Source organism: Pocillopora verrucosa, chromosome 14 (genome assembly GCF_036669915.1).
Source record: "Pocillopora verrucosa isolate sample1 chromosome 14, ASM3666991v2, whole genome shotgun sequence".
Classification (NCBI taxonomy): Eukaryota; Metazoa; Cnidaria; class Anthozoa; order Scleractinia; family Pocilloporidae; genus Pocillopora; species Pocillopora verrucosa.
Window position 1 is genome coordinate 20,161,205 of NC_089325.1, and position 55,511 is coordinate 20,216,715.

At 39.2% G+C, this 55,511-nt stretch overlaps 1 protein-coding gene and 10 non-coding genes across 11 annotated transcripts; 6 read left to right on the forward strand and 5 right to left on the reverse strand.

Moving 5' to 3' along the window:
• Positions 1-10,953: 10,953 nt before the first annotated feature.
• Trnai-gau (transfer RNA isoleucine (anticodon GAU)) lies at positions 10,954-11,026 on the forward strand. Its single transcript has one exon. It is a non-coding gene; the product is annotated as a tRNA-Ile (tRNA).
• An 8,100-nt stretch (positions 11,027-19,126) lies between these two features.
• Trnai-gau (transfer RNA isoleucine (anticodon GAU)) lies at positions 19,127-19,199 on the forward strand. The gene has a single exon. It is a non-coding gene; the product is annotated as a tRNA-Ile (tRNA).
• Positions 19,200-20,602: 1,403 nt separating this feature from the next.
• Trnad-guc (transfer RNA aspartic acid (anticodon GUC)) lies at positions 20,603-20,674 on the reverse strand. The gene has a single exon. It is a non-coding gene; the product is annotated as a tRNA-Asp (tRNA).
• Positions 20,675-21,201: 527 nt separating this feature from the next.
• On the reverse strand, positions 21,202-21,273 carry Trnad-guc (transfer RNA aspartic acid (anticodon GUC)). Its single transcript has one exon. It is a non-coding gene; the product is annotated as a tRNA-Asp (tRNA).
• A 6,828-nt stretch (positions 21,274-28,101) lies between these two features.
• On the reverse strand, positions 28,102-28,174 carry Trnav-aac (transfer RNA valine (anticodon AAC)). Its single transcript has one exon. It is a non-coding gene; the product is annotated as a tRNA-Val (tRNA).
• Positions 28,175-30,092: 1,918 nt separating this feature from the next.
• On the reverse strand, positions 30,093-30,165 carry Trnai-gau (transfer RNA isoleucine (anticodon GAU)). The gene has a single exon. It is a non-coding gene; the product is annotated as a tRNA-Ile (tRNA).
• Positions 30,166-36,993: 6,828 nt separating this feature from the next.
• On the forward strand, positions 36,994-37,066 carry Trnav-aac (transfer RNA valine (anticodon AAC)). Its single transcript has one exon. It is a non-coding gene; the product is annotated as a tRNA-Val (tRNA).
• A 2,129-nt stretch (positions 37,067-39,195) lies between these two features.
• Positions 39,196-42,175, reverse strand: LOC131770713 (uncharacterized). Its single transcript, XM_066161840.1, has 2 exons — positions 42,083-42,175; positions 39,196-41,988 (listed from the first exon to the last, which is right to left on the reverse strand). Exons 1-2 carry the CDS (start codon positions 42,173-42,175, stop codon positions 39,196-39,198), a joined length of 2,886 nt encoding a protein of 961 aa, XP_066017937.1.
• A 4,595-nt stretch (positions 42,176-46,770) lies between these two features.
• Trnaa-ugc (transfer RNA alanine (anticodon UGC)) lies at positions 46,771-46,843 on the forward strand. The gene has a single exon. It is a non-coding gene; the product is annotated as a tRNA-Ala (tRNA).
• Positions 46,844-48,795: 1,952 nt separating this feature from the next.
• On the forward strand, positions 48,796-48,868 carry Trnav-aac (transfer RNA valine (anticodon AAC)). Its single transcript has one exon. It is a non-coding gene; the product is annotated as a tRNA-Val (tRNA).
• A 751-nt stretch (positions 48,869-49,619) lies between these two features.
• On the forward strand, positions 49,620-49,692 carry Trnav-aac (transfer RNA valine (anticodon AAC)). The gene has a single exon. It is a non-coding gene; the product is annotated as a tRNA-Val (tRNA).
• The last annotated feature ends 5,819 nt before the right edge of the window (positions 49,693-55,511 follow it).

Genomic DNA, 55,511 nt, shown 5'->3' on the forward strand with positions numbered 1-55,511 from the left:
ATGTAATGAATACCCAATGCTGGGTGTTGAACCTTGTCCAAAAACTCATGAATATCATCTTTGGTATTTGAACACTCCATTGGCAAGGTAAGTATCATTTAAGTAACTACACGCAATTTTAAAAAAAGCTGTTACAGACTGAAAGAAATACCATTTTTATTTTATCTCCCTTGTTAGTGAAGCAAAGATTTGATTTAAAACCTTGAAACATCATAGGCTTAAAAATTGCAAATGTGAACCTTCCATATTTGTTTCTTTTTTTCGTTTTTCGTTTTATAAAAAACAACCAACCCCTGGCTTGATATGTCTAACCGAACATGCAAAAGAAAGAAGCTAGAGTTAACTCAAACCTTGTGATGCTTTCAAAGTTCAAATTAAATCATTGCTTCACTGTTTCTCGTGATCTTTAGGGGAGATGTAGATAGTTGATTCATATGTATGTGTTTTCAGTACACTCAGGGTCAAGTAATAGTCTTAAAATTTTGCAAAATATAACATATATCATTTTTGCCTTCCTTATGTTATTTTGGAAAAAATAGATAATAAAATAGTTCTTAAATAATTTTATTCTGACTTGAAATAATAACAGATTACATTTCAAAGGGTCAAAAGATAGTTTGTCAAACAGGAAAATATCAAAGCAATATCAAAAGAAACTTTTTTGGCATATTTTCATTGTTAAGTGGATCTAGGAAAAGTTAGAAAAGTTGTCTAACAAAAGGTAGAGCGTCCGCTTTACACGCGAGAACTATCGGGATCGATACCCGGATTCTCCAAATAGATTATCTTTTAATATCATAACTGAACGACCATTTCCATCTTTTTGTCTTTTTATGAGGTCTAGTTCACCCAGGGATAGATTCGATTCATGAAATTGAAGACTAAGTACAATGAACGCAGCGGAGAGAGCGTCTTCAAATTAGCTCAAGTCGTAGAGCACCCGTGTAACATGCAAGAGGTACCCGGGTTCTCCATCTTGCCTATATACTCGTGATGCTTCGTTTGAGAAAGAAGGTGCTTGTGCTTGTGCACCGCCTGAACATACTTCAATTTTAATAATTAAAGCTAGTGCCTGCAATTAGGCTCACAATATTATTCCTAAATCGTGTATTTCATTAATCAGAGGGGGTTGAAGGCCTTTACTTGAGCTTAACTATATTGATGCGTCTGTGGTTTAAAATCTTCTTTAGTTTTCAAATTCTATCAAAAACTCATGATAACCTTTCTTTTTAAGAAGTCATTTAGTCTGAGATGGACCGAAATACTAAAAGACCTAATTTGAGCACAGGTTCACCTACCGTTTGTAAGTTAAATATTGTCGAGATTCCCTAAAAGGAATGTCATCTGTGTCACAGAAACCTCAGAAAAAGACAGGATAAAGCTGATTTTGCGATGGGCCACGAAGGATATAGAATATATCAAAATAAATCCGTGATCACGTTTTTCATCTATTTTATTAAGGCAGCCAAGGTCGGATGAGATAAAAATCTAATCGAGGTCCCAGCATAAGTTATCTTTGTTCACTTTCAAGGTGATTATCTGTCAATTATATTGCCGAAAAATAGTAAAAATTTGAACGCATAAGGAAAAGGATGGCATGGCTGAACTACTCTTCAGAAGAATGACTAAAAGACATGCTTATTTAATTGATATGTACTGCTTGATTCATATTCTCAAAGGCTTGTCTGTATGGATACTCATTTAGGGCTTCTTTTGCACCTAACTGTGGCCACTTTTCCTTAAAATTCCACGGCGAGATCTTCTTACTAGGTAGAGTTTCGTGTGAATCACCTTGTATGTTTTTCCTCGTCACTTATTCATTTATTCATTTTTGATTTTAAAAAGATATAATTCTAAAAATTTAATTGTGAGTACCGCCAAAGTTTCTGTAGTGTAGTGGTTATCTGCTAGAATTACTTTCGATATATAACCATTTTGATCGGAGGATGGGCAGACACCACGGCAATATGTGCAGCCTTCACAATCGTTACAAACTGTATTAAACATTTTTACCTCCAGTGAATTATTTATTCTTCCTTGTGAGAATAATTAATAATTCTAAATTCAGTAATTAAATAAAATAAATTAACTAAAATAAACTAAATATAATTAATTAAAATTAAATATCAGTTTTGTGATACTCTTCTTTTCATGAGAACCTCATTCTTTTTAAGTATACTGAGGCTGAGGTAAACTAAGAAACACTTACCGGTTTGCGAGTCAGTCTGAACGGTTTCTTTATGTTCATGCAGACTTCAGATCAACAAACGACACTTGTTGGAATGAAAACTTTGCTACATCATCTACTCGAGAACAGTCTTTCCGTCTTGTAATTTGATTTGGCCTTGTCAAGCCCTGTATGCCGGGATTCGTACCACAGAAAACTAAGGCAGGATGAAAAATTACGTGCACGTGTGGCAAAAAATCGCAAAATTTGCTCGTATGAAGTAAAAAATTTAAATTTAAACTTCGACGTCTTTCTGCTGTCTATGATTTTGTTGAAAATTGATGATGACTATCAAACATGAACTTAAAATGAAACGTTCGAGCGTGCGTAACTCGCGTGATACCCTGACAGCCCAACTTCATCAGCTAGTCAGCAACAAATTCTGCTTATTCGTTAGCTTAATCGAAACAAGGCATTATAAACATGTCGTAAATGCCACAAAAGTAATAACCTGTAAATTTCTTTAGTGTAATGGTAATCACGTCATCCTAACATACGGAGGGTCGCAGGTTTGGGCCCTGCCAGAAACAAAAGATTGTCACAATCGTCTGCAACATCAGAAATCCAAGTTTTATAACCATTCGTTGAATTTTTTTCTGAGTATTTTGGAGCTGAGATAAACTAAAACACGTGCTTACTGGTGTCTACTCTGTCTGTATCGTTCTCATTATGCTCGTGTAAAGACCAGATGAATAAACTTGTTGGTATGACAACTTCGCTACACTATTTACTCGTGTTCGTATTTCCGCTATCGACGTAACTATTATTTCCATTTTCAACCTCATTCTTGTGAATATTTTTCGGGATTCGCACGAGTGATGTTCAGTGCTCCCAACAGAAACCAAGAACGAAATGAAAAGAATTGGTCCACAACGTGTGCGCGTAAAATTGCTATATGCACACGCAAGAAATAAATTCCACATGCAGTAATTTCGCAAAAGCAGTTATTTCAGAGAAAAAATTAAAATCTTCATTTGTATTTTCTTTGATAGAAGTGGATATCAAACATTTATATTTATCTTGATGCCGCGCTTTAGTCCTTCCTTTGAAGCTATTTCATCCGAAGAACAAAGAGTTTTGGCTTTGTTTCTTGCAAATAGAGTAGCCTGTTTGGAGCGAAGCAAAATATGATATTCATGATATATGTTTTCTGGTTTTTACTACATCGCTCAAGTTAGTCTTTCCTTCGTCTTAAACTACCTAAATGTAGGAACGAAAACTCTGCTTACATCAAATTCCACGACAAAACGGGCTTGACCGGGAGTCGAACCAAGGGCCTCTCGCACCCAAAGCGAGAATCACTAGATCAAGAGGCCAGTTATACGAAACCCTTAAAAAACATGTTACTGTTGTTTTGATGCGTAGCTGGTAGCAGGTGTGTAAGCAAATGATCGCTCCTTACCGGTCGTCCGTGTTAGTGACGTATTCCACTTTCCCTGTTGTTGACTTAGTGTTTGTACAATCTATTCCTATTATTATTACTGGCAAGTGTAACAGTAAGGATTACGATCAGTTAACTTTTCCAACAGTACTTCCAAAGCGAGTGGTGTTTACTAAATACAAGCGGAAAGTTGCGCTAGCCTTCCATCCATATCTTGTCTCTCGTAAGACTTCGGTAGTATAGTTGTGAGTATCCTCGCTTGTCACGCGGGAGACCGGATTTCCTTTCCGATAAAGCTCCTCCAATCGAAAAGTCGGTGCTTAATCTGAATAAAATATCTATCCGAGACATTTATATCCCTTTTTCTTCCCAGAGCAAAAGCAAATCCTTATTATGCAGATTCCCCCGCTGGCCAGAAGATTAGGTGACTACAGTTTTGTACGGTGCAGAGCTTACTCTGCTGTACTTTTAAATCAAGTGTCACCTTGGGCAAAACATAACCCGAGTTTCTTCAAGTGACTGGTCAAAACACACAAGAAGATGCTGAAGGACGATAGAAATATGGGGATGAAGAAGTGACTCCTTACTTCTCGGTTGCCCCTCCGCTTACCAACAAAAATAAATGGACACGAAATTTTGCGGGCAAATTTCCCTGATCGGGTACATTAAGCTATAGTGGCAATGTTAAGCCGCATAAAGAATCAAATATTGTACATGTATTTTGATAGCGTTCATGGAAATTATATGATTTCTGCTCAATTCATTTCTCAAGTATATTTTCCTAAAAAAAATTTGACCAAGACTGAGCATTTGTAATTATATGCCACAACTAATTATCTAAGATTTCGGGTTGATTATAACGACGACGTTGGTCACTTCATGACCAATTTCACAAGGCTGGTATACTTATCAGTTGGGATAACGATCAATTAACATTTTGTCTTTCCATGTATCTTCTGTTAAGTTTGATGTCAGCGTGTGGTTTAAAGCTTCAACAATTCGGTCATCGTTGATTTGACAGGTTGTGAACGAATATAATTTGTTTTTGTCCACTTTTCTTCTCACTTCGCAGAAGAATAAAGAAACGCCAACGACCACTTTTTTGGAATTATTTACTGTGCACTAGGAGAATTTTGGTAGTCAAGTGTAACTGATGAGGTACATTGTGATGGAATTTCATAACATATAAGGAAAAAAACAGTTTCATAGATGAGGGAAAAAATTGGTTAGGGGTCGAACTCACGCACCACACTCTGCTGACTGAGCCTAAAGACGTCGCATACCTTTGCCCATTATTGCTGTTAGCGGTAATTTTTTGCCTTTTAGCTTTACTTTTTCCCGGAGATTTAAATGAGTTAGAGTTGTTTATATCCAAAGCTGAAGAGCCGGCGTAAGGCAAGGAGCTGAGTCAAAAGTTTTAACTGGACTATCTTTAATCTTTTACTCGCTCTGATTTCAATTTTCTGATTCTTCTTTTGAATAACTTGCTATTCTGAATGACGCTAAAAATTGCCCTGCGTTTATTGAGGCTTATGGTCTTTTTTTTAAATTTACGTATTTCTTCCATTGGGTTGCACAGGAGGCTTTTGTTTTAAATTTGTGGCGATAAATTGTCAACACTTGATGTGTAGGGAACACTAATTGTGACAAAGAGTAATATCCTATTTTAGGATAAAAATACTAAAATCTAAATGGAGAATTCAGGCATCCATCCTGGTACCCCCCATATGCTAAGCGGGCACTCAACGATTTGAGCCAATTCCCCAACCCGTTAATCACATGGTTTACCACTGTTCCTGTAGATATTTTATTAACATTTCAAGTTTTAACTCACTGCGGACAACAGTTTACAGGAAACCGACCCATACGGACAAGTGACTTGGCTAGACATCCTTCAGCCCGAGATCATTCATGGCCGGCCACGGGCTATCAGAACTCTAAGGAGAAGTGCAAGGCTATTTTATCACACGATGGACAGCCTATCGAACGAAAACCAATACGGTGACCCTCTCTCTTTTTTAAGAAAAACTACAACAATCAGTACACTAGACAAAACAGACAAAGACTTATTAGGTCCGTTGTTGGTGCGTGTGTTTGATCGTACTAACCATCTCGTTATCTGCATCACGCTTTGCCGACTGAAGGATTATTTTTTATCATATCACGTCTCTCATATTTACTCAATAAAACTGATCTGTCAAGATAATACTGAATTATTGATTATTGGATTGGGGAATTAGCTAAAATGGTAGAGCGCTTGCTTTGCATGCGGGAGGTACCGGTATTCTTTTGTTTATTCCTTGGAACAAGCTTGTAAAGTGTTGACTATGAATCTCATTTGTAAATTTCAACATCTGGTTATTTAAACAAAGTTTAGCCACTCTTTAACAAAACCGCGTTCTACGCCATCTTCACCTCAGGCGAACTTTGTATCTGAACATTAGTTTTTGTGTCAAAAGGGTCAAAAGCTAATGGTGGAGGGACATTTACGCAATTAAATCAACCCTCCTATAGAGAATCCCCAAGGCCTATTTATTGCGTAAAACCACGGTTTGGGTTAGAGCTCGTGTAAATAACCGACCCCAAATGTCCAAGGAAAGGATGACCAAGCGGATACCGAGGCTTACGCTACTTTTATAACTCGCGTGTATCGTTATTAATTAACTTGCTCAAGAATTGATGAGGCGAATAAAGGCCATTTTGAAATTGTATCGAAGAACGTGTAGTTGTTCGTTGTTGTCGTTGTTCTCTTCGAACTCAGACCACCAATTAAATTTTTCCAACAATTGCCTTAAGGCACATTCAATTAATTTAATTTTCTATGGCGACGGTAAAAACCTGTATGAATATTCGATTCTATGAAAATATCTCATGACTAAATCGGAACTTTGACTGATGTTCTTTAAAAATTTAGAAAATTGGTATCTGTGCGTACCAAGAAACAACTCAGAACATTTATATAGGTATTCATCGTCGCTATTGAAAATTGAATTAATTGAAGGTGATTTAAAACAAGCTGAAAGAAAAGTAATTGGATAAGAAATTTTTGGAGTCCTCTTTCTAGATATTCTCTCCTACACCTTTAGCAATAACTTGTATACAATCATGGGCAATAGGGGCCTGTCCGGGATTCGAACTCGGGACCTCTCGCACCCGAAGCGAGAATCGTGCCACTAGATCAACAGGCGAGACACAAAAATAAAATGATGACGTAAGACAAGCAGGAAATGCATAATAATTGTGACGGATCTGAACAAAAAATAGCGCAATAAATCTCCTGGAAAATGCTTCAAATTCATTTTTCATGAGTGACAAAAAAGAAAATCATAATCAGATGAAATGTGTAAATTAATACTCTGAGACTATATACAATAGCTTCGAGGTTCGAGAATTTCAGGTAAACGGGGAAGCTTTTAGTCCATGGGCCAGGCCACTTTTCGGTAACAAACCGAAGGACAAAATCTAAGTGTCATCATGTGATACTACTGCCTAAGGTGTTTTGTCAATTTGTATGATAACCTTTGTGGATGAGCAGCTTTGATGGAGATTTTTCAATTTAAAATTTCGCAAAAACATGGCTTCAGCATAGAAACGAGGCTCAGAATAAAATTCCTTAAATATATGGTCACGATCGTTTTGTGAGATCTTTAGATAGTAAAAAAGAGGAAAAAAGTTCTATTTTTTCCCTCGGAGTTGTCAGAAGTAAAAATTTGTGAAAGGATTAGACGACAAACAAGAAAAGAACCAACAGTGTAATTCACGTTACATCATGGGTAAATCCAAGATGGCGTCTCCCTCGACAGGTACGTAGGACTCATTTGTGCTGGAATTTTGGTTGCTTATTGAGACGTGAAAGGTTTTAAGGGGATAAATAACCAGTATGATATATTTCAGAGAGAATTCGATACAGTCATGTCAAGTCAACGGTTCTCAGAGTTCACTGTGCTTTATGACAAGTACCTGGACTATCTTCGTGGCAGTAATGGGAAGCTGTCTAGCTTCTGAATGTCTTATATTGATATGGTAGAGATTCTTCTGAATTTGCTGAGAGAATCCAGAAAGGGAGATTGGGAGCTACATCCATCAGCCATTAGAAAAATGACAATCTTAACTATGCTCATTAATTGTCGGCATATGTCTCTGAGATGTCTCACCTGGAAGAAGAACACCCAGAAGCTTTCAAATATCTAAAATCTGGAGGATGTTCAGTCCAGATAGGGGAGGACAACCCCTTTGGAAAATTTCCTGTCGTTCCAAACATGCGAAGAAAATGTAAATAAAGACACAGACAGAAAGGGGCACCAAAGGATTAAGCCTTAAAGCAGGAGCGGTGAGCAAGTACTATCCGGTTGCCGAATAACGCAGTATCTTCCTGAAGCTGATGAAGGACATGTTAGACTTGAACAAATCAATTTGCCAGCACACCGATCTCCAGAAACCAGAATTGTAAGAGATGAGATGGATGTTAAGTCCGTGGTAGTAATGCTCCAAAGTCACTGGCTTGACCCATTCAGCAACGTGCAGCAAGATCTGGTTTGTCTCTCCACTGGAAAAGTGGCCCCTCCAAAGATACAACAAGATTTGCTTACTGCTAAAGCTGCTGGAGAGAGTGCATACGAAACCTTTCGTGTAAAGCAACTGGAGTAACAGCCACCTCAAACCAAGTTCCACGTCACAATCACCAAGGCAAAGCTGCAAACATTTACCGAGCTGAACAATAAGGTGCAAGTCCGGAACAAAACGTCCAAAGAGATCATCCTGGAAGCTGATAGAAATCTATTCATCCAGATGATATTAATAGCTGAAATCAGAAAACTTCAAATGAGGGAAGTTCTAAGTCATCCACTGGGGCCCCTTCCCTGGGCGTTGTCCACTGCTGATGGATCATCATGAAGAAAAACAAACAGATAGCTTTTGCAAAAGAACTGCAATAAAATGTTCCAGCCGCAGACGTGATCCTGCAATCATCAGCATGTGTAATATATGCTTTGGCCCTCGTACAGAGACTCAAAGGAGACCACAAGACGTTTGCCGAGGTGGCCGATTCTCTACTAGGCTTGGCGCTGCACTAATGGTCTAACTCAAGGAGAATAGATGCTATATTTAATGTATACAAAGAAACCTCCATCAAAAATGCAGAAAAAGAGAAGAGGGGAGCAGAATTTGGCGATGAATTTAGAAACATTCAATCCGAACACAGAGTGCAGCAGTGGAGAAAATCCCTTTTGAATCCAAAGAATAAAAAGGCCTTCGCAGATTTGTGGTAAAGGAGTGGAGACGGGATAGATACGGGATAAAGTTGACAGGCAATGTAGAAGATACAGACGTATTCTTACTTTGCCTGGCGCAAGTGCTTTATTCCGGCATCCATGTATGTCAAGTGTGGAACGCAGACAAGAACTAGATATGTTAGTATCTCCAGTTTGGTGGGGGCCGTAGGAGGAAAACTTTGCAAATGCCTAATTGGCATGCATGGTTTCACTGGTTGTGACAATGTGAGTGCATTCGCTGGAAGGGGAGAGATAATAGCCCTACGACTTGTCAAGCGGCAGAAGTCCTACGAAGAATTTTTTAAGCAGCTAGGGATGGAATGGGTTCTTTCGAATGAGCTATTTCAGAGCCTCCAAGAGTTTACATGTAAGCTCTACTGCTCTCAACCAGGCACTGATAACATCAATGAGATGAGGTACAGGTTATTCTGCGCCAAGAAGGGTAACATCGACTCCACCCAGTTACCACCACATGCTGACTGCTTGCTCAAGCATGCTTCTCGAGAAAACTTCCAAGCAGTCATTTGGAAGGGAAGTCTGCAACACTGCCCTTTGACACCCACGCCCAGCGGTTCTGGCTGGCGGGAAGGCGGCGATAACTTTGCCATTGACTGGATGAGCGGTGACCCAGCCCCTACAGCCGTGCTAGAGCTACTGTCCTGCTCATGTGCAAGGTCCTGTCAACTTCCTACCTACTGTTGCCTAGAAAATGGTTTGAAGTGCACCGATGTGTGGAAGCTTTTAGACTATGGCAACCGATGTGAAGATTCTATCGAGGAGGTTGTCTCAGATGATAGCGACAAAGACGAGGAAATCTAACTTAAAGTTTTAATGTAACTTTGCACATGTACCGGGCATTCTCTTATATTCTGAATAATTTTTTCATATTTAACATTTGGCAAGTGTTGTCATGGAAACCATCCAGGAACAACTTCTATAAGTTAAATATATGTTTGTGACTTTAACTCTGAAAACAAAGTTTGGGATTTTCAGTGACTAAAAACCAGTGTATGTAACATTTGGCTGTATTTGCATTTGCTTGTAATTGACTGTAAGGAGTAGTAGTCACATTTGCACCAATTCTATCTGTTCAGCCAAACCGAATCAATCATTTGAACCCGTGATAAGCCTGGTATAGCTACTCGTTTGGCATAGTTATCAGGGTTATTATATATCAAAATAAACTGGAGGAATCATTGTTGTTTAAAATGAGCGTTACAATGTAATTAATGCAATTTACTCCAGCAATTTCCCTTTTTTTCCCTTTCCCTTTTCATGTTTGTAATTTGGCAAGTGTTGCCATGGAAACCATTCAGGGGCAATACCTGTTAGTCATACATACGTCGTTGGAAATTAACTCTGAAAACAACTTTTGAGATTTTTAATAACTAAAAATCAATGTTTGAAACGTTTTCAGGTTTCCGTTTGACTGTTAATAACCATCTTCGTACCAAGTCTGCCTATTAAGCCAAACTGAGTGACGTCATTTAATCACGTGATAATCCTGATAAAGCTACTCAATTGGCATGGTTATCATATACCAAAATAAACTAGAGAAATCAATGTTGTTAAAAATGAGGGTTAGAATTTGTCCCTCTTTTTGGTACCAAATGCCCCTTTTTAGGGTCCTGGCCTATGGACTATTTGATATTGCAAGAGCCACTGTTGTATTCAGTCGCTTTCCCTTGCCCATCTAACGTCGACCTTGCTCTTTCCTTCCCTGTACGACCTGCTTACAAGAAAACAAATTAATATTCCTTCGCTATGATTTTACATTCTAATTTTGTTTGAGGTGGCTTTGAAGAGCAGCTGACACCATTTCTGCGAATCTCGGCAAATAATCGCGACATAGAGGTTCACAAAGTGATATGAAACTCCTAGATTTTGCTGCGGAAACGCAAAAAGTGTTCATGGGTGGTGGTGGATGCAGAAAAGATTTCATTCCAAATCATGACCTCAGGTCATCTGCTGTGTTTGCACAAGCATATAGAAAACTTTCCTAACCAACTCGCATTGGTAAGTATTCCAACCTCCAGATTGTCAATTGTTTACCATCTACCATTTCTCGTGTGTAAGGTCCGTTAGCTCAGTCGGTAGAGCGTGGTGCTGATAACGCCAAGGTCGTGAGTTCGATCCTCACACGGACCAGAGAATACTCTTTTGTTTCAATAAAGCCATCTGAACAAAAGACTAATTTGTTACTGACTTTCCATTTCATCTAGGTGTCTTTATTTAATCTGATAACTTTTCAGTATATGTTGGCTTGTTAATCTTCAACAACAGGGTATTCGTACACCTACGAATTCTTTGTGGGGACGTGCAAACAAGTTTTTCAAAGCCTGATCCTAGTTTGGACCAAACGTTTCTTTTCCTAAACTTATTTTCATGCCCTCCCTCTACTTTTTTCAGATCTGGTCGATGTTAAAATTTGGTGAAATACACTCACAAGATCAGCTTGAATGACACAGTTGGGTCTTTTCTCTTCCTCTTTTATTCATTTGGAGAAAAAAGAACAATTACGTTGATACGTTTTGATCTTTTAATAAGGTTAAGGGTTTAGGGCTGAGGTACGTCCCACGTACCACAACACAAAACCACCGCTGTCCAACAGTGATTGTTCAGTGCCTATTGGAGAAATATCTTTAATATGCTACTTTACTCTGATTCTCAAAGGTTTGTCTATATCGATGATTATCTATTTATTTCAGTTTGATGAGATTAATAACTTTTCATAGTTAAGCTTTCTGTAGTGTATGGTTATCACGTCCGCCTCACACGCGCAAGGTCACAGGTTCGAGCCTTGCAGGAACAAAGATAATATGTTCGCAATTATGTCCTTAGTTCCAAATCTGTTCTGTTTTCATATTCTATCAAACAAATCAAAGTTGCATTACACTTTTATTTTCCTAAAAACCTTTCTTTATTTAGACGCCATTAAGTCTGAGATAGACCAAAATGCTAAAATCATCAGTTGAGCACATTGTCACCCGCCGGTTGCAAGGTAAATTGCGTCGGGATTACTTACCGAGATTCGCAAAGCGATGTTAGCTATGTCACAGACACCTCAAACAAAACAAATATAATAAATCCACAGCGACAGATCATTGAAGCAGGTCACTGAGAGAAGAATAGAGTTGATTTCGCAAGAGGCCACGAAAAACGATTAAGTAAAAACAGGGGCACCTACCGTCCAAGATGGAGGTGCCTTTTTTATTGTTAGCAAAAACATTTTGCAAATTGCACCCAATAAGTTAGTGGGAGTTGGTAAACTATATTGAATACAGTCATCTTTACGAAAAGAAGGAATAAAAAGATATACAGATATACGAAAGCTTAGACAATCCCCCCTCTATCATTTCGAGAAGGATCTGAGCAATAATACAAAGTTGATTAGATTTGCTCCATGTGATGACACTGGTCGGGTTGTTTCAGTTTCCGAAAAAACAAAGATTTCACAAAGATTTCACAAAGATTTCAAATTCGTTTTTCATGAATACCACAAAAATATTTTAATCAGATGGAAACGGGAATTTTTCTATTTTCCTGTAAAAAAAGTTCTCCCCGGCGGGGAATCGATCCCCGGTCTCCCACAGGCGGGGATACTCACCACTATACTACCGAGGACCTCTGTGGGGTGATAGGTGGATAATATTAATTGATAATCGATGCCTTAGAGAACGAGCAGTTTTGGAAACAATATTGCAGGTTCCTTTAGATCGGTGCTTTTTTTATTTTAGGCGAAAAAAAATTTTGCAAGCTGCACCCGATAAGTTAGTGGGAGTTAGTAAACAACAAAGAATACAGTCATCTTTACGAGCAGAAGGAAAAATAAGATATACATCGCTATACAGCTAGAGTTTGTCAATTCACAAGATTGGAATTTGAAAAGTACTAGGCCTTATAGAATGACGAACTCATAAAATGACGACAGCCAAGACAACCCCCCTCTATCATCTCGAGAAGAATCTAAACAATAAGACAAAGTTGATTAAAATTTACTTCCTCTAACGACACTGGTCGGGTTGTTTCTGTTTCCGTTTTCACATGCGCATCGCAAAGATTTCAAATTTGTTTTTCCATGAATACCACAAAGAGTTTTGAACCAGATAAAAATGGGAATTCTTCTAACTACCTGTAAAAAATAAGTAATATCTCCCCGGCGAGGAATCGAACCCCGGTCTCCCGCGTGACAGGCGGGGATACTCACCACTATACTATCAAGGAGCTCTGTGTGGATACAGTTCAATGGATAATAGGTCCCCTGTATAGAACCAGTAGTTTTGAAAACAATCTCAGGCCCCTTTAGATCTTTTTGTCATTATGACTTTCCGAACAAAGAAGGAGCTAACCGTAGTAAGAACATATATTGTGAATTGCAAAATGCCAGCTTTTATGATCCTGTTAATTTTAACTCGTGGATATGCGAAGCAACGAGTGATGTGGAGATTTGATATGCACATTTCGTGGCGTTAGCGAGGCCTCAACAGTTCGGTAAGGGCATGCGTCTTATTCAAGATGGCGGACCAACTTTGGGTCACCAAGGGAGCACTATTCCTGTTTTACTGGAATCACAGGATAATTGGCTTAGGTAAAAAGAGCCACGAGTTCACCAGAGTGTCACTTTGATTTGTTTTTAACTGCCGTTACCACGACAAACAGCAGCAACAACATGATTAACTCCTTCAGCATCTTTTATTGCCCAGACTGAGAAACTTATTCAAGACATTGAAAAGGGACCAGGCCAAAGCAGCTGGTTCGCCTGTATCCAGACTTCCTCCCACCTCGGAAAAGAAGCAAAGTTAAGTGATCGTGAACTTTATTGTTTCTAACGCAAAGTCGGCGAGAATACATAATAAATGCACTCAAGACTACAAAAGAAACAGTGGAATAAAATAGAACATTCCCCTGACATAGGATATACCAAAAGAACTCCGTGATCACATTTTTCATCCATTTGATAGAGGCAACCAAAGTCGGATAAGAAAAAAAACGTAATCAAGGGCCCAGCATAGTTAATCTTTGTTCCGGGTTTCACGGCGATTATCTATCAATTGTATTACCGAAATGGAAATGTAGCGCATCTCAAGGCAGATGGAACGTGCTGCAAGGGAACTGGGTCGTACGGCATCGCCCAGAATGCTATTGTCTTTCGCGACATGTACTTGCAGTGCCCATTTAATCAGCGGGCAGCATAATAATTTGCATATCCTGAACTAGTCGGTTGTGATTGGTCAGCAGGTAAAGCTTTGGGAATACATGAGTCTCTTTGCAGATTTCAGCTGCTGTCAATCAAACGGTTGGATGCGTAAAGTAAATCCCAAGGTGACATAAAGTGAACAATAGCAATAATTAACAATAGCCACGCTCTTAACAAAGCGTTTAGCAAATTCGTTTGCAGCGAATTCTTATATGGACTGACAGACTCCCGTTGGTCAAAATGTTATCGGAATTATAAAAATTAGTATCATGAAAATAGAAAATAGAAAAAAGAAAAATTTAGAAAAAAAGTATCATGAAGAATCTACTTCGTTAAAATCGCTTCAATCGGTAGAGAAAAATATGAGCGATGCTTCCGACAACCGGCTTGTGAGTGCGACGATCGTCGAGATAGAACTAGAGTCTATCTTGCGACAATAATAGGAATGTGGTTTCCATATGATAATAACGATTGCTGAATATTTCTGCAGCGATCTCAGCGATCATATCTTAAAAGCTTTTACAGTTTTTTAAGCATTGTCTAGTTACCACCTCAATTTCAATACTAATTAGGCGGCGTGTGCGCGATTGTTTGCGGAGGCGGAGCTTAACATACCTTGATATTCTCGCGGGAAGTTTAAAATAGGTCACTTGTATTCTCGTGGGGGTCTCCAAAGGACAAATTTGGATAGAACACTACGATGCTTAGCAAACGTTTTCGAAATTCGCGTTTTGCGACTACTTCCAGAGTTTGGAATCCCTTGAAAATTTCTATGACGCTTTCTAGAATGTCAAATAAAAATAACCATATGGTAAAAGAGAAATCTAGCAATTGAGTGAAGATAAATTACGCCTGAAAGTGCGCTGAGATCGACTTCTCATACAAGCAGGATGCTAACATAGTCAATTTTCAAGGCAAATTTGCGACCTCTTCTGAAAGCGCAAGAACAAAGTGAGAATGATACACTATTCAATTGAACTTTCCTCTTTAAAAGCCATATGGTAAAAGTAGCATTTGAAAAGTAGTTTATCCGTAAACGAAGAGAACGTAAGCCTTCCTCGACATTTTCAGCCCTTTTCCTTTATTGTTTGACAATCATTTTCTAATTAGCTTTTAAATTTAGCGCCAGCGTCTCAATGAAAGTCCCGGATATGTCGCTGAATTCTGGGCGATGGGGGAAATGTGTCGTACCTCAAGGCAGATGGATCGTACTTCAAGGGAAATGGCGAGACGTGCAAAACCAGTTTACGACGCGAAGGACAGCCTATCCAACAAGAAAAACAAGTGCTTTGACCTCTCCTTTTTCAAGAAAAACTCAAAGGAAGACTTCATTCGACAAAGCAGACAAGGGCCTACCGGGTCGCTTATTGGTGCGCTTGTTGGTCGTACAAGCCATGGAACACCAAAACTATCTGAAGAATTATTTTTTAGCATATTGCGCCTCTCATATTTACTGAGTAAAACTGATCTTTCAAGATAATACTGAATTATTAATTCTAAACAGTGGGGCCGGATACCCTCTATTCCTGAAAGGCAGGAGTCCGCGCATGTTATAGATAGGATTGGGGAATTAGCTCAAGTGGTAGATACCCGGATTCTCCATTTAGTGCTCGTATTGTTTATTCTTTGAAAAAAAGCTTGCCTTGGCTGGTTATCCGATCAATGTTTAGCCGCTGTTTAACAAAACCGCGTTCTGAGCCATCTTCAGTTAAGCTGTAATTTTTTTATCTGAACATTTATTTTTGTAAATAGTGTCAAGAGAGCCAAAAGCTGATAGTGGAGGGACATGTATTCAATTAAATCGACCCTTTATAGAGAATCCCTGAGCCCCACTGGCTGCATAAAACCGCGGTTTGGTTTAGACCTCGTGTAAATAACCGGCCCCAAATGTCCAAAGAAAGGATGACCAAGCGGATACCGAGTCTTAAAGACCATTTTGCAATTGTGTCTAAGAACGTGTTGATCTCTTCGAACTTCGATGAGTTAGTTCATTACAGTATGATGAGTATCGCTATTTTCCAGGTATTGCCATAAAGAAAAAGGTGATGATGATAATAATATAGTAATAACAATGATAGAAATCTGCAAAAATCTGAAAGTAGGTACAGTACTAAAGGAAACTAAACTATGTACAGATGGTTGTAACTGTGTAATGTCCGTTTTTTAATTTTCGCGGTTTGTATCGTGATGTTTGTAATTAGATTCACAGACTGGCCCGCCTAGACTAGCATCGGCTAATCGCCTAAATAATTAAAAAACAGGTACAGTAAAAGACTGCTGTAGTTGTTGAAGCTTCACGATAACGCTCTTCAAATTGGTTTGGGATTCAATATCTACGGGAAACATCTTGAAAACGGAACTTTTCGAACATCATCGCCTCACTATTATTTATAAATTTTGGCGAGATAAACAGACTCTTGTTAAGCATCCGTTTTCCAGTGTAGAAGGAAAATTAATTGCCTTTTTCACAGTGTAAAAGCCTTATTCAGATAAGATGATATTAATAACTGAAATCAGAAAACTTCAAATGAGGGAAGTTCTAAGTCATCCACTGGGCCCCTTCCCTGGGCGTTGTCCACTGCTGATGGATCATCATGAAGAAAAACAAACAGATAGCTTTTGCAAAAGAACTGCAATAAAATGTTCCAGCCGCAGACGTGATCCCGCAATCATCAACATGTGTAATATATACTTTGGCCCTCGTACAGAGACTCAAAGGAGACCACAAGACGTTTGCCGAGGTGGCCGATTCTCTACTAGGCTTGGCGCTGCACTAATGGTCTAACTCAAGGAGAATAGATGTTATATTTAATGTATACCAAGAAACCTCCATCAAAAATGCAGAAAAAGGGAAGGGGGGAGCAGAATTTGGCGATGAATTTAGAAACATTTAATCCGAACACAAAGTGCAGCAGTGGAGAAAATCCCTTTTGAATCCAAAGAATAAAAAGGCCTTCGCAGATTTGTGGTAAAGGAGTGGAGACGGGATAGATACGGGATAAAGTTGACAGGCAATGTAGAAGATACAGACGTATTCTTACTTTGCCTGGCGCAAGTGCTTTATTCCGGCATCCATGTATGTCAAGTGTGGAACGCAGACAAGAACTAGATATGTTAGTATCTCCAGTTTGGTGGGGGCCGTAGGAGGAAAACTTTGCAAATGCCTAATTGGCATGCATGGTTTCACTAATTGTGACAATGTGAGTGCATTCGCTGAAAGGGGAGAGATAACAGCCCTACGACTTGTCAAGCAGCAGAAGTCCTACGAAGAATTTTTCAAGCAGCTAGGGATGGAATGGGTTCTTTCGAATGAGCTATTTCAGAGCCTCCAAGAGTTTACATGTAAGCTCTACTGCTCTCAACCAGGCACTGATAACATCAATGAGATGAGGTACAGGTTATTCTGCGCCAAGAAGGGTAACATCGACTCCACCCAGTTACCACCACATGCTGACTGCTTGCTCAAGCATGCTTCTCGAGAAAACTTCCAAGCAGTCATTTGGAAGGGAAGTCTGCAACGCTGCCCTTTGACACCCACGCCCAGCGGTTCTGGCTGGCGGGAAGGCGGCGATAACTTTGCCATTGACTGGATGAGCGGTGACCCAGCCCCTACAGCCGTGCTAGAGCTACTGTCCTGCTCATGTGCAAGGTCCTGTCAACTTCCTACCTACTGTTGCCTAGAAAATGGTTTGAAGTGTACCGATGTGTGGAAGCTTTTAGACTATGGCAACCGATGTGAAGATTCTATCGAGGAGGTTGTCTCAGATGATAGCGACAAAGACGAGGAAATCTAACTTAAAGTTTTAATGTAACTTTGCACATGTACCGGGCATTCTCTTATATTCTGAATAATTTTTTCATATTTAACATTTGGCAAGTGTTGTCATGGAAACCATCCAGGAACAACTTCTATAAGTTAAATATATGTTTGTGACATTAACTCTGAAAACAAAGTTTGGGATTTTCAGTGATTAAAAACCAGTGTATGTAACATTTGACTGTATTTGCATTTGCTTGTAATTGACTGTAAGGAGTAGTAGTCACATTTGCACCAATTCTATCTGTTCAGCCAAACCGAATCAATCATTTGAACCCGTGATAAGCCTGGTATAGCTACTCGTTTGGCGTAGTTATCATGGTTATTATATGTCAAAATAAACTGGAGGAATCATTGTTGTTTAAAATGAGCGTTACAATGTAATTAATGCAATTTACTCTAGCAATTTCCCTTTTTTTTCTATTTTCCAAATAATTATTCATGTTTGTAATTTGGCAAGTGTTGCCATGGAAACCATTCTGGGGCAATACCTGTAAGTCATACATACGTCGTTGGAAATTAACTCTGAAAACAACTTTTGAGATTTTTAATAACTAAAAATCAATGTTTGAAACATTTTCAGGTTTCCATTTGACTGTTAATAACCATCTTCGTACCAAGTCTGCCTATTAAACCAAACTGAGTGACGTCATTTAATCACGTGATAATCCTGATAAAGCTACTCAATTGGCATGGTTATCATATACCAAAATAAACTAGAGAAATCAATGTTGTTAAAAATGAGGGTTAGAATTTGTCCCTCTTTTTGGTACCAAATGCCCCTTTTTAGGGTCCTGGCCTATGGACTATTTGATATTGCAAGAGCCACTGTTGTATTCAGTCGCTTTCCCTTGCCCATCTAACGTCGACCTTGCTCTTTCCTTCGACCTGCTTACAAGAAAACAAATTAATATTCCTTCACTATGATTTTACATTTTAATTTTGTTTGAAGTGGCTTTGAAGAGCAGCTGACACCATTTCTGCGAATCTCGGCAAATAATCGCGACATAGAGGTTCACAAAGTGATATGAAACTCCTAGATTTTGCTGCGGAAACGCAAAAAGTGTTCATGGGTGGTGGTGGATGCAGAAAAGATTTCATTCCAAATCATGACCTCAGGTCATCTGCTGTGTTTGCACAAGCATATAGAAAACTTTCCTAACCAACTCGCATTGGTAAGTATTCCAACCTCCAGATTGTCAATTGTTTACCATCTACCATTTCTAGCGTGCAAGGTCCGTTAGCTCAGTCGGCAGAGCGTGGTGCTGATAACGCCAAGGTCGTGAGTTCGATCCTCACACGGACCAGAGAATACTCTTTTGTTTCAATAAAGCCATCTGAACAAAAGACTAATTTGTTACTGACTTTCCATTTCATCTAGGTGTCTGTATTTAATCTGATGATAACTTTTCAAAATGTATTGGCTTGTTAATCTTCAACAACAGGGGTATTCGTACACCTACGAATTCTTTGTGGGGACGTGCAAACAAGTTTTTCAAAGCCTGATCCTAGTTTGGACCAAACGTTTCTTTTCCTAAACTTATTTTCATGCCCTCCCTCTACTTTTTTCATATCTGGCCGATGTTAAAATTTGGTGAAATACACTCACAAGATCAGCTTGAATGACACAGTTGGGTCTTTTCTCTTCCTCTTTTATTCATTTGGAGAAAAAAGAACAATTACGTTGATACGTTTTGATCTTTTAATAAGGTTCAGGGTTTAGGGCTAAGGTACGTCCCACGTACCACAACGCAAAACCACCGCTGTCCAACAGTGATTTTTCAGCGCCTATTGGAGAAATATCTTTAATATGCTACTTTACTCTGATTCTCAAAGGTTTGTCTATATCGATGATTATCTATTTATTTCAGTTTGATGAGATTAATAACTTTTCATAGTTAAGCTTTCTGTAGTGTATGGTTTTCACGTCCGCCTCACACGCGCAAGGTCACAGGTTCGAGCCTTGCAGGAACAAAGATAATATGTTCGCAATTATGTCCTTAGTTCCAAATCTGTTCTGTTTTCATATTCTATCAAACAAATCAAAGTTGCATTACACTTTTATTTTCCTAAAAACCTTTCTTTATTTAGACGCCATTAAGTCTGAGATAGACCAAAATGCTAAAATCATCAGTTGAGCACATTGTCACCCGCCGGTTGCAAGGTAAATTGCGTCGGGATTACTTACCGAGATTCGCAAAGCGATGTTAGCTATGTCACAGACACCTCAAACAAAATAAAAATAATAAATCCACAGCGACAGATCATTGAAGCAGGTCACTGAGAGAAGAATAGAGTTGACTTCGCAAGAGGCCACGAAAAACGATTAAGTAAAAACAGGGGCACCTACCGTCCAAGATGGAGGTGCCTTTTTTATTGTTAGCAAAAACATTTTGCAAATTGCACCCAATAAGTTAGTGGGAGTTGGTAAACTATATTGAATACAGTCATCTTTACGAAAAGAAGGAATAAAAAGATATACAGATATACGAAAGCTTAGACAATCCCCCCTCTATCATTTCGAGAAGGATCTGAGCAATAATACAAAGTTGATTAGATTTGCTCCATGTGATGACACTGGTCGGGTTGTTTCAGTTTCCGTTTTCATATGCGCTCACAAAGATTTCAAATTCGTTTTTCATGAATACCACAAAAATATTTTAATCAGATGAAAACGGGAATTTTTCTATTTTCCTGTAAAAAAAAAGTTCTCCCCGGCGGGGAATCGATCCCCGGTCTCCCACATGACAGGCGGGGATACTCACCACTATACTACCGAGGACCTCTGTGAGGTGATAGGTGGATAATATTAATTGATAATCGATGCCTTAGAGAACCAGCAGTTTTGGAAACAATATTGCAGGTTCCTTTAGATCGGTGCCTTTTTTATTTTAGGCGAAAAAAAATTTTGCAAACTGCACCCGATAAGTTAGTGGGAGTTAGTAAACAACAAGGAATACAGTCATCTTTACGAGCAGAAGGAAAAATAAGATATACATCGCTATACAGCTAGAGTTTGGCAATTCACAAGATTGGAATTTGAAAAGTACTAGGCCTTATAGAATGACGAACTCATAAAATGACGACAGCCAAGACAACCCCCCTCTATCTTCTCGAGAAGAATCTAAACAATAAGACAAAGTTGATTAAATTTACTTCCTCTAACGACACTGGTCGGGTTGTTTCTGTTTCCGTTTTCACATGCGCATCGCAAAGATTTCAAATTGGTTTTTCCATGAATACCACAAAGAGTTTTGAACCAGATAAAAATGGGAATTCTTCTAACTACCTGTAAAAAATAAGTAATATCTCCCCGGCGGGGAATCGAACCCCGGTCTCCCGCGTGACAGGCGGGGATACTCACCACTATACTACCAAGGAGCTCTGTGTGGATACAGTTCAATGGATAATAGGTCCCCTATAGAGAACCAGTAGTTTTGAAAACAATCTCAGGTCCCTTTAGATCTTTTTGTCATTATGACTTTCCAAACAAAGAAGGAGTTAACCGTAGTAAGAACATATATTGTGAATTGCAAAATGCCAGCTTTTATGATCCTGTTAATTTTAACTCATGGATATGCGAAGCAACGAGTGATGTGGAGATTTGATATGCACATTTCGTGGCGTTAGCGAGGCCTCAACAGTTCGGTAAGGGCATGCGTCTTATTCAAGATGGCGGACCAACTTTGGGTCACCAAGGGAGCACTATTCCTGTTTTACTGGAATCACAGGATAATTGGCTTAGGTAAAAAGAGCCACGAGTTCACCAGAGTGTCACTTTGATTTGTTTTTAACTGCCGTTACCACGACAAACAGCAGCAACAACATGATTAACTCCTTCAGCATCTTTTATTGCCCAGACTGAGAAACTTATTCAAGACATTGAAAAGGGACCAGGCCAAAGCAGCTGGTTCGCCTGTATCCAGACTTCCTCCCACCTCGGAAAAGAAGCAAAGTTAAGTGATCGTGAACTTTATTGTTTCTAACGCAAAGTCGGCGAGAATACATTATAGATGCACTGAAGACTACAAAAGAAACAGTGGAATAAAATAGAACATTCCCCTGACATAGGATATACCAAAAGAACTCCGTGATCACATTTTTCATCCATTTGATAGAGGCAACCAAAGTCGGATAAGAAAAAAAACGTAATCAAGGGCCCAGCATAGTTAATCTTTGCTCACTTTCAAGGCGATTATCTATCAATTGTATTACCGAAATGGAAATGTAACGCACCTCAAGGCAGATGGAACGTGCTGCAAGGGAACTGGGTCGTACGGGGAAATGTATCGTACCTCAAGGCAGATGGATCGTACTTCAAGGGAAATGGCGAGACGTGCAAAACCAGTTTACGACGCGAAGGACAGCCTATCCAACAAGAAAAACAAGTGCTTTGACCTCTCCTTTTTCAAGAAAAACTCAAAGGAAGACTTCATTCGACAAAGCAGACAAGGGCCTACCGGGTCGCTTATTGGTGCGCTTGTTGGTCGTACAAGCCATGGAACACCAAAACTATCTGAAGAATTATTTTTTAGCATATTGCGCCTCTCATATTTACTGAGTAAAACTGATCTTTCAAGATAATACTGAATTATTGATTCTAAACAGTGGGGCCGGATACCCTCTATTCCTGAAAGGCAGGAGTCCGCGCATGTTATAGATAGGATTGGGGAATTAGCTCAAGTGGTAGATACCCGGATTCTCCATTTAGTGCTCGTATTGTTTATTCTTTGAAAAAAAGCTTGCCTTGGCTGGTTATCCAATCAATTTTTAGCCGCTGTTTAACAAAACCGCGTTCTGAGCCATCTTCAGTTAAGCTGTAATTTTTATCTGAACATTTATTTTTGTAAATAGTGTCAAGAGAGCCGAAAGCTGATAGTGGAGGGACAGGTATTCAATTAAATCGACCCTTTATGGAGAATCCCTGAGCCCCACTGGCTGCATAAAACCGCGGTTTGGTTTAGACCTCGTGTAAATAACCGGCCCCAAATGTCCAAAGAAAGGATGACCAAGCGGATACCGAGTCTTAAAGACCATTTTGCAATTGTGTCTAAGAACGTGTTGATCTCTTCGAACTTCGATGAGTTAGTTCATTACAGTATTATGAGTATCGCTATTTTCCAGGTATTGCCATAGAGAAAAAGGTGATGATGATAATAATATAGTAATAACAATGATAGAAATCTGCAAAAATCTGAAAGTAGGTACAGTACTAAAGGAAACTAAACTATGTACAGATGGTTGTAACTGTGTAATGTCCGTTTTTTAATTTTCGCGGTTTGTATCGTGATGTTTGTAGTTAGATTCACAGACTGGCCCGCCTAGACTAGCATCGGCTAATCGCCTAAATAATTAAAAAACAGGTACAGTAAAAGACTGCTGTAGTTGTTAAAGCTTCACGATAACGCTCTTCAAATTGGTTTGGGATTCAATATCTACGGGAAACATCTTAAAAACGGAACTTTTCGAACATCATCGCCTCACTATTATTTATAAATTTTGGCGAGATAAACAGACTCTTGTTAAGCATCCGTTTTCCAGTGTAGAAGGAAAAATTAATTGCCTTTTTCACAGTGTAAAAGCCTTATTCAGATAATCTATTTCGGTGTTGATGCTGCATTTGATGGCCACCTTACTATTGCATGAGCTCGAAGTTTAACTCAGAAATTCGTAAAAAGGGTACATTCAGGAAAAGAAGCGGCTCCAAGCCCTCACTTAGAAATTTATTTCCTTTTCTTTTTCTTCTTTTTTGGGAAGACGACCTTACAAGTCTGTTGTCGACACGAAAAGTTATGTGACTGGGGAATTAGCTCAAGTAGTAAAGCGCCCGCCTAGCTCCACTGCATTTAACTTTGTTTGTTGCTTATTGACGTTCAATGATTGGATGACACCCAAATCTATGATGGTCAGCCTGATGACTGGCTATTGATCAAAGATAAGAAAACGAAAATTTCGCACCAAAATTCCACTTTTTTATCGATTACATTTTGCATGTATCAAATCTAGTCGATCCCGGTACCACTTTCTTTCCCAGCTCAAAGTCTATCGAGCCAGCGGAAAAAAGTTACGTCGTCCTCTTTGCATGCGGAAAGTACTGGGATCTATACTCCATGAAAATTATCTTTTTAATTTCATCACAGATCTTCTTTTGACAACGCATTAAAACCTAATTTGTCACCTTAGGATCGGTCACTGAATCGGCGAGATTATTTTTAACAGGCGTTCCTAATGTTCAATGTGAGCATGATGAAAGCGTCAATTCAATTCAATAACTTTAGAAACGTTTGTGGGTTCTCTGAAAGCGTCTTCAACAAGTTCTCTGCCTCTTGTGTAAATAATACCCTGGACCCGTACTTTCTGTTTTGAACAAAGAGTAGCAAGAACTTTAAACAAAGGTAAATCTTCAGAGGTCAATTTGTGAATCTGATACGTAACCCTCTTAAGGCTTGACAGGACAAGTCGAAAGATCTGACTTTGCGATAATAATCTACGACCCATCACGGAATTGGTCAGTCTTGGAAGATTCTAAGAAAATAGAAACATACGAGGGGAAAACTTTACATCGCACGCCTTTATATGGCGTAATTATAAATAATGATAGAAGTTTAATTCCACCATCATCGCAGTTAATCTGAATTACAATGTGGTTACAAATGTACAACTATAAGAATTACATACTGTTAATCAATAAGGGACTGGGTTACAATAGATTTTATATAAAAATAACAACTGCAAGTTAAAAATATATATGTACGTAGATGGTCTAAAAATCTATTGATTGTTGAAAGCTAAATTAGCACTTCGGAAAAAACTAAGGCGCAATCTTTCAGTCCTGCATTTAGTTAATGTATGTTTGTTAGCGCATCGCGTTTGATAGTGATGCATGCGCTGTCATGTCATTGGGAGATGTTTAATGAGAGGTCCTCCTTTTGAGATCTTTACAAGAGTTTTAACACAGAGTTCAATGCGTCTCTCGACAAAAGACTAATTTGTTACTGACTTTCCATTTCATCTAGGTGTCTGTATTTAATCTGATGATAACTTTTCAGTATATGTTGGCTTGTTAATCTTCAACAACAGGGGTATTCGTACACCTACGAATTCTTTGTGGGGACGTGCAAACAAGTTTTTCAAAGCCTGATCCTAATATAGACCAAAACATTCCTTTTTCCAAACTTATTTCATGCCCTCCCTCTACTTTTTTCAGATCTGGCCGATGTTAAAATTTGGTGAAATACACTCACAAGATCAGCTTGAATGACACAGTTGGGTCTTTTCTCTTCCTCTTTTATTCATTTGGAGAAAAAAGAACAATTACATTGATACGTTTTGATCTTTTAATAAGGTTCAGGGTTTAGGGCTAAGGTACGTCCCACGTACCACAATACGAAAACCTTCACTGTCCAAACAGTGATTTTTCAGCGCCTATTGGAGAAATATCTTTAATATGCTACTTTACTCTGATTCTCAAAGGCATGTCTGTATCGATGATTTTTTGTGGAGAGTTTGGTTTGATCCTCGAGTGGAGTTCCAATGGAGTCTGTTTCCAACAGTACCTCAAATTAATCTAATAAAACTACTCTTAGCTAACGCAGTTTACTTGACGTGAATATCGTGGCGCATATGTTTCTCCTGTTTGCACTTCAAATTTTTCTAAAAATATACTAGTTTTCAATGTAGAATATAGACAATTGTTAATTTTTTTATGTTTTCCATCTATTACTTTATCTGTTTAACTAGTTTGATAAGATTAATAACTATTCGTAGTTAAGGTTTTTGTAGTGTATGGTGATCACGTCCGCCTGACACGCGGAAAGTCGCAGGCCCTGCGAGAGACTCAAGTGATCTTTAGTCACTATTGCGATCGCTATCACATACTACTTGCTTAATACATACAAACCCAAATAATTATGTTTTTAAACACCCTTGTTTTCATAAGAACATTGGAGGTTGGAATACTTACCGTTTCGAGTTGGTTAGAAAAGTTTTCTGTATGTTTGTGCAAACACTGCAGATGACATTAATTGAATGTGCCTAGTCTGAGTTCGAAGAGAACAACGCGTTCTTAAACACAATTTCAAAATGGTCTCTATCCTCCTCATCAATTCTCGAGCAAGTTAATTAATAGCGATACACGCGAGTTATAGAAGTAGCATAAACCTCAGTATCCGCTTGGTCATCCTTTCTTCGGACATTTGGGGTCGGTTAAATACACGAGTTCTAACCCAAACCGCGGTTTTACGCAGTCAGTAGGCCTCAGGGATGCTCTATAAGAGGATTGATTTAATTGAATAAATGTCCCTCCACTATCAGCTTTCGGCCCTTTTGATACAAAAACAAATGTTCAGATATAAGGTTTGGCTGAGGTGAAGGTGGCTTAGAACGCGGTTTTGTTAAACAGTGGCTAAACTTTGTTTAAATAAACAGATGTTGAAGTTTACAAAAGAGATGCTTAGTCAACACTTTATGAGGCAAGATTTTTCCAAAGAACAAACAAAAGATTAAGCGCACCAATTGGAGAATCCGGGTATCGATCCCGCTACCTCCCACATGCAAAGCGGGCGCTCTACCATTTGAGCTAATTCCCCAATCCGATATATAGCTCCGTTTAGAATCAATAATTCACTATTATCTTTACAGATCAGTTTTACTGAGAAAATATGAGAGACGTAATATGATGAAAAATTATTATTCAGTCGGCAAAGCTTGGTGCAGATAAAGAGATAGTTAGTACGATCAAACAAACGCACCGACAACGGACCTAGTGGGTCTTTGTCTGTTTTGTCGAGTGCAGTCGTTTTTGTAGTTTTTCAAAAAAAAAAAGAGAGAGGGTCAACTTTTGTTTTCGTTGGGTAAGCTGTCCTTCGTGCAATAAAATAGCTTTGCACGTTTCGTCAGAGTTCTGATGGCCCGTGGCCGGCCATGAATGATGTAGGGCTGAAGGATGTCTAGCTGAGTCACTTGTCCGTATGGGTCGGTTTCCTGTAAACTGTTGTCCGCAGTCAGTTAAAAACTTGAAATGTTAATAAAATATCTACAGAAACAGTGGTAAACCATGTGATAAACGGGTTGGGGAATTAGCTCAAATCGTGGAACGCCCGGTTAGCATATGGGAGGTACCAGGATGGATGCCTGGATTGTCTATTAAAGAATTTTAGTGTGCAGACACAGGCAATATCCACAATTGTTGAAAGGCGACATGTAGAAAATCAAGATGACAAATTACACTTGAACAGAACCGATCAACAGTCATCTATTGCTGTCCTGTGATGTAAAGATGGAGTTTTTCGTTGGATTATTTTTGTAACCTTTATAAACCTTCATCAGAGTGTTATGAATGTTCGCTGTAAAGTACTTTAACGTGTTTGATTATTGTGAAAGCTGTATGGAGAACGAGTGCCTATTTATAGAATTTCACATTTGCTCTGAAAAAAGGGGCAACTTGGTGAGTTGAAATGCAGCTAATCGTCGATAATCCAAAACAATAGCTGATGAAGATTTAAAATTAGACGAATCTCGCCGCAATTTTCGCAGCAATTTTCCCCACACTCCTAACTTGAGCGATGTAGTAAAAAACAGAAAATATGTATCGTGAATATCATATTTTGCTTCGCTCCAAAACAGGCAACTCCATTTGCAAGAAACAAAGCCAAAACTCTTTGTTCTTCGGATGAAAGAGCTTCCAAGGAAGGACTAAAGCGCGGCATCAAGATAAATGCAAGAGATCAACGTCTTACACGGATGTTTGATATCCACTACCATCAAAGAAAATACAAATGAAGATTTCAAATTTTCTCTGAAATGACTGCTTTTGCGAAATTACTGCATGTGGAATTTATTTCTTGCGTGTGCGGCATACAGCAATTTTACGCGCACACGTGTACACGTTGCGGACCTATTTTTTCATTTCGTTCTTGGTTTCTGTTGGGAGGGATGAACATCACACGTGCGAATCCCGACAAATAATCACAAGAAGGAGGTTGAAAATGGAAATAATAGTTACGTCGATGGTGGAAATACGAACACGAGTAAACAATGCAGCGAAGGTGTCATACCAACAAGTTTATTCATCTGGTCTTTACACGAGCATAAACAGAACTATCCAGACTGAGTAGACACCGGTTAGTGCGTGTTTTAGTTTATCACAGCCTCAAAATACTCAGAAAGAAAAAAATTCAACGGATGGTGATAAAACTTGTGATAATCTTTTGTTATTAGCAGGACTCGAACCTGCGACCTTCCGCGTGTTAGGCGGACGTGATTACCATTACACTACAAAAATTTGCGGTGGCATGATACTGTAAGTTTAAAATGCGTTGAAGGGTGCTGTGGGAACGGGCTCGGTTGTTTCTGTCATTCACTTGTTTCTCACTCCTGTTGCTGACTAGCTGATGAGGTTGGGCTGTCAGGGTGTCATGCGAGTTACGCACGCTCCAACGTTTTATTTCAAGTTCATGTTTGGTAGTCATTCAAGAGTCAAATTATCAATTTTCAACAAAATCATAGACAGCAAATAGACTTCGAAGACGCATAGACAAAACAAACGACATGGTTTCGCGAATTTATGTAAAATTTACTCCATACGAGTAAATTTTGCGATTGTTTGCCACACGTGCACGCAATGGCTGAGCTTTCTGTGGTACGAATCCCGGCATACAGGGCTTGGTGGTGCGGATAACGATGTGGTGAGTACGATCAAACGCACGCACAAACAACGGACCTACTAGGTCTTTATCTGTTTTGTCGAGTGTAGCCGTTGTTGTAGTTTTTCCCAAGAAAAAAAAGAGGGAGGGTCAACGTATTTGCTTTTGTTCGATAGGCTGTCCTTCATGTAATAAAATAGCCTTGCACGTCTCGTCAGAGTTCTGATGGGCCGTGGCCGGCCTTGAATGATGTCGGGCTGAAGGATGTCTATCCTAGTCATTTGTCAGTATGGGTCGGTTTCTTCTAAACTGTTCTGCGCAGTGAGTTAAAACTTGAAATGTTAATAAAATATCTACAGGAACAGTGGTAAACAATGTGATAAACGTGTTGAAAATTAGCTCAAATCATTGAGGGACCGCTTAGCATACGGAAGGAATTAGGATGGATGCGTGGATTCTCTCTAAAAATACTAAAATGATTTTAGTATTTTTATACTAAAATGGGATATTATTCTTAGTCATCATCAGTGTTAATTACAGATGCTCAGTCTTAAGCAAGTTGTATGTGATAGCGATCGTGATAGTGACAAAAGATCACTTGTGTCTCTGGAAGGGCCTGCGACCTTCCGCGTGTGAGGCGGACGTGATAACCTCTACAATACAGGAACCTTAACTACGAAAAGTTATTAAGCAAGTTGTATGTGATAGCGATCGTGATAGTGACAAAAGATCACTTGTGTCTCTGGAAGGGCCTGCGACCTTCCGTGTGTGAGGCGGACGTGACAACCACTACACCAAAGGAACCTTAACTACAAAAAGTTATTAAGCAAGTTGTATTTGATAGCAATCGTGATAGTGACAAAAGATCACTTGTGTCTCTGGCAGGGCCTGCGACCTTCCGCCACACTACAGAGACTTTAACTACAAAGTTATTTATCATATCAAACTGAAATAAATAGATAAAGTAATAGAAAAAATAGAAATACTATATGATTATCTACACAGAACTAAAACTAGAATATTTTCAAGTAGTTTTAAGCAGTTTTGCTAGATTAATTTAAGGTGCTGTTGAAAACAGTTTCCGTTGGAGCTCCACTCGAGGTTCAAACCAAACTCTCGATGAAGGATCATCGATATAAACAAGCCTTTGAAGCATTTGAGAATCAGAGTTAAACAACATATTAAAGATTTTTCTCCAACAGGCGCTGAAAAATCACTGTTGGACAGCGGTGGTTTTCGTGTTGTGGTACTTGGGACGTACCCTAACCCTAAACTCTGAGCCTTACCTTCATGCCTTACTTGAGGGCATGAAAATAAGTTTAGGAAAAGGAACGTTTTGGTCTAAACTAGGATCAGGCTTTGAAAAACTTGTTTGCACGTCCCCAAGAAGAATTCCTACGTGGACGAATACCCCTGTTGTTGAAGATTATAAATCAATAAATTTTTAAAAGTTATCATCACATGAAAGTAAAATACAGAGACATAGATGAAATGGAAAGTCAGTTACAAATTAGTGTTTTGTTCAGATGGCTTTATAGAGACAAAAAAAGTATTCCCTGGTCCGTGTGAGGATCAAACTCACGACCTTGGCGTTATCAGCACCACGCTCTACCGACTGAGCGAACGGACCATGCACATAAGAAATCTCGAAAGGGCAAACAATTGACAATCCGGGTATCGATCCCGGCACCTTCCTAGTTGTGCACCAACCCGCACGAAAGCGGATGTGAAAATAAGAGACTGAAACAACTCAACTAGAATCATTACTAGATCGATCCTTTCCGAGATGCCAGAGAAGAAGGTTTAAGTAATCATTACTGTCTGAGTTCCGCACCACACAGAGTGTGAACCACATGTCCCTTGCAAAGAAGATAATGACGTGATTTGAAATGTTATTCTCTTATATCTGTTGAAAGTCCTTCAGGATGTACTTGATCAACAGCACTCAGCTTCCAAAATTCTCTTTGTTCCTTGCCAGGAACATTTTTGCAAACATTTTCTTAGTTCAAAATCTGCTCTAGTTTTATATTCTACCAAACAATCAAAATTGCATTACGCTCTTTCTCAAGAACCTTTCTTTATTTAGATGCCATTAAGTCTGAGACAGACCAAAATGCTAAAATTATAATTTGAGCACATATTCACTTGCCGATTGCAAGTTAAATTGTGTCGGGATTACTTGCCGAGCTTCGCAAAAGCGATGTCAGCTATGTCACAGATACCTCATACAAAACAAATAAAATAATTCCACAGCGACGGATCATTGAAGCAGGTCATAGAGAGAAGGATAGAGCTGACCTAAAAGGAGGCTACGAAAAACGACTAAGTAAAAACAGGGGTCCCTACCGTCAAAGATGGAGGTCGTGGATTCGATTCCGATCGGTGCCTTTTTTATTGTTGGCCAAAACATTTTGCAAACTGCACCTGATAACTCAGTGGGAGTTAGTAAACTATATTGAATACAGTTATCTCTACAAACAGAAGGAATAACAGATATACGAAAGCTTAAACAATCCTCCCTCTACCATCTCGAGAAGGATCTGAGCAATAGTACAAAGTTAATTAGATTTACTCCCTCTGATGACACTGGTCGGGTTGTTTCTTCCGTTTTCATATGCCCTCACAAAGATTCCAAATTCGTTTGTCATGAATACCGCTAAGATTTTTTAATCACATAAAAATGGGAATTTCTCTAATCTCCTGTAGAAAAAGGAAATATCTCCCCTGCGGGGAATCGAACCCCGGCCTCCCGCGTGACAGGCGGGAGACCGGGGGAGACCATTATTCTACCGAGGAAGCAACGAGTGATGTGGAGAAACCCTGTCATTTGTTCTGACTACGCGAAATCGTTCTCTCTACGTCTTAGACGTCTTTCTGCCGTCTGTGATTATGTTGAAAATTGACTCTTTGACTCTTGAGTTACTACTTGCGTAACTCCTGTGTCACCCTGACAGCCCAACTTCATCAGTTCGTCAGCAACAGGAGCGAGAAGCAAATAAATGACAGAAACAACCAAGTCTGTTCTCACAACACCCTCCGCGATTCTGCCGTTAGTTTAGTCGAACATGACATTTCAGACATGGCGTAGATGCCACTAAAGTGCGTTCATGCAAGTTTCTGTGGTGGAGTGGTTATCATATTCGCCTAACACGCGGAAGGTCGCTGGTTCGAGCTCTGCCAGAATCAAATTTTGTCACAATCGTCCACACTATAGGAAATCCAAGTTTCATCATCATCCTCTTATCATTATAATTTTTTTTTTCTGAGTATTTTGAGGGTGAGTTAACTAAAAAGACGCGCTTACCGGTGGCTGCTCAGTCTGGATTGTTCTGAAACTGAAATCAAGGGACAATCCTTGCTACAATCCTGCACTATTTAAGGCTCTCTGAGGAAACTACAATAGAGACAGGTGAAATTAATTTAATGTTCTTGGCCTTGATCACAGTTTCTGATCATCGCAAAGGACGTTAGAAAATGCACACCATGTATTATCCATATACCGTTTTTTAAGGATATTGTAAGGGGACGAGGCTTAAGCAACTGCTTCGCCTGTATCCAGACCTCCTCTTGCCCAAAATAATGCACGGAGACACTTATTCATGCCTTTATATCTAGCCGCTTAGACTATTGAAACAGCCTCCTATTTGGAGTTCCTGAGTGCCATCTTCACAAATTACAGAGTCCAGAATGCGAGCGTGCGTAACTCGCGTGACACCTTGACAGCCCAACTTCATCAGCTTGTCAGCAACAGGAGTGAGAAACAAATGAATGACAGAAACAACCGGAGCCTGTTCCCACAGCACCCTCCAAATTCTGCTTATTCGTCAACTTATTCGAAACAAGGCATTTTAAACATGCCGTAAATGCCACAAAAGTAATAACCTGTAAATTTCTTTGGTGTAATGATAATCACGTCATCCTAACACGCGGAAGGTCGCAGGTTCGGGCCCTGCCATAAACAAAAGGTTGTCACAATCGTCCGCAACATCAGAAATCCAAGTTTTATCACCATCCGTTGAATTTTTTTTTTGAGTATTTTGAGGCTGAGATAAACTAAAACACGCGCTTACCGGTGGCCACTCAGTCTGGATTCTTCTGTTTATGCTCGTGTAAAGATCGGATGAATAAACTTGTTGGTATGACACCTTCGCTGCACTATTTACTCGTGTTCGTATTTCCACTATCGACTTAACTATTATTTCCATTTTCAACCTCATTCTTGTGATTATTTGTCGGGATTCGCACGAGTGATGTTTATCCCTCCCAACAGAAACCAAGAACGAAATGAAAAAATAGGTCCGCAGCGTGTAAATGTGTGCGCGTAAAATTGCTATATGTACACGCAAGAAATAAATTCCAAATGCGATAATTTCGCAAAAGCAGTCATTTCAGACAAAATTTGAAATCTTCATTTGTATTTTCTTTGATAGTAGTGAATATCAAACATACGTGTAAGACATTGATCTCTTGCATTTATCTTGATGCCGCGCTTTAGTCGTTCCTTTGAAGCTATTTCATCCGAAGGACAAACAGTTTTGGCTTTGTTTCCTGCAAATGGAGTAGCCTGTCTGGAGCGAAGCAAAATATGATATTCACGATATATGTTTTCTGGTTTTTACTACATCGCTCAAGTTAGGAGTGTGGGGAAAATCTCATCAGCTGTTGTTTTGGATTATCGACGATTAACTGCACTTCAACTCACCAAATTGCCCTTTTTTCTAGAGAAAATGTGAAATTCTATAAAATAGAATGTCTGTTCACTATGGCACTCGTTCTCTATACCGTCAATCCAACAAAAACTCCATCTTTACATCACAGGACAGCAATTGATGACTATTCTCGGTTCTGTTCAAGTGTAATTTGTCATAATTATTTTCTACATGTCGCCTTTCAAAAATTGCGGAAATTGGCTGTGTTTCCACACTAAAACGCACACAAAAACCTTTATTTACGTTTTGACCACTGCTTATCACAAATATTGAATTGCATAAGAATTATTTAAAAAAATACTGAAAGGTCTGTAATGTAACAACTTTTTGTCGGAGTGTGACAACGGTTTTGAAGTTATTTTGCCTGATTGTCTTTCCTTCGTCTCAAACTACCTAAATATAGGAACAAAAAGTTTCCTCACATCAAATTCCACGACAAAACGGGCCTGTCCAGGAGTCGAACTCGTGACCTCCCGCATCCAAAGCGAGAATCACGAGACCAACAGGCCAGTTACACGAAACTCTTAAAAGATATATTAGTGTTGTTTTGATGCGTAGCTGGTAGCAGGTGTGTAAGCAAATGATCACTTCCTACCGGTCGTCCATGTTAGTGACCTATTCCACTTTCCCTGTTGTCGTCTTAGTATATGTACAATCAATTCCTATTATTATTACTGGCAAGTGCAACAGTAAGGATCACGGTCAGTTAACTTTTCCAACAGTAGTTCCAAAGCGAGTGGTGTTTTACTAGATACAAGCGGAAAGTTGCGCTAGCCTTCCATCCTTACCTTGTCTCTCGTAAGACCGTTCGGTAGTATAGCGGTGAGTATCCTCGCTTGTCACGCGGGAGACCGGGTTTCCATTCCGATAGAGCTCCTATAATCGAAAAGTCGGTACTTAATCTTAATAAAATCTCTATCTGAGACATTTATATCTCGTTTTCTTTCCAGAGCAAGAGCAAATCTTAATTATGCAGATTCCACCGCTGGCCAGAAGATTAGGTGGCTACAGTCTTGTAAGGTGCAGAGCTTACTCTGCTGCACTTTTAAATCAAATGTCACCTTGGGAAAACATAACCCGAGTTTCTTCAAGTGACTGGTCAAAACACACAGGAAGATGCCGAAGGACGATAGAAATATGGGGATGAAGAAGTGACTCCTTACTTCTCGGGTGCCCCTCCACTTACCAACAAAGATAAATGGACACGAAATTTTGCGGGCGAATTTCCCTGATTGGGTACATTAAGCTATTGAGGCAATGTTAAGCCGCACAAAGAATCAAATTATATGCATGCATTTTGATAGCGGTCATGGAAATTATATGATTTCTGCTCAATTCATTTCTCAAGCACATTTTCCTGAAAAAAAATTTCGACTAAGATTGAGCATTTGTAATTATATGCCACAACAAATTATCTATCCGCAAGTTCCAAAGTGTTCATACTTAACTTTTAAAAGATTTCGGGTTGATTAGAGCGACGACGTCGGTCACTTCATGACCATTTTCACAAGGCTGTTATACTTATCAGTTGGGATGACGATCAATTAACATTTTATCTTTCCATGTATCTTCTGTTAAGTTTGATGTCAGCGTATGGTTTAAAGCTTCGAAAATTCGAGTATCGTTAATTTTGACAGGTTTTGAACGTATATAATTTGTTTTTGTCCACTTTTCTTCTCACTTCTAAGAATAATAATGAAAGGCCAACGACCTATGTTTTTGGAATTGTGCACTAGGAGAATTTTGGTGGTCAAGTGTTACTGATGAGGTACATTGTGATGAGATTTCATAAGATATAAGGAAAAAAACAGTTTCATAGATGAGGGAAAAAAATTGATGTAGGGGGTCGAACTCACGTACCACGCTCTGCCGACTGAGCCTACAGATGTCGCATACCCTTGCCTTTTATTGCTGTTAGCGGTAATTTTTTGCCTTTTAGCTCGACTTTTTCCCCGTTAGAGCGGTTTATATCCAAAGCTGAAGAGCCTTTATGTAAGGCGAGGAGCTGAGTCAAAAGCTTTCACTGGGCCATCTTTAATCTTTCATTCGCTCTGACGATGGGCTAACGCTCGAAACGTCATGCAGCTTTGAATCAATTTACGTCATCAACTCAGTTGATAATACCAAATTACCCAGTTATACTCTCCGACGACGCAGCACCACAGTTTCTATAGGAACTTGCCCCTTTATTCATTTATCTTTAAGTTGGTTGAAGAATTGCTTCAAGGCACTGGAATCGAGACCCGGACTCTCCACGTCTGCCTATTAATGTTCTGATTCTTCTTTTGAATAACTTGCTATTTTGAATGACGCTAATAATTACCCTGCGTTCATTGAGGCTTATGGGCTTTTTTTTTATTTCACGTATTTCTTCCATTGGGTTGCACAAGAGCCTTTTATTTTAAATTTGTGGCGATAAATTGTCAACACTTGATGTGTAGGGAACACTAATTGTGACAAGGAGTAATATCCCATTTTGGTATAAAAATACTAAAATCTAAATGGAGAATCCAGGCATCCATCCTTGTACCTTCCATATGCGAAGCGGGCGCTCCACGATTTGAGCTAATTCCCCAACCCGTTTATCACATGGTCTACCACTGTTCCTGTAGATATTTTATTAACATTTCAAGTTTTAACTCACTGCGGGCAACAGTTTACAGGAAACCGACCCGTACGGACAAGTGACTCGGCTAGACACCCTTCAGCCTAACATCATTCATGGCCGGCCACGGGCCATCAGAACTCTGACGAAACGGGCAAGGCTATTTTATTACACGAAGGACAGCTCCTGCAACGAAAACAAATACGTTGACCATCTCTCTTTTTTTTTAAGAAAAGCTACAACAACGACCTACTCACAAGGAGACAAGAATGTTTAAAAAAATAATTATTTGGGTTTGCAAAAATTGGAATTGGCGCATATATTAGGCAAGTAGTATGTGATAGCGATCGTAATAGTGACAAAAGATCACTTGCGCCTCTGACAGGGCTTTCGACTTTCCGCGTGTGAGGCCGGCGGACGTGATAACAACTACACTATAGGAACCGTAACTACGAAAAATTATTAATCTTATCAAACTGAAATAAATAGATAAAGTAATAGAAAGAGAAAAAAAGAAAAAATCTAAAATTATCTACATGGAAATAAAACTAGAATATTTTTCGAAGAATTTGAAGTGCAAACGGGAGAAATATATGCGCGACGATATTCACGTCAAGTAAACTGCGTTAGCTAAGAGTAGTTCTATTAGATTAATTTTTAGTTGCTGTTGGAAACAGATTCCATTGAAACTCCACTCAAACCAAACTCTCCATAAAGGATCATCGAATAGACAAGCCTTTGAGAATTAGAGTAAAACAGCACATTACAGATATTTCTCCAATAGGCGCTGAAAAATCACTGTTGGACAGCGGTGGTTTTCGTGTTGTGGTACTTGGGATGTACCCCCCTAAACCCTGAGCCTTAGTAAAAGATCAAAACGTATCAACGTAATTGTCCTTTTTGTTCTAAATGAATAAAAGAGAAAGAGACACTTTGACTCTTGAATTACTATCAAACATGAACTTAAAATGAAATGTTCCAGTGTGCATAACTCCCGTGTCACCCTGACAGCCCAACTTCATAAGAAATCAGGTTGACAGAAACAACCAAGCCTGCTCCCACAACACACTCCTCGATTCTGCCGTTAGTTTATTTGGAACGTGGCATTTCAGACATGCCGTAGATGCCAAGTGCGTACATGCAAGTTTCTGTAGTGTAGTGGTTATCACGTCCGCCTAACACGCGGAAGGTCGCAGGTTCGAGCCCTGCCAGAAACAAATGTTGTCACAATCGTCCGCACTATCAGAAATCTAAGTTTTATTATCATCCTCTTGTCATAATAACTTTTTCTGAGTATTTTGAGGGTGAGTTAACTAAAACACGCGCCTCCCGGTGGCTACTAAGTCTGGATTGTTCCGTCTATGCTCGTGTAAAGACCAAATGAATAAACTTGTCGGTATGACACCTCTCCTGCACTATTTGCTAAACTTCTGTCTTTCGATTATTTGTTGAGATTCGCACGAGTGATGTTCAATACTTCCAACAAAAACCAAGAACGAAATGAGAAAATTGATCCGCAACGAGTACACGTGTGCGCGTGGAACACATAAGATAAAAATTTCACATGCAGTAGTTTATCAAAAGCAGTCCGGCATTTCTAAGAAAATTTAGGAATGGATATCAAACATCCGTGTAACACGTTGACTTCTCTCATTTAAGGTGGCTCGACTGGATTTTTCAAAAGTCATACTGTTCAAGTTTGAAAATTAACTACGACGCCACGAGCAACGTTATGGTAAAACAATTACCACAGCTGTATTACAAAAAGATGAAAGTTTGTTGTGATTGGTGTTATGTTGACATCGGAGTTTCCATAGCAAGGTAATGACGTCATGACAGTTTTTGCTTTCGTTCGTATTTCTCAGTACCATGAGGTTTTTTCGTAAATCGCTCACTGGAGCTTTTATCTCTTGTTATTGCCTAGATGTTGGCCAAGTTTGAACAAATTCAATGAGAGCATTTTTGAAAATTTTGAGGATGAAGTTTTGAGGGTTAAAAATACAGTAAAAACATTGTTGTCGAGATAATTTGATGATATCTAAAGAAAACGATGCGCCTTGGGAATGCCGCTATACCACGTAGTTGCTTTATTCCACTTCAAATTGTATGTAAAAAGTTGGCGAGATTGCTCTTACCGATTGTGAGAAAAAAGGGTTTGATGCCTTTGCATTCAGATGCTCTTGTTGTCATTTTTGCGTATAATTTGGTCTATGCCAACAAATATTGTAATATTTTAAAAACTGCTCGATAGATTTTTTTAAAAAATCGTCATTGCTAAGTTGTATTTTCATTGTATACGGCCTGCAGTTTTCAAGGTTATTGAAAATGTGGAAGTTAATAAAATTGGGCCTCAAAAGTACTAATTTGTTATCCCCCATATCGTGTTTACAAGTGAGCGACCTCATTATTCACAGGCATTGTTTTAAATTCTCATATCCGCGTGCACAACTTAAGCAAAAAATGAATTTGCATCAATTAGAAAGTTCGACTGCATTCGGAGATTTTTTCCGAAACATGTTAATATAAACTGAAATTTTAATGAGCTGATTTTTAAAGGCATTTGTCACGCAATTATGCTGTAATGCAGCAATGCCGAGGGTATCTCTGACGAGGAAACGGAAAACTGTTGCTCTGCAGAAAAACCAACTGACCGAGCACTCGCAAAGAAAGCTCCACGGAGCTCGTGAAAACAATTAACAGTTGTCTCGGAGCTAGAAAATCATTCACAGACGAGGACAGACGAGGAAAAAAAGCCATATATTTTGTTTATTTATTTTCTCACCGTGGCATAGTCGCGTTTCCTTTTATTTAAATTTGTATTACATGTCTTATCTGAAATGTTCATTTAATTACCAAGTATTATTGTTTAACAATTATAATATACAGAATCATATATGTATTTATATAAGCGATTATTCTTAAATAAATATTATAACTTTAACAAACGTGAATCGGGAAGATAAAAGTCAATAAACAATTTTCTGAACAAACTCTGATATTCTTTCTTTTTTTCTAATTTTTACATCGATCACCTGAAACTGCAAGGAGAGGCATTGCTGCCAACTAATGATAATAACATTCACCACTGAGATATTACATCTCTAAACAAAACTATAATTATCTAATGTCTCCTTAGAAAAAAAATACTAATAGCCAACATAATCTTAGCAAAATAAAAAATATACAACAAGGGGGTTTGGTTCGGCATTTGCGACAGTATTATCCTGTAAGTTGTCTGTAACAAACTTTGACGAGCTTTCTTTTTCTTGCTTTTAAATCATAATCACCAAGACATTCCCGCCGGTAAATGAAAACATCGATATCATTCATCAATGAAAACCTTAATCTAAGATTGCATTCGTACAAAATAGTTAACCACTGCTGTGAGTATGTTTAGGTTTTTCGTCACCCTTGGCTTACTCCGCTTTTCTTGAATTTGCTCAAAGGACTCTGGAAGAGCTAGCACCGCTAACAGAGCTTTCGTTCCACCTTTCTTGTAAACACCCTGCATTGTTTCGTAGTCAAGCCCGGCCTTTCCCATTTTCTCCTTCATTCCTTCGGAGACCGGGAGGCGATGCAGCGTGGACTTTCGGGATTTTGCCTCTTGTGCTGAGTTCATTTTTTTTACGAACAGTTCTGCAGGAACTGCGTGCGTCTGAATTCTTTCAACAGATACTTGCAGAGGGGACTGAAATAAAATACGCGACAAGGCGGTAGCATCTTCTTGTGCATCATGTGCATCAAACTTTTCTTTCAGTAAAACTTCGTAAACGTCGGACAAAGATTTGCTCTTGCAGGAATACAAAGGGCTACCTTTCTGCTTCATTTCTGTCGAAACAATCTCTAGAGAGTCCACAAGGACAACACCAGTAGCCAGGAACAATTCAAGGAGATTGTTCCTTCTCAGAGCATTGATCAGAACTGGGAAGTCAAACTTTTCACCATTGTGTGCAATAAGGACAACTTGGAAGGAACGGGACTGCTGTTTTAGGAAACTGCAAAAATCACTGAGACCCTGAGTTTGCGATACGGCCTCCAGTTCTTTCCCTCTTCTCAATAATGTTTTTCTACCCTTACAAAACTCTACACTTATACCGTGGACTTGCGTCGCTGACTGGCCAATAATTCGATTTTCTGGAAAAAGGTTTACCGAAAATGATTTGGTTTCAGCATTTGGTGGAATGCATGAAATCTGCAGAATATCCGATTTCCGGTCTAGACCTGTTGTTTCTATGTCGAGGGCCAAATGAAGAAAACGTGAACGTTGTTGGATTACAGGTAACTCGGAGACTTCCTGGCTGTTCCCTTCGTTGGATTTTGGGAGATCATCGGTATAATCATTAAACTCCTCCTTTGTCAGACATGCCTTTAGATCGTTCATGGTTGCATTCGTGATGGCGGCTTTCTCTTTGTCGCTCTGTTGCCAGCCGATCCCTGTCTCGTACGTTGCTGACTCGCGTTTCTCAGCAGAATTGGTCTTTTGATTCTTTTTCTTTCGAGAGTTTCTTCTCGCTTTTTTGAACTCTTTTGTTGACTTTCGCTCGCCATCCCTTTTCCTTTTCTTGTCAATTTTGTCGGTGTTCTGTTCTGTGATATGCGTCTGTGCCAGACCCATTTTTTCCGTGGCTAATGTCAGATATCTGTTCCCTTTGTTAAACTGAGCTATTCCTGCAGCGGTTCTAAAGTCGCTGCTTTGCGAGCCTCCATAATGTCTTATTTTCGGCGCTTTCGAGCCAATGGAACTGTTTACACTTTCATTTCTCTGTGATGAGCCCGCTGGGGCCAGCTTTTTCACGGAGTCATGAGAAAGAAATGGTCGAATAGCTTCTTCCAAGGTTGCACGTAAATCTTCGCCCGTCAGGTCCTTGCCTCCTGGAAGACTTCCGTGCTTGTAGCCTTCAGGGTCTTTTTTGTATCCACACCAGGAATTGCTGCAGTTATCGTGTTTGCCAAACGCGTGTGGTACGATAGAGGTGAGCCCTTCGAGTAATGAGGATGGCTGGCCCTTGTTTTGGTTAACACAGTAGGTGAAGCTCTTTTGGATGTAGGATATCACGTTAGGAGTCAACCCTTTAATCTTTCCTTTAGCCATGTATAATCTCGTTCCCAGTGTACGACTTGCATGATTCACATCACTCCATTTATCAATGTCGTAGTTAACCAGCGTTTTGAGATGGTTTTCTGTGACGCTGTCGTCATCTCCCACATAAGTCGAGTAAATCACTCCACTTTTCGGGGCGCTTGAAAAAAGCTCGACTGCTACGTTTGCCTCCATACTTTTCGAGGATCCTTCGTGGTTTTTTCGACAGTCGTGGCTTTCTGCTTCTTTATTCTTTTTCTCCGCTTCGTCACAAACCCTACACATTTTATTGCGAGTAGCATAACTAATGACTTTTCCGGTATGTAACCCCACTGCTGTGCCCACTCCTGACGACGAGTCGTGACAACGTCCTCGCTTTCTCCAGCCCATATCGTACGACACTCCGAGTTTTACTACTTCCTCATTTCCAGTCGTGGACAACCGCTTTTCTTCCTCATTAAACTGATTACAAGAATCTTTAGCCACTTCTTCTACTGCTTTTCCACTTTCTCTTTCCCGCTTTTTGAAATTGCTTGAGGAAATTGATGGTACACCAAGTGTTGTAAGAAATCCAGAGGTATGCGTATGTCCCAATCCACAATGCAGTGCACCAAGCCCAGCACGGGAATTAGCGTCGAAGGTGGGAGGGCCTCTTTTTCCAGTACGATGATGCTCGGCCGGGCGTACGATGTTAATAAACTCACATTGTGTGCATTTAACTTTTAGTACTGGACACACTCCTTCCGGGCGAACATTAAAACTATTACGTAAATCTAGGGGTCCTTGTTTACAATTCACACACTCGCTCAAAGCGGTTGTTAGCATTTCCAAATTAACCACATAACACTGATCCATGTTTACAGCTTTTGTGTACGGCAGACTTGATCTCAAGGTGGGTCCCTCCGGAACATTGTCGGCTGTATTGCCTAAACTTATTTCATTTCTAACTTTATCACTCCATCGCTGCTCTCTCATTGCCTTGCATTGTTCTTTCCTAACCGTTTTGGATCTGTAATTAGCTGGACGCCCTGGTTGAGACTGTAGCTGCTCCTCAGCATCCTGTAAACAAAATTTACTAGTTATATAACAAATCACTGACAAATGGAGACCCTCATTGAAATAATGTAGAAAATCGTTATGAAAACATCCATACCTGTGATTCACTTCGTCTAGCCTTCTTTCCTACGGCCACGTTGTTCTGCAGAACAGCAGTTTTCCTTTTTCTAGTCAGAGATTCTCTCGGCATTGCTGCATTACCGAATAATTGCGTGACTAATGCTAAAATTTCAGTTCATATTAGCATGCTTCGGAAAAATATCCGAAAGTAGTCGAGCTTTCTCTTTAATGCAAATGCATTTTTCGCTAAAGTTGTGCACATGGATATGAGAATTTAAAACAATGTCTCTGAATAATGAGGTCGCTCACTTGTAAACACGATATGGGGAGTAACAAATTAGTACGTTTGAGGCCCAATTTTATTGACTTCCACATTTTCAATAACCTTGAAAACTGCAGGCCGTATACAATGAAAATACAACTTAGCACTGACGATTTTTTAAAAAAATCTATCGAGCAGTTTTTAAAATATTACAATATTTGTTGGCATAGACCAAATTATACGCAAAAATGACAACAAGAGCATCTGAATGCAAAGGCATCAAACCCTTTTTTCTCACAATCGGTAAGAGCAATCTCGCCAACTTTTTACATACAATTTGAAGTGGAATAAAGCAACTACGTGGTATAGCGGCATTCCCAAGGCGCATCGTTTTCTTTAGATATCACCAAATTATCTCGACAACAATGTTTTTACTGTATTTTTAACCCTCAAAACTTCATCCTCAAAATTTTCAAAAATGCTCTCATTGAATTTGTTCAAACTTGGCCAACATCTAGGCAATAACAAGAGATAAAAGCTCCAGTGAGCGATTTACGAAAAAACCTCATGGTACTGAGAAATACGAACGAAAGCAAAAACTGTCATGACGTCATTACCTTGCTATGGAAACTCCGATGTCAACATAACACCAATCACAACAAACTTTCATCTTTTTGTAATACAGCTGTGGTAATTGTTTTACCATAACGTTGCTCGTGGCGTCGTAGTTAATTTTCAAACTTGAACAGTATGACTTTTGAAAAATCCAGTCGAGCCACCTTAATTATATATAGATCAAAAACTATATTCGCATCATATTCCACAACAAAACAGGCATCACCAGGAGTCGAACCCGGGACCTTTCGTACCCAGAGCGAGGATAATACCGTAAGACCAACAGCCATGAGTTCCCCATAGTATCAATTTGATTTCTTTTCTGTCCCAGATATCTTTGCTAACATCGGAGAGTTGGTATCTAAACCTGCGAGTCTACTAGATAGGCGCTCCAACCAACTGCGACCCGAGCAATAATCTTGATTTAGGAAAAAACTAAACTGAAATCGAGGGACAATCGTTGCTACAAGCCGGCACATGCACGCCATGTATTACTTGTGACCCGTTTTTTTTTTTTTTTTTTAATTGCTTTACCACTTTAGATACCATTGACGACCAGAAACGTCGTCACAACTGACAAAATACCACGACAGAGGAACAATCCATAGCCATATGACAAACGTCTGTTACCACGATGATCAGCAGCAAAAACATCATTAACTCTTTAATATTGCTCAGTTTGAGAGACTCAAGCAAGATATTATAAGGAGGCTCAAGGCAGCTGCTTCGTCTGTATCCAGACCTCCTCCTGCCTTGGAAAAGACGCAAAGATTAGTGGTCGAGAACCTCATTGTTTCTCACACAAAGTCAAGGAGAATGTATTGTAGATGCACTCTAGTCGTGAGGACTACGACAGGAAGAGTGAAATGGGATGGCAATCAGTTTCATCTACCACATGACTTATCTAAAGAAATCCGTGATAACGTTTTTCGTTCATTCAATCGAGGCAACCAAATCCAGATAAAAAAAAAAACAAAAACAATCGAGAGCCAGCACAGATGTCTTTGTTTGCTTTTTAGGTGATTATCTGTCAATGGTATTGCCTGGCAATAATAACATTTGAGCGCAAAAGGAATCGTCCCCGGGATTAATTTAAAACTTAAAGTGAGAAGGAAGCCGAAATAACTTCACATAGGCCGATTTATGAATACGAATTTTGCAGAAACACAACTCAGTAACTTTTCAAAATTTATCGGTATAATAATCTCCAACAACAGGAGACCATTACTTAGATATGTCCTCGTTAAAAACCCATTTTCAGACCAAAGTTAAGTAGATTCTTTAAAAATTCCTTTTCATGAAATTCTTTCTTTTGAGAGAAAAGTAGGCTGGAATAAACGAAACAAACTTAAAACGCACTTACCGTTCCCGGCGAATCACTTTGGAACATTTTATCTATGTTATGCTCACACAACCAATGAAAGTTTTAAGCGTTTACTCACCAAAATCCAGTAATGTCATGACACATTGGGAACCTCTCTATCGCGATTATTTTTCCGAAGTCCACGATGAGAGTTACAGAAGAAAAAAATAACAAAAACAAATGAAGTTTGCGTGTCTTTTGTTGTTTACCTTGCCGGAATGTCCGCCTCATATTAGTCTCGCTCACCCTGCGCCAAATCCAGTAAAAAAACGGCCGAAATGTATCAAAAACAGTGAAATTCCTTTCCAGTTTCATCCCCTTTAGATTCCTGAGAGGTTTACGAGTTTTCTGTCATTAATGGCAAATATGAAAAAAAGAAAAAAAAAGGTGGAGAATCCGGGTATCGATCCTGGTACCTCCCGCATGCGAAGCAGGCGCTCTACCACTTGAGCTAATTCCCCGGCTACAGCTATTATTATAAACATCCTCGTGAAAATCGTTCGACGAAAGGCTCCGCCAGTCTTGCAACAGTGCTCATTAATTTTATCTTTTACTACTCATCTCACTTCTCTTATCTTACATCAGCGAAGAAATGTAGATTTCGGAGGCCTCACTAAAACTAATGTTATTTGGGCCCATAGTCCTGCCACAACAGCCAATGGCTTTTCATAGAGAGTACCAACCAAATCCAATGCTGAATAATTTGGTTTTATCAACTGAGTTGATGACGTAAATTGGCCACCGTGAAGAGTTTCAAAGCCAATGTCTCGAGCGTTAGCCCTTTCCTCTTTATCCTGTTATACTCCCTGTTAAAAAGACGAAGTGTAGCGCCTTAGAAAAACGAACACAACGATTATTAATTACGAAAAAGGTTACACGTTTCGGTTGGAGTAATCGACAGAAAGTGACACCAGGTCGCATACGCCACGCGACAACACAACGTTAACATTTTTCGTAAGCGCCAGGATTACAAGTGATTACGTCACTGTCTTTGTCCGTGGCTTTCATTTTTTTCCTTAGCTAAGTTTTCGCGTCTTCTTAGCAATCAAAAGAAAGAAAAGCAAAAAGAATAAATAAAAAAAAAAACGGGAAGGATCGCCGACGGCATTACACTGAAATTTGCATACAACTTGAGATATTACATTTATGTTATGAAATACCTGGATCCTCCAAATTTTTCCCCTTTTAAAAACATTGCCGTCTGAAAAGAGCCTTATACAACGTTAATGTAAAGTTCGATTAAAAAAAAAAAGAGAGTCTGATAATATTTATCTATTTTACGTATATCTTTTACCTTTATGTACGATGTGGTCGCTGTAGTCATAGAAGTTGCGGTGTCGTTTGTTTAGGTAGTTGCAGTAGGTCGGTGAGTGTTTCGTCGGATGGAGTCGTTGTTGCAGTTTTTTTGAAAAAACACGGTCAAGGTATTCATTCTCGTCAGCTAAGCTGTCTGTCGTGTAGCATATTGGTCGCTCTTGTCGTGCTAGAGTCTTAATTTTCGTGGCTTTGTGTGATGTCGTGCTGTAGCCCGATCAATCTTAGTAATCTGTCGGTATGTGTCGTTTCCTGTAGACTGTTTTCCGTAGTGAGATGTCGTCACGGCTTACCAGGTAGTTTATAAAAGGAAGTTTCTCATTTTGAAAAGGAGCAAGACCTTTTCAATATGCAATTTTAAAATCTTTGTGTTTGACCCGCAAGATCTTTGCGACGAAGAAGAGACAAACCTTTTCACTTGTCTAGGCGCCCTCTTTTTCCCACCCAGTAGGTCCACTTGTCATGCTGAACATTTAAGAAGGCAGAAAGAAGGTTGCAAATGCAGGCTTTAATCCATTGGCTGAAGATAAGAGACATTTGGATTGGTTAAACGGGAGGTATATCCTTTTCATGTCAAAAACATATTCCAGTGGTTACGCTTCCTATGATAAAGTGGTTGCGCCGTCCCGCCACGACACGAAAACAATCGCTGTTGAAAAATACCTTTTACCACCCATTCAGGACCTTCAACTACACAAGCGACAGCGACCTACCAGAGGATGCACAGGAAGCATTACTGATAATACGGCCGTTCATTCTGATTGTCACAGCTTTCTGTCTGGATTGATGCTCATTCAGTGAAGGTTTGTTTTGCACCTCGAGTAGATCTCCAACAAGCCTTCTTTCCACTTGCACTACAAATTTCTTCGAAAAAAATACTAGTTTTATTTCCGTGTAGATAATCATATATTTTTCTATTTTTTTGTTCTTGTTGTGTTTTGTATCTTTAACTTTATCTATTTACTTCAATTTGATAAGATAAATATCACTCGCCTACCGAATAGTGGCTACATGGTTGAGGAAGATCTGAACAATCGAGTAACTTCTTTTGGGACAATACAAACTTTTCTATTATACATTTAAACACTCGAAGCTTGATGAGAAGTTTCGATAAACTTAATTCATTTCTGAGAAATCTTGATTGGTGTGACAAAAATTTGGCTAACTGATTGGGGAATTAGCTCAAGTGGTAGAGCGCCCGCTTTGCATGCGGGAGGTACCGGGATCGATACCCGGATTCTCCATTTCTTTCCCATATTGTTTATTCTTTTTAAAAAATAAGTTTAGCCGCTTTTTGACAAAACTGCGTTCTGAAACATCTTCAATTAAGCCGCACTTTTTATCTCAACATTTATTTTTTAAGTCAAAAGGGCCGAAAGCTGATAGTGGAGGGACATTTATTCAATTAAATAAACCCTCTAATAGAGAATCCCTTAGGCCTACTGGTTGCGTAAAACCGCGGTAAGATTTAGTCCTCGTGTAAATAACCGGCCCCAAATTTCCAAAGAAAGGATCACCGAGCGGATACCGAGGCTAAAACTCATCGTCATTGCTCAAGAATTGATAAGGAGGATAAAGACCATTTTGAAATTGTGTCTTGTTCTCTTCGAACGTCGTTGAGTTAGTTCATTGCAGTATTATCAGTATCGCTATTCTCCAGGTATCGCTACAAAGAAGAAAAAAGATTAACATGTAAATAATGACTATAATAATGGTGATAGTAAAAATAATAGTAATAGTAATGATAGAAATCTGCAAAAATCTGAAAGTATGTACAGTACTCAAACAATAGCAGATTTTTAACTATGGACATATTTGCAAAATAATAACTTTGTTCTTGGCAAGGCTAGAACTTGAGACCTTCCGCGTGATAACCACTACACTATAGGAACCTTAACTATGAAAACTCATTGATCTTATCAAACTCAAATAAATAGGTAAAGTAATAGATACAAAACACAGGATGTACCAAACCGCTAAAAATATAATTTGAGCGCATATTCACCTACCGGTTGCAAGTTAAATTGCGTCGGGATTACTTGCCGAGATTTGCAAAAGCGATGTCAGCTGTGTCACAGACTACCTCGATCAAAACAAAAAAAAATAACTCCACAGCGACGGTCATTGCAGTAGGTCAAAGAGAGAAGGATAGAGCTGACCCCGCATGAGGCCACGAAAAACGACTAAGTAAAAATAGGGGTACCTACCGCCCAAGATAGAGGTCGTGGGTTCAATTCCGATCGGTGCCTTTTTAAACAATCCCCTCTCTATCATCTCGAGAACGATCTGAACAATAACACAACGTTGATTAAAAATGGGAATTTTTCTTATCTCCTGTAGAAATAGGAAATATCTCCCTGGCGGGAATCGAACCCCGGTGTCCCGCGTGACAGGCGGGGATAATCATCACGGGGATAATCAATGTATAATAGATGACATAGAGAACCAGTGGTTTTGAAAACATTATTTCAGGTTCCTTTAAATCTTTTTGTCATTATGACTTTCCGAACAAAGAAGGAGCTAACCGCAGAACATATATTGAATTGATACATGCTTTTTGAGAAACTTATGCAAGAAATTGTAAAGGGACAATGATTAAACAGCTGCTTAGCCTGTATCCAGACTTCCTCCCACCTTAGAAAAGAAGCAAAGTTAAGCGATCGTGAATCTTGTCGTTTCCAACGAAAATTCGATGAAGATTCATTGTAAATGCACTCAAGAATACAAGAAGAACAGTGGAGTAGAAGAGAACATTCCCCTAACGAAGGATATACTAAAACAAATCCGTGATCACGTTTTTCATTATTTTATCAAGGCAACCAAAGTCGGAGAAAGTCGATTGCGTTGCCGAAAAAATAATTAAAATTTGAACGCAAGAAGAAAAGGATAGCATGGCTGCGCTACTCTTCAGAAGGATGCCTAAGGAGAATGCTTGTTTAATTGATATATACTGCATCATTCATATTCTCAAAGGCTTGTCTGTATGGATACTCACTGAGGGAGTCTTGTTTTGCACCTCGAATGTGTCCACTTTTCCTTAAAATCCCACAGCGAGATCTTCTTTCTAGGCAGAGTTTAACTTTCGTGTGAATCACCTTGTATGTTTTTCCTTGTCACTTATTCATTTATTCATTTTGATATAAAAAAAACTGTAATTCTAAAAACTTAACCGTGAAAAGTTAACCACTAGGTGGAGGTTTCTGTAGTGTAGTGGTTAACACGTCCGCCTAACACATGGAAGGTCGCGGGTTCGAGCCTTGCCAGAAACATTTTCGATTTATGACCGGCAATATGTGCAGCCATAACAATCATTGCAAATTCCATTAAATATATTTACCTCTTGTTAATTATTCATTCTTCCTAGTGAGAATAATTGGTAATTCCAAATTTAATAAATTAAATTTCAGTTTTGTGATATTCTTCTTTTGGTGATAACCTTATTCTTTCAAAGCATACTGAGGCTGAGGTAAACTTAGAAACACTTACCGGTTTGCGAGTCAGTCTGAACGGTTTCTTTATGCTCATGCAGACTTCAGATCAACCAACGACACTTGTTGGAATGAAAGCTTTGCTGAATCATCTACTCGAGAACAGTCTTTCCGTCTTGTAAATTTGATGTGGCCATGTCAAGCCCTGTATGCCGGGATTCGTACCACAGAAAGCTCAGCCAAGATGACACATTGCGTGCACGTGTGGCAAAGAATCGCAAAATTTACTCGTATGGAGTAAATTTTACATAATTTCGCGAAACCATGTCGTTTGTTTTGTCTATGCGTCTTCAAAGTCTATTTGCTGTCTATGATTTTGTTGAAAATTGATAATTTGACTCTTGAATGACTACCAAACATGAACTTGAAATAAAACGTTGGAGCGTGCGTAACTCGCATGACACCCTGACAGCCCAACCTCATCAGCTAGTCAGCAACAGGAGTGAGAAACAAGTGAATGACAGAAACAACCGAGCCCGTTCCCACAGCACCCTTCGACGCATTTTAAACATACAGTATCATGCCACCGCAAATTTTTGTAGTGTAATGGTAATCACGTCCGCCTAACACGCGGAAGGTCGCAGGTTCGAGTCCTGCTAGTAACAAAAGATTATCACAAGTTTTATCACCATCCGTTGAATTTTTTCCTGAGTATTTTGAGGCTGTGATAAACTAAAACACGCACTAACCGGTGTCTACTCAGTCTGGATAGTTCTGTTTATGCTCGTGTAAAGACCAGATGAATAAACTTGTTGGTATGACACCTTCGCTGCATTATTTACTCGTGTTCGTATTTCCACCATCGACGTAACTATTATTTCCATTTTCAACCTCCTTCTTGTGATTATTTGTCGGGATTCGCACGAGTGATGTTCATCCCTCCCAACAGAAACCAAGAACGAAATGAAAAAATAGGTCCGCAACGTGTACACGTGTGCGCGTAAAATTGCTGTATGCCGCACACGCAAGAAATAAATTCCACATGCAGTAATTTCGCAAAAGCAGTCATTTCAGAGAAAATTTGAAATCTTCATTTGTATTTTCTTTGATGGTAGTGGATATCAAACATCCGTGTAAGACGTTGATCTCTTGCATTTATCTTGATGCCGCGCTTTAGTCCTTCCTTGGAAGCTCTTTCATCCGAAGAACAAAGAGTTTTGGCTTTGTTTCTTGCAAATGGAGTTGCCTGTTTTGGAGCGAAGCAAAATATGATATTCACGATACATATTTTCTGTTTTTTACTACATCGCTCAAGTTAGGAGTGTGGGGAAAATTGCTGCGAAAATTGCGGCGAGATTCGTCTAATTTTAAATCTTCATCAGCTATTGTTTTGGATTATCGACGATTAGCTGCATTTCAACTCACCAAGTTGCCCCTTTTTCCAGAGCAAATGTGAAATTCTATAAATAGGCACTCGTTCTCCATACAGCTTTCACAATAATCAAACACGTTAAAGTACTTTACAGCGAACATTCATAACACTCTGATGAAGGTTTATAAAGGTTACAAAAATAATCCAACGAAAAACTCCATCTTTACATCACAGGACAGCAATAGATGACTGTTGATCGGTTCTGTTCAAGTGTAATTTGTCATCTTGATTTTCTACATGTCGCCTTTCAACAATTGTGGAAATTGCCTGTGTCTGCACACTTAAACACTCAGGAAAAAACTTTGTTTACGTTTTGACCACTGCTTATAACAAATATTGAATTGCATCAGAATTATTTTAAAAAATATCGAAAGGTTTGTAATGTAACAACTTTTTGTCGGAGTGTGACAACGGTTTAGAAGTTATTTTGCCTGATTGTCTTTCCTTCGTCTTAAACTACCTAAATGTAGGAACAAAAAGTCTGCTCACATCAAATTCCACGACAAAACGGGCCTGTACGGGAGTCGAACCCGGGACCTCTTACACCCAAAGCGAGAATCACTAGACCAACAGGCCAGTTGTACGAAACCCATAAAAAATTTATTACTGTTGTTTTGATGCGTAGCTGGTAGCAGGTGTGTAAGCAAATGATCGCTCATTACTGGTCGTCCATGTTAGTGACCTATTCCACTTTCCCTGTCGTCTTAGTTTTTGTACAATTTATTCCTATTATTATTACTGGCAAGTGTTACAGTAAGAATCTCAATCATTTAACTTTTCCAACAGTAGTTCCGAAGCGAGTGGTGCTTTCTAGATACAAGCGGAAAGTCGAGTTAACCTTCCATCCTTACCTTGTCTCTCGTGAGACTTCGGTAGTATAGCGGTGAGTATCCTCGCTTGTCACGCGGGAGACCGAATATCCTTTCCGATAGAGCTCCTCTAACCGAAAAGTCGGTACTAAATCTGAATAAAATCTGGGACATTTGTATCTCTTTTTCTTTCCAGAGCAAGAGCAAATCCTTATTACACAGATTCCACCGCTGGCCAGAAGATTAGGTGGCTACAGTCTTGTACGGTGCAGAGCTTTCTCTGCTGTACTTTTAAATCAAGTGTCACCTTGGGCAAAACATAACCCGAGTTTCTTCAAGTGACTGGTCAAAACACACAGGAAGATGCTGAAGGACGATAGAAATATGGGGATGAAGAAGTGACTCCTTACTTCTCGGTTGCCCCTCCGCTTACCAACAAAGATAAATGGATACGAAATTTTGCGGGCAAATTACCCTGATTGGGTACATTAAGCTATAGTGGCAATGTTAAGCCGCATAAAGAATCAAATTATGTGCATGCATTTTGATAGCGTTCATGGAAATTATATGATTTCTGCTCAATTCATTTCTCAAGCATATTTTCCTTAAAAAAAATTTTGACCAAGACTGAGCATTTGTAATTATATGCCACAACAAATTATCTATCCGCAAGTTCCAAAGTGTTCATACTTAATTTTTAAAAGATTTCGGTTTGATTAGAGCGACGACGTTGGTCACTTCATGACCAATTTCACAATGCTGATATACGTATCAGTTGGGATGACGATGAATTAACATTTTTGTCTTTCCATGTATTTTCTGTTAAGTTTGATGTCAGCGTATGGTTTAAAGCTTCAACCTTTTGGGGATTGTCGATTTTGACAGGTTGTGAACGTATATAATTTGTTTTTGTCCAATTTTCCTCTCACTTCTCAGACTCCGCATGGGGCAGAATGGGTGGACATCATAAATTATTCATAACCAAATTTGAAGGCGACCTGGCTTTGAGGAGCCCTAAATTAGAGAAGAGTGGGCCAAAATTGGCCAACCAGGCTTCGTAAAACTCACTTTTCTGAGATTTGAAAGTGTTTGCTTCTAAATCAACGCACGGCTTTTTGAATATTAAAGATGTATCCACGATTTGCACCTAAAATTAAAGATTTTTACGAAGTAGAAGTATTATCCTTTGAACTTGAAAATACACAAAACTCTGGTATTTTTAGTACGGAAGTCATTTCCCAGAGCGATTTTATGAAAACCCTTCCTACCCTTGAACAATCAACGCGCTGCAAATAAAAGATTTATCTTTTTTCTCACAGAATCCGTTTTAAGTTTGAAAATTTGCCAATGGGAACCTTTATCCATTTCAGTTTGAAAAATTGTAGTCGAAATTGCGTTAAAAAATGGCGCTTTTTAGGTGAGCGAGCCATTGTCTTTAGCCGTGCCATGAGTAACAATACACCTTTCAAACTAAACAATGCCCATTGTTGAAACTCATTCGCTTGTAAAATTATTCACAGCTGCCGCGAATTTTAAAACTGATTGCCCAGCAATCTGTATGCGATCGGGAGCTCTCTTCAGAACTCACTGAACCCCCGATCGTCCAACAAACTGTCAGTCATCGGGAGCTCTTCTCAGAGCTCGCTGAACCTCCGATCGCTGAGCAAACTGTATGCGATCAGGAGCTCGTTTCAGAGCTCTTTGAAACCCCGTGTAGGGGTCGAACTCACGCGCCACGCTCTGCCGACTGAGCCTACAGACGTCGCATAGCTTTGCCCATTATTGCTGTTAGCGGTAATTTTTTGCCTTTTAGCTTTACATTTTCCCCGGAGATTTAAGTGTTATTGAGTTAGAGCTGTTTATATCCAAAGCTGAAGAGCCGGTGTGTAAGGCAAGGAGCTGAGTCAAAAGTTTTTACTGAACTATTTTTAATCTTTCACTCGCTCCGACGATGGGCTAACGCTCGAAATGTCATGCAGCCTTGAAGCTTTAACGGTGATCAATTTACGTCAACTCAATTGATAATACCAAACTACCCTGTACTCTAGAATCGAGATCCGGACTCTCCACGTCTGGCCATTAATTAGCTGATTCTTCTTTTGAATAACTTGCTATTCTGAATGATGCTAATAATTACCCTGCGTTCGTTAATGGCCTATGGTCTTCTAATGGCCTATGGTCTTCCATTGGGTTGCACAAAAGCCTTTTATTTTAAATTTGTGGCGATAAATTGTCAACACTTGATGTGTAGGGAACACTTATTATGACAAAGAGAACTATCCCATTTAAGTATAAAAATACTAAAATTTAATAGAGAATCCAGGCATCCATCCTGGTACCTCCCATATGCTAAGCGGGCGCTCCACGATTTGAGCTAATTCCCCAACCCGTTTATCACATGGTTTACCACTGTTTCTGTAGATATTTTTTTAACATTTCAAGTTTTTAACTGACTGCGGACAACAGTTTACAGGAAACCGACCCATACGGACAAGTAACTCAGCTAGACATCCTTCAGCCCTACATCATTCATGGCCGGCCACGGGCCATCAGAACTCTGACGAAACGTGCAAAGCTATTTTATTGCACGAAGGACAGCTTATCCAACGAAAACAAACGTTGACCCTCTCTCTTTTTTTTTGAGAAAAACTACAAAAACGACTACACTCGACAAAACAGACAAAGACCCACTAGGTCCGTTGTCAGTGCGTTTGTTTGATCGTACTAACCATCTCTTTATCTGCACCAAGCTTTGCCGACTGAATAATTATTTTCATCATATTACGTCTCTCATATTTGCTCAGTAAAACTGATCTGTAAAGATAATAGTGAATTATTGATTCTAAACGGAGCTATATATCGGATTGGGGAATTAGCTCAAATGGTAGAGCGCCCTCTTTGCATGCAGGAGATACCAGGATCGATACCCGGATTCCCAATTGGTGCGCTTAATCTTTTGTTTGTTCTTTGGAAAAATCTTGCCTTATAAAGTGTTGACTAAGCATCTCTTTTGTAAACTTCAACATCTGGTTACTTAAACAAAGTTTAGCCACTGTTTAACAAAACCGCGTTCTAAGCCACCTTCACCTCAGCCAAACCTTATATCTGAACATTTGTTTTTGTATCAAAAGGGCCGAAAGCTGATAGTGGAGGGACATTTATTCCATTAAATCAATCCTCTTATAGAGCATCCCTGAGGCCTACTGACTGCGTAAAAACCGCGGTTTGGGTTAGAACTCGTGTATTTAACCGACCCCAAATGTCCGAAGAAAGGATGACCAAGTGGATACTGAGGCTTACGCTACTTCTATAACTCGCGTGTATCGCCACTAATTAACTTGCTCGAGAATTGATGAGGAGGATAGAGACCATTTTGAAATTGTGTTTAAGAACGCGTTGTTCTCTTCGAACTCAGATTAGGCACATTCAATTAATGTCATCTGCAGTGTTTGCACAAACATACAGAAAACTTTTCTAACCAACTCGAAACGGTAAGTATTCCAACCTCCAATGTTCTTATGAAAACAAGGGTGTTTAAAAACATAATTATTTGGGTTTGCAAAAACTGAAATTGGCGCATGTATTAAGCAAGTAATATGTGATAGCGATCGCAATAGTGACTAAAGATCACTTGAGTCTCTCGCAGGACCTGCGACTTTCCGCGTGTGAGGCGGACGTGATCACCATACACTACAGAAACCTTAACTACGAATAGTTATTAATCTTATCAAACTAGTTAAACAGAGAAAGTAATAGATGGAAAACATAAAAAAATTAATAATTGTCTATATTCTACACTGAAAACTAGTATATTTTTCGAAAAAATTTGAAGTGCAAACAGGAGAAACATATGCGCCACGATATTCACGTCAAGTAAACTGCGTTAGCTAAGAGTAGTTTTATTAGATTAATTTGAGGTGCTGTTGGAAACAGACTCCATTGGAACTCCACTCGAGGATCAAACCAAACTCTCCACAAAAAAATCATCGATACAGACAAGCCTTTGAGAATCAGAGTAAAGTAGCATATTAAAGATATTTCTCCAATAGGCGCTGAAAAATCACTATTGGACAGTGAAGGTTTTCGTATTGTGGTACGTGGGACGTACCTTAGCCCTAAACCCTGAACCTTATTAAAAGATCAAAACGTATCAACGTAATTGTTCTTTTTCTCCAAATGTATAAAAGAGGAAGAGAAAAGACCCAACTGTGTCATTCAAGCTGATCTTTTGAGTGTATTTCAC

Excerpts from the sequence above, each read along its gene's own strand:
- LOC131770713 (XM_066161840.1), bottom strand. The coding sequence starts at position 42,175 with ATGCCGAGAGAATCTCTGACTAGAAAAAGGAAAACTGCTGTTCTGCAG. Across the intron at positions 41,989-42,082 it reads CTAGACGAAGTGAATCACAG|GATGCTGAGGAGCAGCTACA; the intron begins GTATGGATGTTT and ends TTTTGTTTACAG.